The 72,089-nt window shown below is 38.2% G+C and overlaps 2 protein-coding genes across 4 annotated transcripts; one reads left to right on the top strand and one right to left on the bottom strand.

The window, feature by feature from the left end:
• Positions 1 to 4,012: 4,012 nt before the first annotated feature.
• EIF2S3 (eukaryotic translation initiation factor 2 subunit gamma) lies at positions 4,013 to 19,428 on the bottom strand. 2 transcript variants are annotated; one of them, XM_070291460.1, is made up of 12 exons: positions 19,015 to 19,428; positions 18,414 to 18,477; positions 17,349 to 17,476; positions 17,138 to 17,259; positions 14,741 to 14,835; positions 13,396 to 13,554; positions 12,001 to 12,135; positions 10,628 to 10,722; positions 10,073 to 10,217; positions 8,454 to 8,623; positions 7,931 to 8,103; positions 4,013 to 4,429 (listed from the first exon to the last, which is right to left on the bottom strand). In XM_070291460.1, the coding sequence occupies exons 1-12, from the start codon at positions 19,081 to 19,083 to the stop codon at positions 4,366 to 4,368; spliced, it is 1,419 nt and encodes a 472-aa protein (XP_070147561.1). In that variant the 5' UTR covers positions 19,084 to 19,428; the 3' UTR covers positions 4,013 to 4,365. The 2 variants fall into 2 exon arrangements, with proteins under 2 accessions (XP_070147561.1, XP_070147562.1); XM_070291461.1 differs by having other exon boundaries at positions 4,410 to 4,615; positions 19,015 to 19,339.
• A 17,277-nt stretch (positions 19,429 to 36,705) lies between these two features.
• KLHL15 (kelch like family member 15) lies at positions 36,706 to 71,057 on the top strand. Of its 2 annotated transcripts, XM_070291458.1 has the most exons (4): positions 36,706 to 37,156; positions 37,723 to 37,922; positions 50,010 to 50,721; positions 65,385 to 71,057. In XM_070291458.1, the coding sequence occupies exons 3-4, from the start codon at positions 50,017 to 50,019 to the stop codon at positions 66,492 to 66,494; spliced, it is 1,815 nt and encodes a 604-aa protein (XP_070147559.1). In that variant the 5' UTR covers positions 36,706 to 37,156; positions 37,723 to 37,922; positions 50,010 to 50,016; the 3' UTR covers positions 66,495 to 71,057. The 2 variants fall into 2 exon arrangements, with proteins under 2 accessions (XP_070147559.1, XP_070147560.1); XM_070291459.1 differs by lacking the exon at positions 36,706 to 37,156 and having other exon boundaries at positions 37,366 to 37,922.
• The last annotated feature ends 1,032 nt before the right edge of the window (positions 71,058 to 72,089 follow it).

Below are 72,089 nucleotides of genomic sequence, written 5' to 3'. Positions count from 1 at the left end.
TTCACTGGAAGGACTGATGCTGAAGCCAAAGCTCCAATACTTTGGCCATCTGATGCAAAGAGCTGACACACTGGAAAAGACTGATGCTGTGAACGACAGTAAAAGAAGTAGGCAGCAGAGGATGAGATGGTTAGATAGCATCTACAACTCAACGAACATAAATTTGAGCAAACTCTGGAAGATAGCAAAGGACAGGGAAGCCTGGCATGCTGCAGTCCACCGGGTTGCAGAGTCAGACAGGACTTAGCTAGCAAATGAACCACATCAAAGGAATATTATTCTTTCACATTTCATGTAAGCTTTAATTACTTTTTCTCATTCTATCATCTTTTAAATTGTAAACTCTTTGGTGCTAAGTTTTGAACTTTTTATGTATCAGATCTACCAACTTTTCCTATATGACTTCTGGATTTGTTTTTCATTCCTTACCTGAACTATTAAAATAATCTCCTATGATATCTTTGTAATTATAATTTTGCCTCAATAAATAAAATCTTAAATAACACTTGAAATATCTTTCACTATCATATGGGTAATAATTTGAACTAAAAAAGTCTACCCTTTTCCTCACTGACATAAATGCTGCCTATAGCATGTATTATTAAAACTTTTTATCTAATTGTAAATTTTGTTCCAATGATCAAATGATCATTGATCCACTTAATACCACACACAAATCTATTCAATACCATACTTCATATATTACAGCTTTATTATATGTTGTAAAACACACCAACTTTCCCATCATAATTCTCTTTCAGAAGTTTATTATTCTACCACCTTAAAGGACACTTACAATTTTTACTTATGTGACTGTGCTGTACAATTTGTGGGATCATAGTTTCCAGACCAGGGACTGAACCCAGGCCCCCAACAGAGATAGCCCAGAGTTCTAATCACTAGACTGCCAGGAAATCCCCGTTTATTTACTATTCTTGTGAATCTTACTTTTCCAAATCTTTAATATCAACTGGACAAGTTCTTTTTCAAAACCTCTTATTCATATTGCACCAAATTTATAGGGGGGAAAAAGGCAGTTATCTGTACAATATTGAGTATTCTCATCTAATAATATTGTCTATGTTCTCATTACTCCCATCTCCTGTCCTTCAAGAAATGTTAGTTTTATTCATATGTATCTTGCACAGTCTTGTTAAATTTATACCTGGCAGATTTATACCCATTGCATTTTTTGATTTGTGTGTGTACATGTACATGTGTGGTGCAAATGAATTAGTAAATTGAGCAAATTAACAATTTTTTCATGTTTATTTTGAACTGTCACCTCACCTAACTGAACTCTTGTAGCAGTGCAAGTTTTTCAGTTTCTGGTTTCTACTTTCTAGGCAGGTAATCTTATACCTTGTAAGTAACATTCTGTAAGCTTCCATTCTCAGTATTTCTATCTCATTTGCTAAGCCCCAGAGAACAATACTGAAGAATTTAAGTGGCAGCTGGTATTTTTGACTTGTTCCAGACTCTGAGAATATAGAAAAAAATCAAACAATAATACGAATTTCAGTACAATGCAACTGATGACTTCCCAACCCTCTGAATTTGCCCGTTATTTGGTCAAGCTCACAACTCCACATTTTACCCAAATGGAACCTTACCCCACCCAGTATTATGGGAGGATGTTACTGTGCTCCAATGTTTCATCATTAACACTGATTCTGATAGTTCTCTAAACACCTTATAGCAAATTAAGTTTCCTTCTTATATTACCTACATTTAAAACATTTTGAATTGTATCAAATGCATCTTCAAGGTATGCTTTTTTCTTTCTACCAATAAAAGATCCATGCACATACAAGAATGCATTACTCTTTCAATATAATGCTAGACTTAATTTACTAATGTTTTAGAACGGATTTTGTAACTTTGTTTGCTTTGTCTCAGGCCAGAGAATGGCCCCTCTCCAGGTTTGGGCAGCGAGGATGTAAAAATTTTGAACAATGAATCAGAATGTCTTTTCTGTCTCCTTTTTGTGTCCTACATTCTGAAACAATTTAAATAACAGGAATTACCTATTCCTTGAAATCTGGCAGAATGTATGAGTCTGTGGAAACTTCTGCAGAAGTAATTTTTTAATAACCTTGCTTCTTGATTATCAGTATTTTAAGGGTATCTGCTTTGTGTCAGGTAATTTGAAAAACTTTTATATATTTCCAGAAAAGCATCCATTTTCCTCAGCCATGTTAAATTTTCCTAGAAACACTATTTCAGAGTTTTATGAGTGCAGCTATTTGCACTCCAAATCAGAAACACACAAACACACACATTATCTTTGGAGGTTACAAAGAGTGAAATAGCAGAGTGAGCTTTCTAGGTCAGCCTGGAAATTGTTTGGATGACATCAAAGCTAGTGTCCTTGTGTCCCCCATTTTCATGAGATGAACTTTACAGTTTATTAGTTTTACTGGGTTGGCCAAAAACTTCATTTGGGTTTTCTGTACAATGTTATGGAAAAACCCAAACGAATATTTTGGCCAACCCAATACATAGCGTTCTCTTACAAAAAGGGTAACTCTGGCTGTGTTACCCCACAGATTGCAGTGGGACAAGTGTGGAAGGTAGGAGTTGTTACAGGGCTATTCTAGGTGAGAGCCACTGGTAGCTGGGAATAGGACAATAGCAGTGAAGATGGTAAGAACTGGTCAGATTGTGAAAATATCTTAACAGGAAAGACAAGAGGATTCACATATACAGTGTACTTTCATCAGTCACACCGCATTATAGGCAGATTCTCAACCAGGTACAACTTTTGCTGAGAATCACTGTATGGACTTCAGGTTCTATGAAAATACAGCCTGTTGTTTTCATATTTGTGTATTCCCATTTACAGTAAGTACAGTGCTTTGCAAACTTATTGAAAATCATGTGCATGTCTGAAATAGTTCTGACATAAGATTAATTACAATAAATTAGTCAACTTGGGTCTTATATTACTCCAGAATTTCAGGTAGAAGGTGCTTATGTTAGACATAAAATCAATGTTTAGATTAAAATTTTGCTTCATTAAATTGTTTCTCATGCTACAATGCAACTTTTCAAAGTCAAGCAACTACGTAACAATATGTTTCCTCTAAACTTACAAACTTACGTTAACAACCAGAGTCAGAGCTTTTAAACTTCTACATGTCAGCAGGTCCAACGCCCAAAAGACACAAGTCTACAACTGCGGCATCAAGTCCTATATTAAATGCAAATTTAAGAAAAGTAAACTAAAGAGTATTATCAGACTACCCAAACGTAGTAAGAGTCTGTGTTATTTGACTTCTCAACTCTCTAAATTTGTTTTTCAACACAGGGGAGCTTTAAAAAAATAATGCCTGGGCTCCATCCAAAGCCAATTAATACCAGAATCTCCGTGGAGTACTTTTCAAAAAAACAAAAAGCTTCTCCAACAATTCTACTATCAGCCCATTAAGAACCACTGCTTCAACAGAATTTTATGAAAGATAAAATAAGCAAAAATTAAAATGTACAACACAGGAAAAGTATAGGAAAAGGGAGAGTAAGTTAAAACCCAAAGGGCTCACCCTTTGCTACCTCCTCAAACTACTAAAGATTACTAATATTAGGATACACATCATAATCTTATCAACTAGGCTATTAAGATAAAACGTAAAATAAAGCCTGGAAAGATCTTTGCTACTTAACTAAAATCAAGTGTTTACAATACTTTCCAATGGGGGAAGGCTGTAGGGTTTCAGGCGTAAAGCAATGCAGAGGCAATCGCAGGGCACCAGGTGGAGTAGCTGAAAACTTCGGGCTCTGGTTTCCTGTGCTCTAGTCCAGACAGGGAAAGGAGAGAAAGGCCATGTCCATGGAAACAAGCCCTCATGCCTGAAAGGATAATTTTATTTGAATCTATTTTCACTCAAAATTTTGAAAAATAAAGCAACATAAAATATGGGGAAAGGGAAGTTGGTCTTTGAGAATTTGTCACATTTTTACTGCTACAACAATCCTTTAAACCTGGAGCTACTCAAAGATCAATCATGAAAAATAAGAACAAAGACTTTATTTCAAACAGATTCAGTGGTATGTCTACTACAGCAAAGTCTGGTTGTAGCAAACAGTTTCCTTTCAAATCTGCACTGATGTATAAATTAGACATTATTTGGGAATGATTAATTTCTGGTAAAATGTAGATTTAATCCAACATGATGCTAATTTCTACATTTATTGTAGGCTCTATTTCGATACGAGAGGTTAAATTTTCATCACCAAAAAATGAGAATCTTACAGCTACTACTAAGGTAGTGAGCTGTGAAATTACTTTCCCACTATTGTTCTGAAAATATACCCCTAGATTGTTAAGAGAAATTCCAACTTCATTCAAATCTGTTATTTAATTCTTCAGTCATCATCTACTGTCGGCTTGATTGTCACTCCTCTTCTTATTTGACCCCAACCAATTAAACTGCAAAATGAAAATAAAAGAAATCATGAATTTTATATCAGCTTCATTATCATTACCACATAACCACATGACACAACTAGTTTTACTTGCCTATCTGCTCAAATTGAATGTTTCCAAAACCTGCTCCTCCAGAAAGAAAGCTCACACTATCTTCATAGACCCAGATATGGGCTCTGGCCAGAAGGACTGACAGGAAAAGCAAACAGAAAGTTGCTACTATAAACATGCTCAACTTGGCAAATACACCTGCCCCTTCAGAACCACTAATGAAGAACATTCCAGTCTACCCAAGGAACCATGTTGACATAGAAACCACTTCAGTCTGATTTTTAAAAATTTTTTCCTCTTTGAAAAAAATTTGTTTTTTTTTTAACCGTTCCCAGCACTTCAACAGGTCACAATGGCCTTATCATGATTTTAGCTGGTAAATGAAATTAAGAGATGACCTAGAGGAGTAGATAATCTATAAACAGATTACTCTCAGTAGCAGCAGAGGGATTTCTGCTCCATCTCTGTTTCAATGTCTGCTCTAGTCAATGGCCAAGACAGATTGCTATCTAAATTGTAGGTTCCAGAACAGAACTTACCTAAGCATGGGTTAAAAACAACAGATCTAAAGAATATAAGGATTATTCAGATGTTCTCATTTCTTTTAATAATTTTAACATATTTGCTTATTTTTAAGCAACATCTAAAATTTCATTTGGACAGAATCCTCTTATAATATTAGTAGACACACAAAAAGATCATTCCTTTCTTTAAAAATACACTGGGAAAAAGAAGAAAAAAAAACGATAAAGAAATCATCACAAAGCAGGATGATTTACTTAAAAGTTTAACTCTGTCTCAATTAGAAAGTAATAATTCAGATCTCCTGAACAGTACATGATTAAATCATCCTGAGGCACTGTGCCAGGGAAGCCTTAATAAGGGAGGTAGATAGTGAGGAAGAAACAAAACCAAACCAAAGGTGATTTAAGTAATTATGTGGACAATCAGGACACAAAACAGTCTAATGTAGAAGCTTTATATGAGACTAAGCAGGAGGAATTTAAAATGCATTCAAGTAGACTTCCAGAAAGGTCCTCAATCAGAAAGTAGTGGGAAGTTACTAGAAATTACTGAGTACTGCATGAAAAAATGTTTTAGGAAGATTAATGTTGACTGAATGCTGAAATAACAGTAGAAGAGGCATATCAGCAATCTTTTGCACTAACTTTTAAGTGTGCAGTGATGATGGTATGGGTGACAAAGAGGTCACACAGAATAGAAAGGAAAGGGTAGATTTAGTTAACTAACCAGGAAAAGAGAAGAGAGAGGAGTCAACAATAAGTGTATGTTTCTAAGTTCTATCCACTCAAAGGGCCCTGAAGAAACAGCACCTTTGGAGAAGTGAGCACACTTAGCACCCAAATCTTCATTTCTAACACCATTTCCCACTAAGAGGAATCAGGGTTCCCTCGAGAAATGGCCAATTCTAAACTGGAGCAGGAAAGAGACACAAGGTGACTTCAGAACAACTTGTGCCAGAAAGTAAGGAACTATTAAAAAACAAACCCAACAGAAACATACTGAAGCTTGCACAGCTTCCAAACTGCCCGTGGAGTTGTGATCTGCTTCAGAAAACAAAGCAGAGGGTTTACCTTCTGGGAAGACAGAAGTCATTCTCTCTGAAAAACCCTCTTATATATAGTTGGCTTTTGCATCCTCCAGAAATAGGAGGGCAAGGATTGATGCCTCCTGAGTCTGGGTTTCAGTTGAAGTAGAGAGAATACAGTGGCTACTCCCTAAAAGTCCATAGTGGGGTGTAGTTGTCTCCAGAATACAACACTGTTAATTTAGCATGGGTTTCGTGACAGTCATAGAGATGGATCCCTTAATAAAATAATAGGTTAAAAAAAATGGGGAAATATTAACAGGACATAGGAGCCAGTTTGTCTCCTGGACAAATTCTAGACATCAACATAAGTAAGGACAGTAATGAGTCAGTAAGGGCCTGCTGAATAAAACAGGATTCCATGAATGCATATTATAACTAGGTAAGTAAATAATGGGGAAGAAAGAATGTCAAATGATGAGTGGCAGAGTTAGAGTTTAGGGGGATGGGTAATCACCATTTTGTAATCATTATAATCAAGCTCAATTCAGACAAAAATCATCAGTGGATGCTAAGCTAAATCCCTCACCCGGGGGGAGGGGAGGGTGTGATAAGGAACAGATTATTTGCATAGGTTCTCCCCCAAAGAATAGTAATTCACAAGCGTAAAGAATAACTATAGGGTGGGGAAACTGGCTAATGACTTGCCTGTATGATCAAAATTAACCTCAACAAAGGGCAATCAGATATCATGTGTCTCTAGTTATGACTCCCTGAGGAGACATCACCACCTACCTGAAAATATTCTAACCAAGAATACATAACCTGAACCTAATCTTGCTGCTGCTGCTGCTAAGTTGCTTCAGTCATGTCTGACTCTGTGCAACCCCATAGATGGCAGCCCACCAGGCTCCCCCATCCCCGGGATTCTCCAGGCAAGAACACTGGAGTGGGTTGCTATTTCCTTCTCCAATGCATGAAAGTGAAAAGTGAAAATGAAGTCACTTGGTCGTGTCTGACTCCTAGTGACCCCATGGATTGCAGCCTACCAGGCCCCTCTGTCCATGGCATTTTCCAGGCAAGGGTACTAGAGCGGGTTGCCATTGCCTTCTCGGGAACCTAATCTTAGGAAACATTAAATAAACCCAACCTGAGGAACAATCTAGAAAGCAACTAGCTTGTATTCTTCAAAATTGCCACTGACAAGTAAGACAAGGAAAGGCTGAGGAAATTCCAAATTAGAGTTCAAAGAGCCATGAAAACTAAATGCAGTGCATGACCCTAGACAGGAAGGAGACAGAGGACATTATCAGAACAAGTGATAAAACTGACTGTAGACTTTAGCATTGTAACAATGTTAAGCTTCTTGAAAGTGAAAGTGAAGTCGCTTAGTCGTGTCCGATTCTTTGCGACCCCATAGACTGTAGCCTACCAAGCTCCTCTGTCCATGGGATTTTCCAGGCAGTAGTACTGGAGTGGATTGCCATTTCCTTCTCCAGAGGACCTTCCCGACCCAGGGACTGAACCCGGGTCTCCCGCATTGTAGACAGACGCTTTACCATCTGAGCCACCAGGGAAGTCCTTAAGCTTCTTGAAGTGGTTATATAAGATATATTGTTTTTAAGAAATATACACCAAAGTATTAAGAGTTAAAGGGGCAACCTATTTCTCAAAAAAAGGTTCAGAAAAAGGGAGGTATTAAACCTAAATTCACTGGTTTTTGCAGAGGTTGTGTCTATCACAAATCAGGCCTAGAAATACAGATTTCAAAATCATCCGAATAAACAGTTGAGAATTAAAGCTGTGGTACAATAACTGTTGCGTTCAAGGTAAAGTGTGTGTGTGAGTGTGTTAAGTAAACTGTGTCTTTTTTATTAGACACTGACAAAGGCTAATAAACTTACCGCCAGTGTTTCTCAACTCTTCGGCTAAGTGCAATCTTTTCTCCTACTTCTGTGCACACAGGATTAGTCAAGACGATTTTACCCAAATCAGCCTTGACTGCACTAACTCTTCCTCCTGTCGACAGGGATCCTATATTCACCATAAGCACTTCATTCTTAGACAGCTTTTGTACCTAAGGAAATCAAGTGGTGAAAAATAAACCCCCAAATCAAGAAGATGCTTTCCAAACAACTGCTTATTTTTCTACCACCTTACCAACAAAAGACATCAGCAATTTTCCATCTCTGCCAACCTGATTTCAGTTAAGACTTTTAAGAAAAACATACAGATAACAGGAATTATCATGTCATTGTTATACAGGACATACTGTTTCTTGTTGTTTTACTTTAGACTGCCATATGCAAGTTCTCGGTTTTCAGGAAGTCAAATTTATTTACCTTCTCTCTTTTCTTAATCCTATGTTAACTAAAAAGTATAAACCTCAAAACTGGTCTTAATGTCACTGGCACTTGAAGCACTTACTTTCGCTGCTTTCTTGTCTCCTTCAGTGCGAACACCTAGAAGCCTTCTAAGCAGGAAATAGGAAATTTCCAATTCTGTGAAGATCTCAGGTAAAGCTCCAACTGCACCAAGTACTTGCCCCACCATTCTGTCAGCCCGGCACAAAGTGGGGTCAATTTTTGTTCCAACTCCTGATCCAAAATAAGATATATATGGTCCAACATTTTATTTCCTATAAAGCTGTTTACCCAAAAAACTTATTCAAACTAGTACAGCACATACCCACCTACACATTTTAATACACAACTTATATTTTCATACTAATTTATTGGCTACATAGATGTGACAATAGTTATCTAAAGAAAGAGAATTGTAAACTCACAGGTTAGTTGGGTATTTGAGGACGAGTCTCTTGATTTAAATTGTAAGCAAAGGACAAACAGACATAACAGCCTAAATAAAAAATGAATCTGAATATCCTTAATGAAGGCTGAAACAATACAAAATTCATGAGTAGTTTGCAGGATATTTATCCGCCATTTTTCCCCTGAAAGAATGATCAAAAAGATAGCTTAAAAGATTTTACGTGATTCCTGGGATTGATTTCAAAATATTTTAGACATATTTCCATGTCTTTCATGGAGGAGAGAAGATATAAAGATGAGGCAAGAATGGTAAAGTATTGGGAATCCCCTGGTGGTTAAGTGGTTAGGAACTGGCACTCTCACTGCTGTAGACCTAGGTTTGATTCCTGGTTGGAGAACTAAGATCCTGCAAGCCATGTAGCATGTTCCCCCTAAAAAGCAACTGTAAACTATTGATAATCTTTGAAGTTGCGTGGTGGCTGCATGACCACATGTTACACTATTCTCTGTACTTTTACATTTGAAAAGTTCCATAAGTTAAATTTTAAAAGTCCCAAGAGTTTCCTTATTTACAAAACAAACAAAAAGGATAAAATTATACACAGCAAACTCCTAATTACAAAATACAATAGAAAAATGAATTAAATAGCCAAACATCAGAGAACAAAAAGACGAACTTCTTCACATCAAACATTTTCTTTAATCCAAAAGTTATTAACACCTCTGACTAATTCTCACTGTATCTTGCCTTTTTTCTGGGTATCAGGTAATACGCTACTGTACGAGACCAGGAAACCCATATATTATTTTAGTAACAGCAAGATAATGGAAGTTATAATCTTTAATTCCCACCTCAGTATTTAACTATGATCTACCATGATTTAATTGACATTTGTGGGTAAATCTCCATTTGAAAATCATACAAAAACAACAAAAAACCCACATTATTCCATAACCATGTTTAAAAAAATCCTACGGTTAGGTATTTTTACATTTTAGGCCATAAAATTTACTTTGGTACTGCTAAAAATGAGCTACTTTAAAAATTAAACCAAAATTCTTATGTTTAAAAATAATTTTCACAAACATATGAAATCATCATATGACCTAAAATCAACAGCTTACCCTACCCTGCTCGATCATTAAACATCAAATGCTGATTCTTATTGATGTTTGACAGAAAACAGCAAAATTCTGTAAAGTAATTATCCTTCAAAAAAAATAAAATAAAGTGGCAAACAAAAAACCCCGTAGGGATGAGAGGAAAAGCCTTACCAATAAGACCTCCTGGGGCAGCATACTGAAGATCATTATGCTCTGCGAAAAGCGATACAATTTTGGAAAAGATAGGTTTACACATGAGTTTTCCTTCACTGTCTTTGGAAACAATACCAGGTCTGACTTCTATCTCCTGGCCCACCTGTAAAAATATAAATTAATAATTAGAATTTGTAGGACAACACCATTTTCATTACATACGAAAAGTTCTGACAGGAAGACCGCAAAACTGAAAAGTCATCCTTATTTCAAAGATCTCTATTTTAAAAAAAAAGATGTGGAAGAGATCTTCAAATTCAGAACCATCCAAATGTTTTGAACAACCTATCATATAAGCCTATCCAATTTAAATGTGCTTCATATTCATAGAAGCCTATAAAGTTTGAGGTCAAACACAATCAAAAGATATACTAGTAAACAAAGAAATCTACATCAAGTGCTAGACATCATGAAGAAAAAAATTATTTTTCAATTCAGAGTGTCTATACTATTCTCCTACTTAGGACAAGAGAAAAAATAAAGCAAAAACACAACAATCAAAATCTAGTTTACCTTTAATACTCCTTTTAGAATACTACCACCAGCTACACCCCCCTTAAGGTCATCAACTTCACAGCCAGGTTTGTTGACATCAAAGGATCTAATAACTAAAACAAAACAAAACAAATTAAAGCATATTCTATTCACTTTAACTTCAGAAAAATTTATTTTTTTCTAAGTTAACTTTTCTTAAATAGTAGACACATAAAATTTATACAAGGAGACTTTGTCACAAAGTCTAATATTATTATTCCAGCTAAGTATACTGCAATTTTAATTATGCTGGAAAAAGTAGAAATAACTTGAAAGTACATTGATAGGAGGCATACTATGGTACACCCATAGTATGGAGTATCATGCAGCTGTTAAAAAAAGACTGTTAGAAGGGAGAATAGTTTGAGGGAGAATGGATAGATGTGTATGTATGGCTGAGTCCCTCTGCTGTCCACCTGAAACTATTACAACATTGTTAATTGGCTATACCCCAATATAAAATTAAAAGTTGAAAAAAAAAAAGAATGTTAGAGTATATGTACTGATGTAAATGATGTAGAAGAATAACCTTCATCTGTTGTTCAGGAAAAAAGAAAAGACTAGTTATGCATAGTATGATCCCACTTCCACACACAAAAACTGAAACAAGAAACGTATCATGTTTATAAAGGTGCACAAACAGTACACACCAATTGTTAACTGTAACTTCAGGGCTAAGGGGTGAGGCAGGCATTGTGGACCTTTCTGGTCATATACCTTTATATGACTTCTGCAACCAAGATTTAGTTTCAAAACTTCAAAACAACCCTAGGACTATGTGACCTGCGCTTTAGTCCCGAGAGCAGGAACCATTAACAAGGGGTATTCATTACAATAATCCAAGAGAACCCTGCCCACAACACACAGAAAGGGCTGGGGGGCACCTAGGTGAAGCTTCAGAGGGTTCAAATGTCTGTTGTGAAAAGGTTCCACAATCTATGTAGAAACCATGAGTTTAAATTATCAAATTATACCAATATTGATACCACAAACTTAAACAAATGAGAGAGATGAATATCTTCATTAATGGTACAATGAAATCATTTGTCTGGAAGTCCTAATATCCTGTTTCTAACTAAAACATAATTCCATAAGGCATACTTATTGCTTCATCTTGATCATTTAACATAACACATACCAAACACAAAAAGGCTAAAAGTTGTGTCTGTATTCAGGACTCTCATCCAGTAATACAATCTAACTCTGCTAATACAATCTCAGAATTAACTGACTTCAAAAAAAGTTTTTTATGGAGACTGTAATTTATTATCACCTCTGCAGAAATCATTGGTGATTCCCTTAAAGACGAATCAGCAATGTGGGAGAGATCAGATAAAAATCCTATTACTTACCAATAAGTCTGGGTTCTGAAGTAAAGTCTCTTGGGGGTACTGGAATTTTCTTTACTATGTACTCACAGACAACTTCAATATTGTATTTTAGCTGAGCAGAAATTGGGATAATAGGAGCGCCTTCTGCTACTGTACCTATAAGATAAAATTTTCAAAAGATCAAAATTCTTCAGTTTTATAGAACTTGTTCTTCATATATTACAGGAAATAGTTAAGATTATTAAAATGATGCCTAAATATACCCACATATACCCACAGCAACAGGCAGAAAATGGTAATTCTTTTCAGAAAAGTGTCAGTATTCTATGTTTGTTTTTACTCCTGAAAATGAACACTACTGCATTCAAGGGGAAAAAACTCAAATTTTACTAATAGATATATTTAATATACCAAAATAATAAAACTGCTTAAAGGATTAAGTAAAATACTTAACACTCCTGGGAAAGACCATTTTACTAGTTGAAAGGTTTCTATAGTTCAGTTCAGTTGCTCAGTAGTGTCCGACTCTTTGCAACCCCATGAACTGCAGCACACCAAGCCTCCCTGTCCATCACCAACTCCCAGAGTCCACCAGAACACATGTCCACTGAGTCGGTGATACCATCCAACCATCTCATCCTGTCGTCCCCTTCGCCTCCTGCCCTCAATCTTTCCCAGCATCAGGGTCTTTTCAAATGAGTCAGCTCTTCTCATCAGGTGGCCAAAGTATTGGAGTTTCAGCTTCAACATCAGTCCTACCAATGAACACCCAGGACTGATCTCCTTTAGGATGGACTGGTTGGATCTCTTTTCTAATAACATGCAACTGACCTCCCAATAAATGTCAAAACAAATTTATAGTCCCTTGCTAATCAAAGACTAATGGCATACATAATATCTGCTCCTTATTAATTAAATGTCTAACAGGTTCATGAAAGCAATGTACCAAACACAATGAGGCTTTAATCAAAATGAGACATTCTTTTTTGTTATGAGAGAACTGGATGCAGAGGAAGTCAACCTTTCTCACAAGAAAAACAAGGATAAGAGAGAATCTAATGTCAACAATAAGATGTCTTTCCTGAAATGACAAACACCACACCATTAAAGGAAAGGAACACTAAAGATAAATCACTATCAGTCCCAATTCTAAAAGTAGCTACTCAGTAAGGATAGTGTAAGAGTGAAGTTTTTTAATGGATTTTAAAAAATATTTATTTTTTTGCCCATGCCACAAAGCTTGTGAGATCTGTTTCCCAATTGAGGGACTGAATCAGTGCCCTCGGAGTGAAAGCAGAGTCCTAACCAGTGGACTGCCAGGGAATTCCCAAGACCAAAGTCTTTTGTTTTTAAAAAAAGCTTTTGTTATTTTACCGTCACTGAGGAAGAATTTTATTAGGTATTATGGCTTCTTACCTTGAACAAATGCAAGGATCTGTTCATACTGTTCTTTAGCCTGGCTTTCTTTTACCAAATCAATTTTATTTTGTAGAATCAAAATATGCTTCAGTTTCATGATTTCTATAGCAGCCAAGTGTTCAGATGTCTGAGGCTGAGGACAAGACTCGTTACCAGCTACAAGATAAAGAATAAAAAAGATGCATGAGAATTAGCTAGAACTATCTATCAGAATAGGAAAATCCATAAGAGGCAGGTTAGTGGTTGCCAGGGAGTGAAGGAAAGGGGGATTAGAGTGACTTCTAATGGGCACAGGGTTTCCTTCTAGGGAGACAAAAATGTTCTGGAACTCAATAGCACTGATGCTTGTAAAACACTGCAAATGTACTTCCTATCACCAAATTGTACACTTTAAATAGCTATAATGCTACCTTTTATGCTCTATTATACTATTAAAACAAAACAAAACAAAACACCTATCTGACATCTAAAAAAGGAAATGCTTGAATGCCCTAACTCTATCCAAAGCAAAAGTCCTGGATTGTTGCCAAGCATTCAACTTTTGCCCCTGCTCCACCCCTTGTGCCTGTATTCACCGGAGTCTCCTGATTATTAGATTCTCTTTGCTCGTCTTAAGCCAGTAACCTAAGAATCCACAAGTTTGGCATTCCAGGGTATGCCCTTGGCTTTTGCTCAAGCATAAGGTATAGCCCCCTGGCTCTATCCAGTTTTAGAGATGCTCTGACCCGGTCAAGCTCCTGAGAGGCGGGGAGTAATTAAGGGAAGACACTTAACACAGTCCATGAATTCCAACTACTACCAGAGGCTACTCCCTAACAAATAGAGGAAAGAACACTAAAAATAACCATCGGTGTTATCAAGAAGTAGGTATGTTTTGCTGGATACTCCAATGACCATCCTCCCTAAGTGGTGATGTTTAGGTGTCTTATACTCTATCCACTCAGCCTACTTTAAAAAATTATATCCCATAGCAACAAAAACTCTTGCCAGCTCACATAAGGTGGCACAACTCCAGACTTGAAAATCACAGTTCATCTACTAGACTTCAGCACTTATTATAAATGAAATTTAGATCTAATAAAACCATTATACACTAATGTTGCGTAAACAGTTCAAAGATGCTCACACACAAAAAAATCTAAAACTAAAATAATAAATCATTTCATGGACCCAGACTTTCGATAGCTGGAAGACAAGGATGTCATACTGGTTGACATGTTCGTTTCCATTCCTGTCACCTTTAGATACTGGATGTAATCCTTAAGGCCTTAGTTTTCCTTTAAGTATTCCACCTTGGATTTGCTCCACAGTGATTTGTTGGAACCAATTCCGATGTATTTACCTATCAACAGAAGAGCGGCATCCATCACTGCGGCACCGTTCAGCATAGTAGCCATCAGAATATCATGGCCAGGACAGTCAACAAAGGAAACATGCCTAACAAATTAAAAAATAACCATCAGTCCTAAGATCAATCAATATATCAACATTCGAGTTGCAGATTCCCTAAAATTAAACCCCTTGAAGTATAGAATGTCAATACTGCATAAGAATATGCAAATAATTATTTCTATAAAGTCAAGCAGTTACAGGACTTGGTGTTTCTAGACTTTAGAAATAAGATCACCTACTGGCTCAATTATATTTCAGAAACAAACAAAAATTTCATAGAAACAGATCAGATTTGTAATTAACAGATCTATGGTTACCAACAGTGGGGTTGGGGGAAGAAGGAATCAGATGAAAGCAGTCACAAACTTTTTTAAAATAAAGAAGTACCAGGGGTATAACATACAATACAATAAATATAGTTACCAGCACTATATGTCATACATGAAAGTTGTTAACAATAAATCCTGAGTCTTCATCACAAGGAAAGATATTTTTTTCTATTTATTTAAGTTTATATCTATATGAGATAATGGATGGTCACTAAACTTACTGTGAAAATCATTTCAAAATGTATGTATGTCAAATTATTATGCTGTATACCTTAGAGTTTATTACAGTGCTGTATGCCGATTATATCTCAATAAAACTGGAGGAAAAAAAATAAAATATGAAAAGAACAAAAATTACCTATTGGCTAAGAGTAAAATCACTGCAGATCATTACAAAACAAATGAAATTAGTTATGTATAGAAATAACTGAAGAAACACAAACTCCCAAATCCAATCAAAGAAAATATGGTATAAAGTAAATACTGGGAATGTCATTGATTTGAAAGCTGTAACTGTTAACAGAACAGGCAGTGCTATCTGAAAAAATTTGCCAAAAACTTCTCCAGCATCTTGACAAGCTGGAAATGCCAATCAGAAGCAGAGATGGCAGCGCTATCTTAACAAAACTATGCTACTCATTCAGAACCATTATTTTTAATAGTTGTATACTCATACTCATAATCTAAAATAGGGACACCAAACTGCCCCACTGTCATAACCACTCATGCACATCACGACTGCTTTCCTAACACAAGAGCAGAAATAAGTAATTCAAAAGAGAATCTGTGACCTGCAAAGCTGAAAATACTTATTATTGGGCCCTCTCCAGGACAAGTTTGCTGATAAGGGCCACAAGTAGGGTGAGGCAAGTGAGGCACTTGACACACATGCAAAATTTACGGTATACCCCAAAAGCCAGTAATCAAAACAAATATTTAAGTACTTAAAAAAATAAAAATTTATACAAGAAAATCCAAGATGAACAAAATATGAAAAACTTACTGAAAACAGGATCAGTAACGATGCCATGCCAAAAGCAAAACAAACAAAAAATCCAGTGATAATGAAAAGAAAAAAACAGTAATTTGAGCCTCTCTTTATTTTACTTTAGGAATTCCCTGCCCGTCCAGTGGTTAGGACTCCAAGCTTTCACTGCCGGGGGCCCAGGCTCGATCCCTGATCACAAGGCATGTGGCATGCCCCCCAAAATTTTGAATTTAAAAGTAAATAAATAACACTGTTTGATTGTTGTTGTTTAGTTGCTAACTCATGTTCTCTCTTGTGACGTCATGGACTGCTAGGCTGCTCTGTTCATGAGATTTCCCAAGCAAGATTACTGGACAGGGTTGCCATTTTCTTCTCCAAGATTCTTCCCACCCAGGGACAGAACCTGCATCTCCCGCATTGCAGGTGGATTCTTTACCGCTGAGCCACCTGGGAAGCCCTTATCTTCATCTTGATTACCAGGCCTGATTTTTTTTTAAAAGCATTCTCCCTCGCCTCAAACTCTGAGCTTCATTCACCTCTCCCTAGTCCCAGCTCTGCCTCGCTCTACAACTTCCTTGTGGACATCCCCAATCACCATAAACATCACCAGGCGGATATCAGTATCCTCTGATAAAGAATATATAATCATATTCAGAAAATAAATGGGTTACAAGTCCTTGTATTTAAGAGAGGGGATTAAGAATGGCTTTGTTTCTTTATCTAAGACACAAAACCAACACTGTTTAAGAGAAATTTAGGAAGCCTGGTAAAAAGAATCCCTTAAATCCAATGAGCTGTGTTTCCCTCCGTCTCATTTTGCTTATGTGAAGCACTTACACATATGTGTCTTAAGGTAGTTCTAAATACTTCACTTTTCAAATTAATGTCATTATGGACCAGAAAAACAGAATAGTGGAAAAATAAAGCCATTCAACAATTAGGTTCACTGTTTAACATCTCAAATTAAATATCTCAAAAAGTACAAACCACATGACAACAAAATATGACATGTTAAGTCAAAAAAGGTCACCTGACTAATTTGAAGTTCCCTTTGGTCCCTGGAATGTCTGTAGGAAACTCATCGGGTGTGCTACTTCCACAGGATCTATAACATTCTGGCCGAGGACAACTTGGGTCATCAAGCTTATAAATCTAAAAGTTTCAATGAGAAAAGACTTGGATTTGTTATCTGCACATTCAACAATTAAAGTGAGTTTTTCATTTCACTGTACACAGCTCACCTTAGCATTAGCATAGCCAAGTTTGATTGTAATATTTCTTTCCAGTTCATTTTTGAAACGGACAGTGTGGACTCCAGAAATAGCTTTTACAACTGTAGATTTCCCATGAGCTACGTGACCAATTGTACCTACAAAGTACAAAAAATTAATTCAAGTGCATTCAGTTACACCACGTATTTTTTCAATTTTAGAGCAGAAAACCCAAAGCCATAACTCACTGTCAATATCATTGTAAAACCAACTGACTGATATTTCCTCCTACGTATCCCTGATTACAAAAACTTATGATACAGGACTGAAGAGAACTTTCCATGTGACAACCTTGTTCTAAACCATACTGAGCATAATAAAATCGATCCATCTTTAATCACAGAAAACAGTGCTTTCGTCGAAAATAGACACTTGTAAAAAAGTGCATGAAACTTTGTATATCAAGACACTTTTCAGCATTTTCAGACCAAAGTAAGTATGAAGAGCCCTGACACACAAAAAAAGAATCCATGAAAACAAGAAAAAAACCTCAGGTATGATTACAGTAATGCTATTAAGGCTAGCACGTATCTTACAACTTTTTTTTTTTAAGAATCTCAAGGTAGAGCCTTAAAGAGGTTTTACTGTTTTTGTACAGACTCTCAAATACCCCAAATTTACACTCAGTCAACATAACTTCTCCTCCAAAGTTCCAGGTGCCAATTAAGGGGAAAAAAAATCCACCTTAATTATAGCTTATGCACATATCAAACAAACTTTCACAAACTCTGCTCTTGCAACAACCCTGTGTGGCAAGTACAATCACATTTCCCCTCTTCTTTACTAGATGACTACATATCACCTTATGCTATTAAAAGTTTTAAGTCCTTACCTTTTTTTTCTCACCTAGTCTATAAGCTAGACATAGGCAACAGGGGCCTCCCACCAAAAATCTAGCAGATGCATTGCTCCCAAGAGCTCAACAGCGATTTCACAAATATCTGTATCTTCATGTAATTTACGTACTTACACAAAGGGAAAGATTAAAATTATTTGCTGGAAATCAATTAAATCTCCAAGTTATTCTTATCTCACCTATATTAATTGTGGCTTGTCTGCTGATAACTTCATGTGAAAGTGGCGTCAACTTGGAAACATCCTGCAATCAAATATTTCTATGTTTAATCATTGTACATAAGATGTATCAAATTTTGACTTTACATTGTTACCTACAGCTCGCTACCATTTCAATAGCCCTCTTCTACTTTTAAAGAGCTTTTCCTGTACAATCTTGCATTCTGGAAAGCACTAAAAGTCCTTCATCCTTACACACTGATTATGGGAGATGCAGAGGCTCTGGGTTCCCCAACCTTGAGAGCATTAGCACTAAGGAATGTGTAGATACTCCTTTCTCAAAACATCCAAAGTGAAGAGCCTTAATGACACTTAACACTAAGTTTCTAGCCAAATCATTCGGGAGGCTCGGGGCCCCACGACCGCGCAGCCCCATGCCCAGCTTCCTAACTGACAGAAGCGCGTGGGGCAGCGCGAGCGCGGCTTTGGGCGCCGGGCTCCAGGTCTCCCTCCTAACTCATGCTCCTGACCGCCCGGCACCGCCTCGTTCCACAGCCTCGCGGGAGGCCCGGTCATCCCTACTCCTGAACGCATAGCGCATACTTCCAGAGCCATGCCTTACCAAAGTGGCGAGATCTTGCCGAGAAAGGTGCGGCTGCCCTAAAGTCACACCAGCCTCGCCCCCCGCCATCTTGCCCGGAGAGGAAGGAAGTCGGCCGCGTCCCAGCCTGACCGCGCGCAGGCCCCCTGGTGCAGGGCGGAGCAGCGGAGGCGGGAGGGCTGGCTAGGGCCCAGGCCTGGGAGAGGAGGGTGGCCGCAGCAGCGGAGGCCTCATTGCTTGGACTTGTCTCCTAATTGATTTGTATAGTGCCTGCCGGCAGGCTGACTAAAAAATACAAGGCCAAGTTTCGGGATCTACTCGCAGCAGACCTGTTGGATATTTGTGCAGGCAACGGTGCAGGCAGCCCCAATAAAGGCCCCTGACGAGGCGGGCGATGCCACCGAGGCGCGCTCTGCTTAGGGTAAACCCACTTCCGGTTCCCCTAGGGATGGCCGGAAGAGTTTCTCGGAACCTGGGATTCTTATCTGGGGTGTGAGGATAGACTGTTGGAATGGTCTTTACCGATTTCCATAATTTAGTAAGACGAGATCAGCCCCGGGTCTGTCTCGCCTGTGACGGGGTTCTTGGCCGCGAGGTGGCCGCGTACCGAGCTGGCGGGCGGTGAGGAGGGCGCCCTCAAGCGGATGTTTTGCGACCCAGGGATGGCAAAAGCAAAGTCTCTAACTTATTCTCACAGAGAGGCTTCTAGAGCCTGGGAGGTGGTCCATGGTGGCGCTAATGGAGTTAGCACAGTATAGAAGCTAGGTGTCGTGAGAGCGCCTAAAGGTGTTTTGGTTTGGTTTTTTAGCCGATCTGAATCTCTATTTTCTTTACTCTTTCTCCTTTCTAAATAGTCATTGTTCTTTTCCTGCAGCTAATGAAAACTGAAGGTCTTCAAATGTCATGTTTGCGAATACAGACCGTATTCAGCGGAAAGTGGGAGCCATTTTTTTTTTTTTAATCCCAAGAACTTAACAGTCTGTACACACTTATTTTTTGGAAACCTTAAATGTAAGAAAATATAATTAAAAATCACTCTAAAATCAAAAGTAAAATTATTCTTTGGGGATTTGTTTAAAAAAACACAACAGTGAAAAGCAAAGTGTAGTGAATGTACTAAAGCTACTTAAAATCTCTTAATGTACTTGAAATTTTTTCTGTTAAAAGCTATTGCTTTTTTGTGTGACTTCCTGATTTTCAGTAAAATGTGCATATAATAATAAACTGTATTCTGTGTGGAAAAAAAAGATCTGAGAAAGCCCATTTTTTCACTGGACCTATTACCAATAAATCGGTATTTTAAAATTTAAAGATTTTTGAGACTTTCTTAACCCCTTTTTCAATAAGGTTCATTTCTGTTTAAGCATTTCTACACTTTGTAAATTTTCTATCATGTACAGGTCTTCATTTCTAGCCAGAAAAATAGTGTAAGGAGAAATGAGTATGTATTTAGGTTATCTGTGGTCATTGACTATGTAAGCAAGATTAAAATGAATATGTTTTCTATCAGAGAAAGACAAATACCACATGATACCACTTATATATGGAATCTAAAATATGACTCAAATGAACTTAGCTATGAAACAGAATCACAGACATAGAGAACAGACTTCTGGTTGTCAAAAGGGAACAGGGTGTGGGGGAGGGATGGTTTGGGAGTTTGGGATTAAATGTGCACTTTTATATAGAGAGTGGATAAACAACAAGGTCCTTTTGTGTAGCACAGGAAACTATGTTCAATATCCTACGGTAAACCATGATGAAAAAGAATATTAAAAAAGTGGCTCAGTTGGAGTCCGCTTGCAATGCAGGAGACTCAGGTTCGATCCCTGGGTGGGGAAGATCCCTTGGAGAAGGAAATGGCAACCCACTCCAGTATTCTTGCCTGCGAAATCTAAGAACAGAGGAACCTGGCAGGCCACAGTCCATGGGATCACAAGAGTCGGACACAACCAAGCGATTAAACCTACCTACATATATATGTAGGTATATATATAACTGAATCAGTGCTGTACAGCAGAAATTAATACATTGTAAATCAACTATACTTCAATAAAATCCATATTTTTTATTTTTAATTGAAGGATAATTGCTTTACAATATTGTTGGCTCTGTCATACATCAACATAAATCAGTCAAAGGTATACATGTTCCCTCTCTTTCTGAACCTCCCTCGTACCTCCCACCCCATCCCACCCCTCTAGGTTGTCTTTTTTTTTCTATCACACAAGTTTTGGATACAACAGTTTACCTAAAATAGGAAGTTACATTTCAATAAATGTATTCATTTGTTGATGGTAGAAACTGGACCATATATTGTATTTGGGCGCAGGCATTTGTTTCCTAAATTTATACTAGGAAACAAATGTCTCCAACAAAATGTAACTTCTAAATGTATAAGTTCCTAAATTTAGAATTTTTATCTTATATTCTAAATAGTTACACTGTACTAGCCAATTCAGAAAACCCACTGAGGTAATAAAGATGTGGAATTAGTGGTGATGGTTACACAATTACAAATATACTAATGACAGTGAATTGTACTGTTTAAAAGGATGAAACATGGCATGTGAATTATTTTTCAATAAAAATATAAAACTTGTTGGTAATAATATATAATATGCTTCACTATCAGAAACTTTTATTGGAAGTAGAAATGTCACTGAAAATAATGCTATTAATAATAATAGTATTAATATTGGCTCCAACCTGGGGAATTCTCTGGCAGTCCAGTGGTTAGGATTTGGCGCTTTCACTGCCAGAGCTCGAGTTCAGTCCCTGGTCAGCGAACTAAGATCCCACAGGCTGTGAGGAGTGACCAAAAAAAAAAAAAAAAGTATACAATTCAGTGACATTTTAGTAAATTTACAGTTGTACAGACAATTGCATGGACAGAGGAGCCTAGTGGGTGACATGTAGTCCATCGAATTGCAAAGAGTCTGACACCACAGAGCGACTAACACACAAAGAATTATGCAACCATCACGACAATCCAGATTTTGAACATTTCCATCACCCCAAAGAGATCCCTCATGTCAATCCCCTTTGCAGTCAATCCCCATACCCATTTCTGGCCCCAGGCAATCACAGTAGTCTGTCTTTCTATACTGATTTGCCTTTTCTGGACATTTTATATAAATGGCATTAGACAGTATGTGGTCTTTTTGCACTCAGCATAAGGATTTTGAGGTTCATCTATGCTGTAGCATCTATCAATAGTGGTTCATTCCTTTCTATTCTTCAATATAATTCCATTTCATGGACAGATCTAGATTTTTTTCCACTTTTTGGGTGTTGTGAATAATATTTCCACAAACATTTTTGTACAAGTTTTTATGAAAACATTTTCATCTTGGTAAATATCTACTTGTGCTATTGCTGAGTCCTATGGTAAACCTATGTTAAACATTCTGAGGAACAGCGAAATTTTTCCAAAACGGCTGAACCATTTTACATTCCCACCACCAATATATGAGGCTCCAGTTTCTCCTTACCAATGCCTGATATTGTCTCTTTTTATTATAGACATTCTTGTAGATATGGTTTCAATGTGCATTTCTCTAATGAATATATTGAGCATCCTTTCATGTACTTAATAGCCACTCAAATATCTTCTTTGGTAAAGTCTTTATTTAAACTCATTTTAAAATTGGGTTATCTTACTGAGTTGCAAGAGTTCTTTATATATTCTGGATACAAATCTTCATCAAATGCGTGATTTGCAAATGTTTTCTCCCAGTCTGTAGCTTGTCTTTTCATTTTCTTAATGGTATCTTTGAAGAACAAAAATTTCTACCTTTGATGAAATCCAATTTATTTCTTTTATGAATTTTGCTTTGGGTGTCAAATTTAATAACCGTTTGCCTAACCCAAGGTGATGAATACTTACTCCTATGTTTTCTTCTTAAAGGTTTATGGTTTCAGTTATTACCTTCCAGATATGTGATCTATTTTGAGTTAATTTTTGTGTATAGTGTGAGGTAAGAGTTCAACTCCATATTTTTGCATGTAGATATCCAATTGTACCAACACTATATACTGAAAAGACAATCCTTTTCCTATGGAATTGTCTTGACATGTTTGTCAAAAATAAAATTGACCATAAAAATGCTTACTTCTGGACTCTCAGTTCTGTTCCATTGATGTACATGTCTATTCTTATGCCAGTACTAAAATGTCTTGACTTCTGTAGTCATTTAGGGCATTTTTAACTATGTTCTTTTTCACAACTGGTTTGGCTCTCCTGGAGCCTTTGAATTTCCACATAAATTTCAGGATCAGCTCGTCAGTTCCTGCAATAAAGTTTGCTGGGTTTCTGATAGGGATTGTTTTATTTTGGGGGTGGATTATATCCTTTTATTCCTTTGGAAACTCTCATCTTCCTAAATAACCCCCAAACTGTTAGCATATATTTCCTAGTAATAATTACTGTGTACTAGGCATGGTGCTGAGTGGTTTGCAGTCATTTCTGCATTTGTTCCTTACAATTACCCTTGGAAATTTTCTATATCCTTAGAAAGGTGAAAAAAATTTTTTGATGTGTACAATGACATTTATTTTTCCACAAACATTTTCTGGCCTCTATGGCAGCATGGACAGTAGTAGGCAAGCAGGTTCTGGAATCAGAACAGTTCAAATCTTAACTTCTTCATTTTCCATCTATGTAAATTTAAATTGTGTACTAGCTACTCTGGGCTTCCCACATGGCGCAGGTGGTAAAGAATCCACCTGCCAGTGTAAGACAGGTCAGTTCGATCCCTAGGTCGGGAAGATCCCCTGGAGAAGGAAATGGCAACCCATTCCAGTATTCTTGCCTGGGAAATCCCACAGACGGAGGAGCCTGGTGGGCTACAGCCCATGGGCTTGCAAAAGTCAAACACAACTTTTGTTGTGCACGCATGCAACAGGCACTAGCTATTCTGAGTCTCAGCAACTTAATCTGTAACAAAGGGCTAGAAATAGTATTGACCTCAAAAAGGAGTAAATGAGATAATATACATCAAACATTTGACAAAAGTAAGCAAGTAATACCTAGAAGGTGTTAAGAAGTCATGTATACCAGATTTTATTGATGACCTTCTTTGTCAGGAACCCTGGAGTAACTGACTGGAGCAACGGTTAAAGGAAAGGAAATCTCAGTACGAACTGAGCATAGTCTTACTAATTATAAATATCTTTCTTCTAAATATTTGCTTGTTTATCTTCACTTCCATCTTTGTGCTGTCATATAGAAAGGTACAGTTGACATGTACTGCTATATTTAAAAGAGATAATCAACAAGGATCTACTGTATAGCATAGGGAACTCTGCCCAGTATTCTGTAATAACCTAAATGGGAAAAGAATTTGAAATATATACATGTCTATGTATAATCAATCACTTTTCTGTACATCTGAAACTAACGCAAGATTGTTAACCAACTATACTCTAATATAAAATAAAAATTTTTTAAATTAATTGCCAGGCAAGAATATTGGAGTGCGTTGGCATTTCTTACTTCAGGGGATTGTTTTAAATCTGTAGGTAAGTTTGAAGAGAATCACCATCTTCTTGACCTTGAGACCTCCATTCCCCGAGGGCCATCTAGCCCCACCTATACGGCCCTCCCCAGTCACGCTTCCAGGACAGTGGGACTCTCAGCCAGGCCTAGGTCCTGGCTGTTCAAGTGTGCACCCTCCCACCAGCTGCCACTGTAGCTAACCCCGCCCCAAGCAGAAGAGGCCAAACTAACTTACCCAAATCCCTTCGTGCCCTGTATGGACAAAGATATTTTGTCCTGAGACAGCTATGCAATCGCTTGTTTTTGTTTTTTTTTTCCAAAGAACTTAGAACCAATAAATAACCTCAGAGCCTAGATTCAATCTCGTCTCTATCCTTAACCACAGTCTCCAAACCCTAAAGCTGTGCTCCTGGCAACAGTCATTACTGGTGGCTTTTCTTCACTTCTTTCATCAAGCAAACACCATATACCAGCTTTTCATTGCTCCCACTCACTCAGCTCGGCCACTCACACTTGGGACATCAGAGAGAGAGAGAGAGAGAGAGAGAGAGAGAGAGAGAGAGAGAGAGAGAGAGAGTGTGTGTGTGTGTGTGTGCATGCGCGCGCGCATGTGCGTCGCGCACATCTACTGAAATGCAGAACTGGCGAATATGCGGCTTGTATCGTGAGACTTCTGAAGTATAGAGCTGCTTTTGACTGATTTATAAAGAAGATAAAAAAGATTAACTTTAGGAAAAGGGTTCATTCTTTTTAACATTTTCATTTACAAAGAGGCATTATCTGTACTGTGTTTCAAAGTAAATATATTTCATTAAAATGACATTAATTTTATCTTTGCTAGATAGTGGATGTTTAACAAGTTACAGTACTTTTCCAGCTAGACTAGCACATCACACTCTTTGTTTTACTCATCTCCCTGGCTATTCCTTCTCTGTGACAGCTCTCTACCTTTGCCTGGATGACTCCTGGTTCTCCAGACCCCAGACCTTGCTCTATTTCCCCTCAGTCCCTTGGTAATCTCCCAAACACGTCATGAATATTTGGCTTCCATGCTGAGGCTTCTGAAACACAGTTATTTTTCACTGGTTTGTAAGGAACACGAAAGTGATTAATTTCTTTAAAAAGTTGATTCTTTTTCATGTTTTTAAGAGGGCCTTGTCAACACTGTATTTCAAGGTAAATATGTTCAGTTAAAATGGACCTAGAGATTGTCATAATGAGTGAAGTAGCTCAGACAGAAAAAGACAAATATCACGAGATCAATCACTTGTATGTGGAATGGTACAAATGAACTTATTTACAAAACAGAAATAGAGTCACAAATGTAGAAAACAAACTTACAGTTACCAAGGGGGTTTGAAGGAAGGACAGGGATAAACTGGGAGATTGGTATTGATATATACACACTGCTGCTGCTGCTGCTAAGTCGCTTCAGTCGTGTCCGCCTCTTAGTGACCCCATGGACTGCAGCCCACCAGGCTCCTCCATCCATGGGATTTTCCAGGCAAGAGTGCTGGAGTGGGGTGCCATTGCCTTCTCCGATATACACACTACTATATATAAAATAGATAACTCAAAGAACCTACTGTATAGCAGAGGGAACTCTAGTCAATACTCTGTAATGACCTGTATGGGAAAAGAATCTAAAAAAGAGTGAATATATGTATAACTGACTCATTTTGCTGTACAGCAGAAATGAACACAACATTGTAAATCAACAACTGCAACAAAAATGTAAAAAATGGCAACATTCACTCTACCACTTATTGATGGTGGATGTTTAGCAGTTTACGGTGCTGTCTCTACAGCTTGGAGTGTGCCACCCTCTAGTCTCCCCGCCCGGATCCCACTGTTCTCCTGGACAGCTCTCTACCCTCCGCATGCCCCAGGCTCTACTCCTCGAACCTTCTCCTTTCTCCCCCATTCCCTTCAAACCTGCTCCTTCTTGAAGTCTTCCAGATCTCAGGAAATGAAAATTCCACGCTTCTTTGCAACCTCTTTTTCCTTTGTCCCTACATCCAGGAAATTCTGTTGGCTCTACCTTCAAGAACATGTACAGAGTCTGGCCAGTTCTCATGTCTCCACTGTGGCTCCCATTTCATTCCATTGTTAGAATTCTTTCCTTACCCATCTCCCTGCTTCCACACTTGTTTGCCTAATTCTTTCTTTAAGTGACCATTTTGTTTGTGAGTGTGTTATCTTCCAGTGTTTTTTTCCCTCTTTCCGTTTTATTGAGATGTAACTGACCTACAGCACTATGTAAGTTTAAAGTATACAGGATGACTTGACTTACATATATTGTAAAATGATTACCACAGTAAGTCTAGTTAACATCCATCACCTCATACAGATATAAGGGGGAAAAAAGAAAAAAAATACTTTTTTCCTTGTGATAAGAACTTTTAGAATCTACTCATTAAGTAACTTTCAAATATACCATACAACAGTGTTAACTATAGTTGTTGCATCAAATATTACATTACGCCTAAGTTCTATTTTTTACACAGCAGCCTGAGTGTTAATCATATTACTCTTCTTCTCAAAACCTTCCAGTGGTTCGTAATTTCTCAAAAGGCCAAAGACCAAAGACTTTATAATGCCCAGCAAGGCTTTACACAGTCTGGTCCCTTATCTCCTTCAAGTCAAGGCTAAAATGACTATCCAATCATCCTAGTTAAAAAGGAAACACCTCTCCTCCTTGACACCCCTCATCTCTTTATCCTACTCTGTTATTTCCTGTATGGTCACATTCTAAGAGACCGTATAATTATAATTTGCTTATTTGTTTATTGCCTGACTTATGTAGTCTATAAAAGGGTAAGGATTTTCATGCATGTGTCACTGATAGAACTGTAGTGCTTAGAACAGGACTTTGCACATAGTAGGCACTCATACACAGAAGAACTGTACAAAAAAGGTCTTAATGACCCAGATAACCACGATGGCGTGGTTACTCACCCAGAGCCAGACATTGTAGAGTGTGAAGTCAAGTGGGCCTTAGGAAGCATTACTACGAACAAAGCTAGTGGAGGTGATGGAATTCCAGCTGAGCTATTTCAAATCCGAAAAGATGATGCTGTAAAAGTGCTGCACTCAATAGGCCAGCAAATTTGAAAAATTTAGCACTGGCCACAGAACTGGAAAAAGGCAGTTTTTATTTCAATCCCAAAGAAAGGCAATGCCAAAGAATGTCCATACTACCATACAACTGCACTCATTTCACATGCTAGCAAGGTAATGCTCAAAATCCTTCAATGGCTAGGCTTCAACAGTATGTGAACTGAGAACTTCTAGATGTACAAGCTGGATTTAGAAAAGGCAGAGGAACCAGAGATCAAACTGCCAACATCTGCTGGATCATAGAAAAAGCAAGGGGATTAAAAAAAAATCTACTTCTGCTTTATTGACTATACGAAAGCCTCTGACTGTGTGGATCACAACGAACTGTGGAAAACTTTTAGAGATGGGAATACCAGACCATATTACCTGTCTCCTGAGAAATCTGTATGCAGAACAAGAAGCAACAGTTAGAACCAGACATGGAACAACCAACTGGTTCAAAATTGGGAAAGAAGTACCTCAAGGCTGTATTTTGTCAACCTGCATAATTAATTTATATATATATATAAATATTATATATTACATATTATATATTACATCATGTGAAATGCTGGGCTGGATGACTCACAAGCTGGAATCAAGATTGTCAACAGGAGAAATAACAATAACCTCAGATAGGCAGATGATACCACTTTAATGGCAGAAAGCAAAAAGGAACTAAAGAGCCTCTGGAGGGTGAAAGAGGAGAGTGAAAAGCTGGTTTAAAACTCAACATTCAAAAAACGAAGATCATGGCATCCAGCCCCATCACTTCATGACAAATAGAAGGGGGAAAAGTGGAAACAGTGACAGATTTTATTTTCTTGGGCTCCAAAATCACTGTGGACGGTGACTGCAGCCACGAAATTAAAAGTTGATTGCTCCCTGGAAGAAAAGCTATAACAAACTTAGTGTATTAAAAAGCAGAGACATCACTTTGCCAACAAAGGTATGTATAGTCAAAGCTATGGTTTTTTCTAGTAGTTACATACAGATGTCCAAGTTGGACCATAAAGAAGGCTGAGTGCTGAAGAATTGATACTTTTGAATTGTGATCTTGAAGAAGACTCTTGAGAGTCCCTTGGATAGAAAGGAGATCAGACTTGAAGAGCTGACTCACTGGAAGATCCTGATGTTGGGAAAGATTGAGGACGAGAGGAGAAGTGGGTGACAGAGGATAAGACGGTTGGAAAGAAAGTCAAGTCACTCAGTTGTGTCCGACTCTTTGTGACCCCGTGGACTGTAGCCTGTCAGACTCCTCTGTCCATGGAATTTTCTAGGCAAGGATACTGGAGTGGGTTGCCATATCCTTCTCCAGGGGATCTTCCTGACCCAGGGATCGAACTTGGATCTCCTGCACTGCCAGCAGCCTCTTTACCATCTGAGCCACCAGGGAGATGGTTGGATGGCATCACTAACTCAATGGACATGAGTCTGAGCAAACTCCAGGAGATAGTGAAGGACAGGGAACCCCGGCGAGCTGCAGTCCATGAGGTCATAAAGAGTTGGATGCAACTTGAGACTGAACAACAACAGAGGCACTCATAAATATTTATGGCATGAATAAGTAAATCAGTAGATTATAAGGGAAAAATTTACTTAATTAACTAGGAGTAAAAAATAATCTAACACTGTGAAAATCATTTAATATGTTAATGAGTATAATAACATAATGGTCTTCCCAGGTGGCTCAGTTGGTAAAGAATCTGCCTGCGAATGCAGGAGACCCAAGAGACATGGGTTTGTTCCCTGGATCACGAAGATCCTCTGGAGAAGGAAATGGCGACCCACTCCAGCATTCTTGCCTGGAAAATTCCATGGACAGAGGAGCCTGGTGGGCTATAATCCATGTGGTCGCAAAGAGTTGAACAGGACTGAGTAACTGAGGACACATAATAACATAATACAGTAGAAAGAGCATGAGGTAAGAGGTGCCACAGGAGGGTAGAAGCCCTGATTGCCAAGGTCTACACATGCCAGCCTTCCTGAGTTTTGCTTCTTTCCCTCTCCCATTCATGCCCTACTGTCACTCTACTAAATTTTTGGCGGTTCTCTAAATAAAGGTGCCTGGCTGACTCTTTCAGGCCTGGAAGGCACTGCCCTGTGGGTGTCCTTTACCCATTTCCTTTTCCCCTTTCCTCCTTCCCTTTGAACTGTGCTTAGCAATCATTGCCTCTGAGTAGCCTTGCTCGACCTGTTGCATCCTAGACTGCACTTCTCATCTGTGATTGCACACACAGCACCCCATGCTGTCTAAACCTGTCACCGTGTGTTAGGGACTCTGAAACCAAACCTGAATAGTTTTGAACTCTTTTTGGCTGACCACAGGTGAAAAGCAGTTCCTCTAACCACTGCCAGCAGAGAATTGTTTGCTAGGGCTTTAAGGATGGAAGTGAAATATGAAGAAGCATTGGGTTTCTGGAAGAATCACAGTGTTGAGTCTTCTTGACCATAAAGATATAAATGATCACTTCAATTTTCCTTTTGGTGGTGTGGTGGCTCCCTATGTTGGTGAAATGACACACGTGTAAATATTTCAGACACAGTTTCATGAGAGGAGGGCCCTTGGAAGGGCCTTTGCTTCTTTTCGCATCCACAACCCTTTTGGATTTCGTATTCTCCTTGCTGGGCCCAGGGGATGGGTCTGGGGGCTCATGAGATTTGGGAAGGGAGATGGGAGAAACAACTGATTCACCCCAAATAGAACAGATCTGACTCTGAGATGATCAAAGAGAACATCCCTGTGCAAGGATCTCTAGAACCTGTGACCTGTTTTTAAAGAGACTGAAGTTTCTTTGTGAAGGCTTTAGGCTTTTGCTTTCCTAGGGAAGTGCAGGGAAAATTAAGTTTGTGTGTCATGAAGTGCAAGGAGAGAGCTGGAGAAATGTGGAGAGGTGGTGACAGACCAGAAGGCCAGAAGTAATTGGAGAGAAGCTAAGAACCATTCCAAGTGACACGTGACCAGTGATACCTGAGATGAGGAAACATTAACCAGGAGTCCTCCAACATTCATGAAAACACCAATTTCCTATTAGTCACGCAACATAAAGATTCAAGTTATTCTATTTGGCTGTTAAAACAACAAACTGTCAAGGCTGGAAAATCTGGGGACCCTCAGATTTCACATTGAAGGCTCCATCTGGGTTAGGGCCTCCCAGGGGTACCTAGAGGTAAAGAACCCTCCTGCCAATGCAGGGGACAGAAGAGGCGGTTCAATCCTGGGGTTGGGAAGATCCCCTGGAGAAGGGCATGGCAACCCACTCCAGTATTCTTGCCTGGAGAATCCCATGGACAGAGGAGCCTGGTGGGCTACAGTCCATAGGGTCTTAAAGAAGACACAACTGAGCAACTTAGCACTCATCTGGGATAATGACCAGGAAATAATGCTTAGGGCAAGAGCCACCAACCTGTTGAATGGGTCAGTGTACAGGTCTTGGCGTGGACCCACAGAAGAAGTTTGTATGGATTGGGGGGATACTTTGCTTTCACTTTTCACTTTCACGCACTGGAGAAAGAAATGGCAACCCACTCCAGTGTTCTTGCCTGGAGAATCCCAGGGACGGGGGAGCCTGGTGGGCTGCCATCTATGGGGTCGCACAGAGTCGGACACGACCGAAGCAACTTAGCAGCAGCAGCAGCAGGTGGGCCCTGAAGGACTGAGAGAGACTGGATCTCACAAGTTACCTCTTCAGGGGAGTGCTTGGCAAAAGTTTTCAAGAGGAAAGAAAATGCATGTGCAGCTTTATTAGGTTTTCCTGAGGGTGTAACTCTGATTCCCTGAGACTGGAGTGGAGGTTAGTTACATGAAAAGTGATTACCAAGATAATTACTGCAGACTCTGGATTTCTGAAAAGCCTCAATTTATTTAAATAAAGAGAGAGAGAGAGAGAGAGAGAGAGAGAGAGAGAGAGAGACTTCCCTGGTGGTCCAGTGGCTAAAACTCTGAGCTACCAATGCAGAGGTCCTAGATTTGATCCCTGGTCAGGGAGAATGGCAAACCACTTCAGCATTCTTGCCTTGAGATCCCCATGAACAGTATGAAAAGGCAAAAAGATATGATACTGAAAGATGAACTCTGCAGGTTGGTAGGTGCCCAATATGCTACTAGAGAAGACCAGAGAAATAGCTCCAGAAGGAACAAAGAGGCAACGCCCAGTTGCAGATGTATCTGGTGGTGAAAGTAAAGTCTGATGCTCTAAAGAGAAATATTGCATAGGAACCTGGAATGTTAGATCCATGAATCAAGGTAAATTGGAAGTGGTCAAGCAGGAGATGGCAAGAGTGAACAATGGCATTTTAGGAATCAGTAAACTAAAATGGACGGGAATGGGCTTCTTTAATTCAGATGACTATTATATCTACTACTGTGGGCAAGAATCCCTTAGAAGAAATGGAGTAGACTTTATAGTCAACAAAAATCTGAAATGCAGTACTTGGGTGCAATCTCAAAATTGACAGAGTGATCTCTTTGTTTCCAAGGCAACCCATTCAATTACACAGTAATCCAAGTCTATGCCCCAACCAGTAATGCCAAAAAAGTTGAAGTTGAACAGTTCTATGAGGACCTACAAGACCTTCTAGAACTAACACCAAAAAAAGATGTCCTTTTCATCATAGGGGACTGGAATGCAAAAGTAGGAAGTCAAGAGATACCTGGAGTAACAGGCAAGTTTGGCCTGGGAGTACAAAATGAAGTAAGGCAAAGGCTAACAGAGTTTTGCCAAGAGAATGCACTGGTCATAGCAAATACCCTCTTCTAACAACACAAGAGACTCTACACATGGACATCACCAGATGGTCAACACCAAAATCAGATTGATTATATTCTTTGCAGCCAAAGATGGAGAAGCTCTATAAAGTCAGCAAAAACAAGACCAGGAGCTGACTGTGGTTCAGATCATGAACTCCTTACTGTCAAATTCAGAATGAAATTGAAGAAAGTAGGGAACACCACTAGACCATTCAGGTATGACCTAAATCAAATCCCTTATGATTATACAGTGAAAGTGACAAATAGATTCAAGGTATTAGATCTGATAGAGTGCCTAAAGAACTATGGACGGAGGCTCCTAACACTGTACAGGAGGCAATGATCAAAACCATCCCTAAGAAAAAGAAATGCAAAATGGTTGTCTGAGGAGGCCTTACAAATAGCTGAGAAAAGAAGAGAATCGAAAGACAAAGGAGAAAAGGAGAGATATACCCATTTGAATGTAGAGTTCCAAAGAATAGCAAGGAGAGATGAGAAAGCCTTCCTCAGTGATCAATGCAAAGAAATAGAGGAAAACAATAGAATGGGAAAGACTAGAGATCTCTTCAAGAAAATTAGAGATACCAAGGGGACTTTTCATGCAAAGATGGGCACAATAAAGGATGGAAACGGTAAGGACCTAACAGAAGCAGAAGATATTAAAAAGAGGTGGCAAGAATACACAGAAGAACTATACAGAAAGATCTTAATGACCTGAATAACCACAGTGGTGTGATCCGTCACCTAGAGCCAAATACCTTGGAGTGTGAAGTCAAGCGGGCCTTAGGAAGCATCACTATGAACACAGCTAGTGGAGGTGACAGAATTCCAGCTGAGCTATTTCAAATCCTAAAAGATGATGCTGTAAAAGTGCTGCACTCAATATGCCAGCAAATTTGGAAAACTCAGCAATGGCCACAGAACTGGAAAAGGTCAGTTTTTATTTCAATCCCAAAGAAAGGCAATGCCAGACAATGTCCATACTACCATACAATTGCACTCATTTCCCATGCTAGCAAGGTAATGCTCAAAATCCTTCAATGGCTAGGCTTCAACAGTATGTGAACTGAGAACTTCCAGATGTACAAGCTGGTTTTAGAAGAGGCAGAGGAACCAGATATTACCTCTTGGTCAACACCTCTTGGATCATAGAAAAAGCAAGAGGATTTCAGAAAAATATCTACTTCTACTTCATTGATTATGCTAAAGCCTTAACTTATGTGGATCACAACAAACTATGAAAAATTCTTAAAGAGACAGGAATACCAGACCATCTTACCTCTCTCCTGAGAAACCTGTATGCAGGTCAAGAAGCAACAGTCAGAACTGGACATGGAACAACGGCCTGGTTCCAAATTGGGGAAGGAGTACCTGAAGGATGTATATTGTCACCCTGCTTATTTAACTTACATGCAGAGTACATCATGGGAAATGCCGGCTTGGATGAAGCTCAAGCTGGAATCAAGATTGCCAGGAGAAATATCAATAACCTCAGATATCCAGATAATATTACCCTTATGGCAGAAAGCGAAGAGGAACTAAAGAGCCTCTTGATGAAGGTGAAAGAGGAGAGTGAAAAAGTTGGCTTAAAGCTCAACATTCAGAAAACGAAGATCATGGCAACTGGTCCCATCACTTCACGGCAAATAGATGGGGAAACAATGGCAACCGTGACAGATTTTATTTTGGGGGGCTCCAAAATCACTGTGGATGGTGATTGCAGCCATGAAATTAAAAGACAATTGCTCCTTGGAAGGAAAGCTATGACAAACCTAGAGAGCATATTAAAAATCAGAGACATTACTTTGCCAACAAAGGTCCATATAGTCAAAGCTATGGATTTGCCAGTAGTCATGTATGGATGTGAGAGTTGGACCATAAAGAAGGCTGAGCACTGAAAAACTGATGCTTTCAAACTGTGTTGGAGAAGACTCTTGAGAGTCCCTTTGATTAAACTAGTCAATCATAAAGGAAATCAATCCTGAATATTCACTGAAAGGAATGATGCTGAAGTTGAAACTCCAATACTTGGGTCACCTGATGTGAAGTGCTGACTCATTAGAAAATATCCTGATGCTAGCAAAGATTGAGGGCAAGAGGAAAAGTGGGTGACAGAGGACAAGATGTTTGGATGGCATCACTAACTCAATGGACATGAGTTTGAGTAAACTATGTATGGGATATGGTGAAGGACAGGGAGACCTGGAGTGCTGCAGTCCATGGGGTTGCAAAGAGTCAGACACAACTGAGCAAATGAACAACAGGGAACTAGATCTCACATGTGGTGACTAAGAGTTCACATGCCACAGCTAAAGATTCCGCATGCCACACCTGAGATCCCTCCAGCCGCAACTAAGACCCGGCACAGCCAAATAAGTAAATAAAAATTAAAAGACCCTTTAAAAAAAATGATGGAGAGGAGGGGTTACAGTCGATATACAGTATCCTAAATCCTCAGAATCCCTGGCTGGGAACTTCCTTCCAACTCCACTACCACTCGCAGTCCCAAGCCTCTAGCATGCTACGGGACTGCTAGATACCTGGTTTGAGGACTGTATTCTTAAAAAGTAAGCCAGCCTGCTAGAAAAGCAGCTTCCACTTCCCCCATGGGGCTCTATCAGTGTGAAAAGATGCCCTGAAGGCATTCAGGAGCTCCTATTACTTTCCAGTGAGGAAAAGAACTGAAGACAGGAATTATCTGGAGGAGTTAATTTAAAAGATGTGGTTTTACTTTGGTTGGTCTCTCAGAAGCGGAATGCTTCTTATTATACTAAGACCTTTCCATAAAACACTCACTTAAAAAAATGTATTATGCTTTTAAAAAAATTTTGTTTTAAAACATTTTAAAAAGTGGTAGTGAGGGAGGCATCAGTGAGTTAAGATAACTTTTTTTCAGGGGTGGGCTCTACATAGTAAATATAAAGATTGGTGGAAAGACATGGCTGTTTCAGAAATTATATACACACACATTTTGGACTTGATGAAATTTCACAAATGAAACCATGAAATATAGTAAGGAGTGTACTGATGGGGCTTCCTTGCTGATCCAGTGGTTAAGAATCTGCCTTGCAGTGTAAGAGATACAAATTCAGTCCCTGGTCCCTGAAGACCCCACATTCCTCAGAGCAACTAAGCCCATATGCCCCAACTACTGAGCCTGTGCTCCAGAGCCCGTGAGCGCAGCAGCTACTGAAGCCCCTGCACCCTAGGGTGGATGCTCCACAATAAGAGAGGCCAATGCAATGAAAAGCCTGCACATGCAAGGAAGAGTAGCCCCCGCTTGCGGAAACTAGAGAAAGCCCACGCAGCAAAGACGACCCAGCACAGTCAAAAATAAATAAATAAATCTTAAAAAAAAAAAGGAGTGTGTGGAAGACAACAGCTCATGATGTCACCCACTGCAGTTATATGTACACCTGCTACTCAGAATACAGATACATTTCAGTTCCCGCTTGAATAAGGAACAGAAGTCTCTCTCCAACAGGTCAGTGCCACTCTGTAATGTATAGTTTAAAATGTATGTCTGTTAGCTAATGTGCAAAAATCAAACTCCAGCACTTTTGGATGTCCAAAGTTGAATCTATGCCGTTTTAAAGTTATTTTATGACTTACAGTTTTTAAAAGCTGGTTTTATACTTTAAATTGGAAAAGGGACGCGTATTTCCCTATTTTCAAAAGATGAGAGTGATTCTCTTATTTTTTCCCACGGAGTAGACTACTTCAGCAAAATGGTACACCGTGTGCTATATCTGGCCTCTTGGGAAACATGACATATTCAAGTTTGCTAGAAAGAGATTAATGATCGCTTTCAGCCATACATCTCACTGTGACTTCTTCAGGATATTTATTGGTCTGAAGAGAAAATGGCGGCGGGGGTGGGGGTAAGAGAAATTTCTGTTTAGGATCAGAAATGGGCAATGGATGACTTAAGGTTAACTGTCCACTGGCTTCCAACTGTGTTTTTCTGTCATCTACACTTTTCCCATATGGAGATTTCACAACAATAAATTTACAAGACAGTCCTGTAATGCAGTTTTAAATTATTAAATCAAGAGAAGACGGTATGTAAAAAGCACGAGCTACACCTCTAGAGCCGATTTGTCAGAAACGCACAACAACCCTTAAAATCACTGCTCTCTGAATGTTCGTTCTTGCCATCTATTTTGACGCAAATAGAAACGGAACAGCATTTTTAGATCCGGCATTTCTGTGTGGTGCAGACATGCAGGCTTCTATGAATTTTCTCACCTCTGGGAAATGTACTTCTGAACCGTGTAACTGTTGTGCAACTAGCCAAGTGGAACTATGACGCAACAGTCCGCCGCAAGTTGCCTTTAAAACAATGATGTCATTTGGCGCAGATGTAGTCACGTTTATAACACAGGTAGATACCGCAAAGCACCCTCCATATCGTCCCTGAGTCCCCCACCCCCACCGTGTGCCAGATGCAAAAAAGACATTTTCCGGGTTTCCTAACCCTCAACTTGTGGAGGGTGGGCGCACCACAGTGGCTCGAGCCCACCGCTCTTGCAAGTGAAGTGGGACCGCGGCGAGGGGACCAGCACTGCCGAGAGTTCCCAGCCCCGACGGCGAAGCCGCAAGGGAAGCCGCGTTGGGCCGGGCCCACGGCCGCAGCGCCGACCGCTTTAGTCCCTCCGTGAGGCCCGCTGGCGTGGCGGGCAGAACGTGGGGCCCCGCGGGCGTGGGACAGCCCAGCCCCCATCCCGCTCCCACACCCGCTCCCGCTCCCGCGGCGCCGGAAGTGACGCGCGCTGGCTGAAAGATGGCGGCATTGGCGCTCGACCAGGGGGAAGGTAAACACCCTCCAGGCCGCTGCCCGCGCGCGGGCCCCCTCGAGGCGCCGGCGGGGGCCGAGGGTGCCTCCCGGGCCTGCGTTCCAACTCTCGGCTTCCCACCCTTCGACCGCCCTACCCGCGTGGCAGGCTTCCGCGTTGTACGACGGCGCACCGGGCCCCCTGCCGACGGGCCCCGCCTCCCTGGGCGGGCCCCGGGCGGCTCCCGCGGCCCGCAGGGGGCGCGCGGCCCGGAGCGGCCCCTGGCTCGTGGCCCCGCAAGCTCCGCCCCTTTCCCGCCCCTTTCCCGCCTTCCTCCACCCCCGGCGTGGGTGATCCTGAGGCTCCGCGCGCTCTGGGGCAGAAGCCCGGAGACGCCGTCGTCGACGTCTTCACCGCCGGTGCTTCTCCTGCTGCCCGCGGCCCCCCAGCCCCTCTCTCCGCCCGAGGCCCCGCGTCGGCCCTCCCGCCGAACCCCGCCGGGCGCTGCGAAGCCCCTGGCGTTGGCAAGGCCGGCCCCGGCCCCGACGCCGCTCCGCCTCGCCCGACTGTCTCGAATCTCTCCTCAGTGCTGTCTTCTTTCCCAGGACTGGTTTCGTGGGGGCCGCAGGCGCGCAGTCTCGCCCCCCGCCAGAGCGCCCCGGCTCGGCCCGGGAGCGGCTTCTTGTAGACGTTCGAGGAGCCTGCCGAGTGCCGTCCCGGCGCCCGACCGCCCACCGTCCGGCCCATTGGCCCGCTTCTTCCTGATGCAGACTGCCGTCCACTAGAGGCTGGACAGACCCCCGAGGTGCGTAGCCGCCCCTGGCCCTCCGGCCTGCGGGAGCCCGGGCTTCGTCCGCGGCTCCGCGCTAGGCTCGGATTCGGTAGCCCCTTTGCACTGACCCCAGTCGCACATTTGGTTGACGCCGAGATCTAATTTGTCTTTGAGTTTACTTAGATTGTTTGAAATCTAATTTTTTTCCCAAAGAGGAAAAAAAAAAAAGGAAGAAGCATAATTCAGCCATTTTTTGCAGCACACAGCTGCAGGTACCATGATTATTTTCTCCCTATCCCGCTCCTTCCCTTTAAAAATGCTATTTTTGCCTGAAATAGAACTATGCGAAATGCGAGGCGTAAAACGCGGAATCAGAAGGTCTGGGTTCGACTAGGTGACTCTGAGAAAATCGCTTACCGAACCTCGGTTTCTTATCTATGAAATCGAGTCGGTAATAGCCACATCACAGGGTAGTGAGGACTGTATGAGGTCATATATGTGAAAATAATCCGTAGCTGTAAAGTGTTGTAAAAATGCAAGGCAATTTTTAAAGTAACCTTTGCCAGAGTGGTGAATGTTGTAGTGGCTAACTGTTGCTGCCTCTTTTTTCCCTATATTATAAGCGATAAGGACGGAAATTAGTAAAGCACTGCTCTGAATCGATTAGATATAGTCACGTTGCTTGGCCTTCTTCTCCGAAATGCTAACTGCTTATTTAAATAACGGTATTCTTTAATTCAAATTTAACGTTTCTGAGGTGCTTTGCTTTTCATTTTTCTAGGCCGCTTATGGCCTTTTGCTTACTCGGAATATTAAACACCTTGCATTTGTTGAGTCGTTTCTGTTTTTCGGATTTACATTTTTCAAGAATAATATCTTGATAAAATTGTCATTTGGAAAATGCTGTTAAGAGATATACCTTAATTTTTATTGCCTGTTTTTCATATCTAGGAAACAAGATGCCTGAATATTTCTACTAATTTGAAAATTGTTTTTGGAGAGCTCATACATGCATTCGGATTTCTGTAACTAATAGATCTAGAAATGTATAGAGAATCTCAGCTTTTTGACACTTAATATAGTTTTTATGTAATTTAATTCTCTTTTTAATCATCACCACACTTAGTTGGTGCTTGGAACCAGTTTTTCTATGGTAAGGGATGTTAATTTGCACTTTTTATTGCTGATCAGCTTGGGGGGGATAATGAAATACATAAGCCTTAAATACTTGTGGGTTGAAAATCGGAATTTTTTATCAGAATTTATAATATATATGTGTAACAGTATGGGATCATTCTTATTTGGCACATTAAAAATACATGGTCTGGCTTTTAAAAATGGGTCATAAAAAGTGAAAGAGAAGCTTTCTAAAATATATAGTTTTAGCCAATAAATGGGTTTTCTGAGTTTTTTTCCTGAAATGTTTTATTAAATTTATAATCCAATGCCGATTGTCTTTCTGAATATACTTTTGTTTTTTTAAAAAGGGCAGAATAATATAAGGCGGCAGGATTAAATTAGCAAAAGGAAGAGCCTACTTTAAGGTGCTAGCTTTTATACGTTGGACTTACTGCTTGTCCTGAAGATAAAATTTTGGCAAACCATTGCTTTATTGGGACTTTCAAAGTTTGGCCATCTTTTTGCCTTGATCTGGGTTACCTGGGGGTAAAATTTTGGAACTGGGACCGGTGTGGCTTCATGGGTGTCCAGAAGAACCCCAAATTTGGTTTAATAATCAGTGCGTAAAACTGATACTGTACAATATAAAGGTGAACAGTAAAATTCATGATAATGTAAATTTCTGATTTATCTTTACTTAGAATGCATTAAACAGCAAATTAAAAGAATACCATGATATATAGAGAGAGACCTCAGAAGAAAGGAGAAAGCTTTATACTTCAGTACCTTTTTTTTTTTAATACTTTAGTACCTTTAATGACACTTTTTTCCAGCTTTTGAACGAGGGGTCCCCCATTTTCATTTTGCCCTGGGCTCCTCAAATTATGTGGCACGTCAGTTGTCAAATTTGCCTTTTCCTATTTTAAATGTTTTGAGAGTGAAAACCATTAACTGTGAGGAGAATGAATCTGTAGTTTAGGAGGGGTTGGATTAAATTATTAGAATATATCTCCTTTGAATTGGTATGGTGTAGTCCATGTGGGCTTCCCTGGTAGCTCAGTTGGTAAAGAATCCGCCTGCAATGCAGGAGCCCCCGGTTCGATTCCTGGGTGGGGAAGATCCGCTGGAGAAGGGATAGGCTACCCATTCCAGTATTCTTGGGCTTCCATTGTGGCTCAGCTGGTAAAGAATCCGCCTGCAATGCGGAAGATTTGGGTATGGTCCCTGGGTTTGGAAGATCTTCTGGAGAAGGGAAGGGCTACCCACTCCAGTATTCTGGCCTGGAAAATTCAGTCCATGGGGTTGCAAAGAGTTGGATGCGACGGAGAGACTTTCACTTTCAGTCCATGTGGACTTTTTTCCCCCCCTAATTAAAAAAAAATTTTGGCCATACCACACTGCATGTGGAATCCTAGTTCTCAGACCAGGGATCGAACCTGCACCCCCTGCATTGGAAGCGGGGAGTCTTAACCAGTGTGCCTCCGGGGAAGTCCTCATGTGTTTTTTGTTTTTTTTTTTAAACTGAAGAGACATGAAAGGCAGTTATTGGTGAAAGATTGCAGGATAGTGGTTAAACTCCAAGGCTCTGAAGTCAGACTGGCCCCATCTTATTAGGAATCATAGCCTTGGGCAAGTTACTTAACCCCTGTGTGTTTTGATTTTTCTCATCTCTAAATCAGGGATGGTTACAGAACATGGAGGGTTCTGAGAGTTAAACTTATCTATTCATCCTATAAGTATTTATTAAGCACTTATTATGTGCCAAGCAGCATTCCTAGAAAGGTTCTGGGAATACAACAGTGAATACAAACAAAAAAAAAGAAAAGAAACAACAGAAAAATAAACTGAGTAAGGAATATAGCCTGTATCTCATTTAGTATACTGTGGAGACAAATAAAACAGAAAAGAAAAGAAGATTTTCTGTTGCATAGGGTGGGTGGGTGGTTTTCTCTTTCAGAGAGAGGTTGCGGGGCAGGGGTTGCCTCACCAAGATAAAACACTGGAGCCATGTATGTTGGGATTAGCGATCCAGTCAGAGGGAACGGCAAATTTAGGGGCTTTAAGGTGGGTGTGTTGACTGGTTTTCAAGAAGCAGCAAAGAGACTAGTGTGTCTGGGACAGGGTGAACAAGGGGCAGGAATTAGGAGATAATTATTATTTATTATTGCTGTTCTAGGAGTCACTGGAGAAACTCTCATAGTTCATCTTTGCCATGGGTATGTGTTTGTGTGTGTATATATACACACATGTACATATACATACATACTGCTGCTGGTCCGAAAGTGGGAGGCCTTTTCAGAATTAAAAATTTTAGCTTTGGAATAAAGAAACTAGAAAAGGCAAGATATTTCCACAGGCTTTCTGTTTTTAATATAAGCCCTTTATAATTCATCTGGCTGAATCATTGAAGCAGATAAAAACGAATAGAAGATTTATTCTTTGTCTCTGATAAGATCATTGAATTTAGTTAATGATTCTGCATCACTTAAAAGATTTACAGGAAATCCGTATCATAACATCAAGACCTTCCAGAAGGTTCAGTTGTTTACTTCTTGTGTAAAACTAAGATGTTAACATTATAGTATTGATGATTTCATGTTAGAAAGTAACTTAGAAGATTCGGGGTTGTATTCCCCAGTAGAGGCTTTTCCTAGAATTCTCACTGGATCCAATCTCTAAAGGCTAGGGAAGCTGTTTTCCATGACATCACTCTTGGACTACTTTTACTTGTGAGGAATAAGCAGAGGAGCATTAAACTAAAATCTTCTGATGAAAAAATAGCATTGAAACAGGAGTGGGTTTTTTTTTCTCATAAGGGTTCTTTTTATTATAGGATGACTAAATGCTAAACATACCTGAAAAATGAAGTAATTTAGATAACAGATGCCAACTGGGAGGCTGGAGGACCCAGAGCCTTTCTAAAAGCTTAGTTAAATAGTCATTGGCAGTTTGGTACTGACTTATAAAAACATTTTGATGGACAAGAAAGAATTTCCAGTAGTAAACAAATTAGTTAACTTATGCAGCCTTTTCTCTAATATTAGACTTAATTGTTTCTCAGTTTGAGCAGTATATCTCAGGGTAAAAGGGCTGCGAATAGAGCTAATAAAGTTGGTCTGTTTTTGAATTTTTCTTTCCTTTTAGATTAAGTTGGTCACTTTGAGGTTGTTAAATAAAAGATTTTTACTTTATAGATTAAAGAAATTGTGAGGAATTTTATGATTCAGAAATTAATTCTGTTTTTATCTGTAGTAAGCCTTGCATTTTCTTTTTAGTATGCAAGTATGGCATTTTCTACGTAGGGTTTAACATTGGTAGGCTAACAGTTTGAGGATGAAGGTAATATGAAATAATTTCAAATTTTCACTGAAGATATGCATATCAACCTCTGAGAATCTAGCTTTGGTATTGAATAAATTAGGGATTTGTATGAATTTTCAAGCAGCTGTGGAGATAGTGTGAAAGCATTAAATTATTGCTTATGGCATAAACATGGAGGTTAATTTTGAAACATCTCTACTTGCCTGGAATTTTGCCTTCCAATCAGAATGACAGCCTTCTAGCTGAAAAGGAAGCATTTAATTTCTTTGCCTTTGAGTTCCTGTCTAGTTTTACCCTCACCAGACTTTCTTTACTCGTCACTGGAGAGTTTGAACTGTTAGAAATTTCTGTGGTATAAATAGCAGTAATGGTCTTTCAGAGCAGAGGTAGGAAGAGGTTGCTTTGTGTATGTGTGTGTATATTGTCATTTATCTCTTGTACAGTCAGTGGTACTTAACTTTTTGGTCTTAGAACGTCATTATATTCTTAAAATTTATTGGAATCTCAAAGAGCTTTTGTTTATGTGGGTTGTATCTATTTATATTGAGCATTGTAGAAATTAAAACTGGGAAGTTTGAAAAATACCTTAAATGAATTTAAAATCCCATTACTTGTTAATTCTAAATTTTTTTTTCTGGCCTCACCAGGGCCTATGGGATCTTAGTTCCTGAGCCCCCAGCATTGGGAGCTCAGAGTCTCAACTACTGGACCACCAGGGAAGTTCCTAAATAGCATTTTTTAAATGAAAAATAACTACTTCCCAAACAACAAAAAGCTTAGAAGAATAGCATAGTTTTACATTTTTGCAAGTCTCTTTAATGTCTGGCTTAATAAAAGACAATGGCTTCTTATCATTTCTTATCACATGTAGTCTCTGGAAAACACTGAGAGAATGAAAGTAAACAAGAAAAATCACTTTTAAAATTATTATGAAAATTTTTTTGATCTCACAAAGTCCTCTTCGGGGACTGAAGCCCCTGGACCACACTTTGAGAAATACTATACCACTCATTCTCATGCACAGAGAATGTGAGGCTTTATTTTTTCTTTAGTCAGTGCCAAGTTTATGGAAGGGGACAAACTCCAGTGTTTCTTTCCTGATAATATAAGTATGCCTTGTCATTTAGTTTAAGTTGGTTCCCCTTTTGAAAAAAACCTACTGTTTGGAATTCTGAAGGCCAAATGTAGAATACAGAAGTGTAGAAGGCCAGGGGTATGCAGGTTCATAAACCCATGATTTCTCTTAATCTGACTTACCTGTTTTCAAGAGTGAGGATACATGATTTTTGTACACTGAGCATTTTGTTAGTAAATAACTTTTCTCAAAGCTCCTTAACAGATTTTTTTTTCTCCAAACCTCACTGATTTTGTAGAATTATTTGATTTTGTTTACTTTTACAATGATTAGTTCTTACAATTACTAATTTATTCCTTAAATTTCTATAATTATCTATATAAATTTTGTGTTTTCCTTTTTGTATTCTTCTTACACTTTTTCTTGTTATTTGCTTATATGTGTTTTTTGTGTGTTATTTTTGTTTTATTTTAATTTAAGCCTTTTTTTTTTCTTTATAGCTTCCAGGGTATGGATTGTGAACAAGGTGGTTTTGTTTCACGTGTTCATTTGTAAGTTTGGTTGTTTGATGCCTTAAACATTTATGTTACAGATCCATGCTGTCCAATAGAATGTAATGCAAGCCACATATGTAATTTACAATTTTCTCATAGCCACAGTTTTAAAAAGTAGAAAACAGGTGAGATTAATTGTAATGTTTTATTTAACTCAGTATATCCAAAATATTCCAACATGTAGTCACTATTAAAAATTTGTATAATGAGATATTTTCCTTTTTTTTTGTACTAAGTCTTCAAAATCGGGTGTTCATTTTACACTTAACGCACATCTCAATTTGATCTAACCATATTTCCAATGTTCAAAAACCCCATAGGTAGTGGCTTTCATATTGAACAGCACAGATACAAAGAGTAGTTACTCTTGTTGGGGCAGAAAAGCTAGAAAATTGTGCTTGTGTGAAGAGAAAAAATGGAAAACAATGCCATTGCAAACAAGGTCCAGTGTTTTGACTACCAATACATTTCCTGATCTCTTATAAATTTGCATTGTGGTAAACCTTAGGGTGGTGTGGGGTCTGTAGAGGGGAGTTTGAAGGGTGTTAAGTTCCTGTGGTTGTGTGGGTGATAAGGACATTAGGTAAGAGTTAGACAGGGAAGGCAGCATTGATTGACCTCTGGTGGGGTGCTTCCCTCTGGGCTAGACATTTAACTTACCTTAATTTATTTGATCATCACCCCAACTCAATAATAATAGATGATGATTGTTCCTAATATATGGATGGAAACTGAGGTCAGGAAGTTAGATTTCTCCCAGACACACTGATGGTAAGTACTAATAAGTGCTCTGATTTCAAAGATTTTGCTCTTTTCTAGCCACACTATTTTGTATGTTTTGCAAATCAGGTTCTAGCCTTAACTCTGTTTCAAACTAGTTATATGACCTTGAAGAAAAATATTACCTGTGGATATTATATCTTCATCTATCAAGTCAGAGTTGGCTTGAGTCCTGAGAGACTTTGCTAAGAAAATAAGCTGGATTTGAAGTGCTGTTGCTAAGAAGGGTTTCTCCACATTAACTGGACTGTTAAAGGGTCAGGGTTATTTTATTCATTCCAGTAACTGTATGTGAAGGGGCGTAATAATAGGCCCTAAAGCTATGGTATACTTAAGGACCATATGCTGTTCTATGTTGTCATGTGTATTAACTCATTTATTTCTCACAGCAGCCTAATGAGATAGGCTCTGTTAATATTAGTATCCCCTTTTTACAGATGAGGACATTTAGAACACAGAGAGGCTAAGTAGCTTGCTCCAAGGTCACAGAGCTAATAAGAGGTACAACCAGGATTCAAACACAGACATCTGACTCCAGACCTATACTCGCTACTGTTTAGAGACTGTATCATGTTGAGCAGTTAACATTGATACTGAGTATCGATATACATGCTTCCCGTAAAAGTGTAAGATATTGCTCCTTCCCTAAAGCTGTCACACTGATAGATGCACAAAGCTTTTTCATGTAGAAAGAGTGACTGCAAATTTCCAAGCTATTACAAATTAGTAGAAGAACTTTAGATCAGATAAACTTCAGAAGTGCATTGCTAAGACCTAAAACATAGCTATAGTTTATTTACTTTGCATATCTTTATAAGTGCTTTACACATCTGTAAAATCATATAAAAGTAAAATAAATGAAAGTTTTATGACTAAAAATCTTTAGAAATCATGTTTAATGCTTTTGTAGATGTGGAGATAAGGCCAAGAAAGTTTGAGTAACTTACTCAAAGTATAGCTATTTCTATTTTAAAACTGTCTTAGTTAGGAACCTTGGTTATAGGTAGGAAAAACCCACCTGAGGTAGTAAAGGCGAGTGTGGGGGGATTTATGCTGAGCATGTAAGGATTTCTCTCAGCACCCACTGGCAGGAGTGGAGCTGGGCCTAGGGACTGGGAAAATGAAGGCGTTAAGGAGCACTCCCTTTCTTCTGTCTTGGCTTTCCTCTTTTTTCTCAGTTGACTGGCATTCTCTGATACTCAGCCCACATGACAGGCAAAAGTTGGTGCCCACAACTGAGCAGAAGCTACTCTTCGACATGTTCTAGTTCCAGTCATACACAGTGCACGTCTGTTTCTTTTTCTTTCTCTCTTCTTTCTAGATTCTTGACACAGGAGCACTCATCTTAATTCATATTTCCCAGCCCCATCTGATTATATCTGATATACTGTTAGTGTGTCCATGGAAGCCTGTGTGCTAGGAACCCCCCTCTGTGGGCTGGGTGCTTAGAGGACAGCAGGTGCTGCCCTTACGTCTAAAGACCGAAAGGATCTTTTGCCTCACAGCTTACCAATTCCCTCCCACCTCCTTTGTGCTATGATGTTTACACCATATTAAGTATCTGGAAGCTAGGTTACTTTTTTTTGAGAAAGCATAGTGTCTCCTTTAAAAACTTTCCTTTAGATAGACTCTTTGTCAGAAAGGTGAATATTAGCTGTTTGAGACTTTATCACATAGTGATACCTGTTGAATAGAGAGAGTTACTTTGACAAGAAGTGAAAGACAGGGTATTTTAGGCACTGTCAAAATAACAGATAATGACACAAAGCAGTTTCATCTCAAGTATGTGAATGCTGGTGTTCAGCCTTCCATTATTAAATCTACATTAAAAGTGACCAATAAATCTTGATGAGTCAGAGTGATAGTTGGTGTCCTTAATGATCCTGAGAAAGATAGTGAAATACTGAAATTTTCATCCAGTTTAATTTGTTATATTTTTTATTCAAATTATTTTGAAAACTGCTAATTAGTGTGATGTTGACAGCACTCTACTAACCAGAATGTTTAATTATTCAGATACCACGGTGAATGACGTTCTTTTGTTCACAGTATGCATTTGTATATATGTGCTTTATATCGACTTGGAAAACTCTAAGTTCGTTAAATTTGCCTTTAAAATAATTCAAGAAATAAAATCTGATAGCTTGCTTTAATCTTGAATGTGTTAGTAAAGTAGTTCTGCCAAGCATTGATTACAGTGTCTAAAATATTTTATATCGATTTTCCAAATTATAGACAGCTCTCTTGTGTTCTCCCTTTCCAAAATGAAAGTATATAGCTTTTGGATTAATGGATTACTAATAAAAATTTTGATGTAAAGTATCTTGTGCATACTTTACTGTCTTAAGTAGGTTAACGTAAGTGAGCATGTAGTATAATTAATAAGACTTACAGGTGTAAGTTAGGGACAAATGGGGAGAAAGAGGCACCTAGAATCCTCTTGATAAGAAGGGAATACAAAAGAAAGAACTGACTGGGGAGAGGAGAGAATTAGGATTCTGTCTAGACATGATTTTGAGATCCCTGTGGTGCACCCAGAGGTATCTAACAGGAGATGTGCTATGTAGTACTAGTGTAAGGATAGCGATTGGGACAGTGGTGGTCAAGGCATTGGTAAAGGTAAATGTTAGTAGAAACCATGGGTTTAGATGAGATCTTTGAGGGAAATACAGTGTTTAGATGAAAAGATAAAAGGTGCAATACTAGAATCCTGGGGAACACCCATGTTTAAGGGATAGCTCAAGAAAAGTAAGTCCAGGAAGGAGATTGAGAAATAAGCAGCCCCCAAATAGGAAGAGAACTAGGAAAATAGAGGCCTGAAACTGAGAGAGTGATGAGCCAAGGGAGTAGGTCATGCTGCAGGAAGATCCTGCGAAACAAGGGACTGTGATGTAACCACTGGATTTGACAGAGGATTTTGTAGATTTTTTAAAATGAGCTTTTTGAAAGCAGTAAGATGCTTTTATTGAAGATAGATTAGCAAAACACAGATCAGCCAAAAGAAAAAAAAAGACTTGCCGGATAGTCTCCTGTCCAAGATAACCGGGTTTTTTTTTTTAGCATTTTAGTTTATTATCCTTTCAGAATTTTTTCTTATTTATTAACAAAGGGTTTTTATTTTCTTGGAGATAATCCCAGACTGGGATAACTACTGAATAAATGGGTTAATATGTCAGGGAGTTAAAATAGAGTGTCAAACAAAGTAGTCAAATCGAGTGATAGCTTGCCCAAAGAGTGGAGAGACAGTGCCTGTTAGTAAGTACGTCTGTGAAAGCACTGTTTTTACTCTCGGCAGCTGAAGGCTCTGCCAAACCCAGGGTGCAGAGGGGATTCCTGAATGGCACACACCTTTATATCTAATAGTGCCTGGCACACAGAGGTGCTCTTTTAGTTAACAAAGGGGAAGGCATCTGTGATGAGTGGTGAGGCTGGCAGCGATGGTCTATCTGAAGAAGAGGATGGAGCAGGTGCCAGCAATGACTGTGTTTCCAGCTGCTTCACTGGAGGGCTCATGGCCCACCCAAACACCCAACCAGGGTAAGGAAAGAGGTTGGGAGTTGGGGTCTGATACCAGAAGATCTAAGCTGGAGAAGGACAGGTAAAGTTTGGAGGTGACAGACCAAATGAAAGGGGAAGAGAATATTAAGCCAGAGAGTGGGAAGTTGACAAGATTTCAGGTGTGGATCAGTTCCTGATTGTGGTGAGGCCTAGCAGATTTGAGCATAAGATTTTAAAATGGAGTAAGAAGGGAGGTGACAAGAGTTTAGGTGATCAGGGAACTTCACCTCTCAGTTTTTGGGTGAGCGATCTTAGGTGAACATTGAAGAGGTGGAGAAAATGAGTCTTAGCCAAGTAACACAGTCATCAGCAAATGTGGAGGGAAGAGAGATCAGGATATGTGTATGTGATAAATAACAGGGAGCAATAGAAGGTGGATTTTAACTAAGAGAAAAGCCATATTTTAGAAAAAGGACAGTAGAAAGCCAAGAGAAGGCTCAGGAGGTAGGTTGTAAGCTATAGAAGAGCATTTTGTTCTAAGAACATAGAAGAGGGTATTTGTTTTGTTTTTAAATCAGACTGCAGAGAAAACTTTCTGTGACCAGCATGACGCTGTAGGGGAGTTTGTTTACACTGAAGCAGGGTTCCACAGGGCACAGTGGAAAGGGTTGGGAGGGAATTCGTGGATAAGGATGTGTCATTGGGGAGGAAGCTCAGAGGTATGTGAGGGTGAGAGTTGAGCAGAGGACCGATAGTTGGCCTGGGGGGGGGGTGGTTGTGTGAAAAGAAGAAAATTACTTAGCTTCATAAGACATCTGATAGACTGAATTATTCTGCTTAAGAGATCTAATTCCACTATTTTGGTTTCATTTCTCTGATATGCAAAAATGCAGTTTAATTTCCTTTAAAATTGTATATTTATGTTTTAAATATATAAGCTCACTGTTTTTTAAAATAAAGTTAATGAGGTAAGTAAGTATACTCAAAATTTCCTGAAATCCCACTACCCCAGGGACATAATTTTGGTATATATTCCTCCAGACTGTTTCTCATCTAAACATATATATATATATGTGTGTGTGTGTGTGTATTTAGTTTTTGAAAATATACTGAGCATACTGTAGTTACCTGCCTTTTTTCCACATAACAATACATAGTAAATGTTTTTGTCAGAATTAGGTATATTGCTGCCATCGTTTTTAGTTATTACAGTAATCCATTATAGGACTGCACCATACTTGTTTCTGTTGTTGGACTTTTGAATACTTTACAGTTTTTAAAATCATAAATGGGGCTAGAAAGAAAAACCTTTGTGTGTACAAGTTGACATATCTATCTGATTATTTCCTTTGGGTAAGTTTCAAGGTCAGTTTAAGTTTGGCTAAGTTTCAAGGTCAACAGTATACTTTTTGGTTTAATTTCTTTTTTGTCTCATGATTTAGCATTTGGATAAGAAATTCTTTTTGGTTGATGATTTGAGGACATGTTTAAATATATTTGGTAAACAGTGTAAAGTCACTATGATAGGCATATATTTGTAAGTTAATTACTGTTGTTGAATAGATATTTAATAGATTTTTTTCACCGGGTAGGGAAGCCAAAAATATTAACCTGCAAATCTTTAAGTTGTCTTCTCCCAAAGGGTTTGTATATGTGAGACTTAACACAGTAGAATTGAGATAATTTTAAAAATCGTTTAAGTTCTAAGTTAATAATGTCTTTAGAATGCATGGAAATGATTAACACAGTTTTCTTTGATTACTTTTTTTCCAGGTGATCCATGGCAGGGGACATGGAAGGATTCTGTTCCTCCATCCATGACACCAGTGTCTCTGCTGGGTTCAGAGCACTGTATGAGGAGGGGTTGCTTCTTGATGTCACTCTGGTTATTGAAGACCATCAGTTCCAGGCCCATAAAGCACTCTTGGCTACCCAGAGTGATTACTTCAGAATTATGTTTACTGCAGACATGAGGGAGCGAGATCAGAACAAAATTCACTTAAAAGGTCTAACTGCTACAGGCTTCAGCCACGTCCTTCAGTTTATGTACTATGGAACTATAGAACTGAGTATGAGCACAGTTCACGAGATTCTTCAGGCTGCCATGTATGTTCAACTTATAGAGGTGGTGAAGTTCTGCTGTTCTTTCCTGTTAGCAAAAATCTGCTTAGAAAATTGTGCAGAAATTATGAGACTCTTAGATGATTTTGGTGTAAACATCGAAGGAGTCAGGGAGAAGTTGGATACTTTTCTGCTAGACAACTTTGTACCACTCATGTCCAGGCCTGACTTCCTGTCTTACCTGAGCTTTGAGAAGCTCATGTCTTACTTGGATAATGATCATCTGAGCAGATTCCCAGAAATAGAGCTGTACGAGGCTGTGCAGTCTTGGCTGCGGCATGATAGAAGACGCTGGAGACATACCGATACCATCATTCAGAACATCAGATTTTGTCTGATGACCCCATCCAGTGTTTTTGAAAAGGTTGGTGCATTTGAAAGAAATAGACAAAACTCATCATTTAGCTAATAAAACACTATGTCTTTAGAGATAAGATTCCCAGGCTTGGTTTGAGCCAAATAGTTTTTAAGAATAGTTAAATAGTTTTAAGTTAAATAGTTAAATAGTTTTAAGAATACTTAAATAGTTTTTAAGAATAGTTACACATAAAAAGTCTAATTTGTTGCAGCTTGTGTATTTAGGATTTTTAAAAACACATTTTGTGGGTAAAAGATGGACCAGGTAGGTGGTAGAGTAGTTTCACTTAGAAGGTACTTTTAAAGTTGAAGTATAATTATTTAATCTAAAAGATTGTAAGTTTGCTTTAGCTTCTCATTCTTTTCACAGAGTAATTAAATCTGAACTGGGTCAGTCTAGCTCTCTTTTTAAAAATTAATTTAAGTGATACATGCTGAAATTAGAGTCGAGAGGAGTTTTATAGTTCTGAATGTTAAACATTAACACAACCTCTTATTCCTCTAAAATGTAGTAAGGAAGAACATAAAATAGATCTTGAAAAGCAGTAGGGCTTGGTGGTGATTTTCTTCCCTTCTCTTACCTAGTTCTGCATCCCCCTCTTTGTCCATTCCCTGCCACCCCCCGACCCGCACTGTGAATACTAACTACATTTAACCATGAAAACATATATTTGTCCAAAACGGTTGTTTTTGGCATTTCAAAGCAAATAAGACTATAAATCTTCTATCTACATTGATCAAACATTCCTGTGTACCTTTCCCCATGTAATAGTTCTGTTATCTTAAAATTGTCTTTCTCCAAAACAGCCTTGGCCTTTTTGCATGTAAGCATTTTTCATTTTTTACCAGTCTCAGTTGTGATCCTTTCTTGCCCAAAGGAGAGAAAGCATTTTCGGTAATTGCTTAACTTAATTGGTTTCTAATCACATAGTTACCTCTGGGGCTCCGTTTACCTCTTGCATCTTTTCTTCTTTCTAGAAAGCGTACTTAAATCTTTGGTTGACACCCTTCATGTTAGGTAGTTCCTCAGTTTTAGTTACCAGACCTGGTGATAAAAATACAATATTTGCAAAGAAGGGTTGTTTATTACCATTTGAAAAATAAGCAAATTTGTGCCTTCAAACAACACTCAGCCGCCTGGGATGTGTCTTTTTCCCCCTCTGAAATGGTGTGAAATATCGTTAACTTATACTTTCAATAGATAACTCAGTTTTGTGGGATTTTATCTTTATTCTCAGAATGTACTGATATGGCAGACATAATTGAAACTAAAGAATACACTTTTTAATTACTTTTTGTTCAGTGATAATCAGCCCCATGTCAGCAGTGCAAATCATTTTTCTCTGCTGTTTTGATTTTTTTCCTTATTGTTTTTATTGCCTTCTTTTCCTAGGGAATCCTGTTTTGTCTTTACATGTTAGATGTAGATGCTTTCCCACTACTAAAGCAAACAACCTTGCCCTCCCCAGCTTCAGTTTAGATGGAGGTGCTCGTGAAATAGAAAATAAAATAAAATTTTCCCTCTTGTAAGACATTATGATGGATAATTGATAGCAGTAAATGATTTTTTAGTGCTGAGTTGCAAGAGAGAGGTAATTCTACACAACCATAATACCATTATTGAAATTAACAGTCTTTCCTTAATATGTAATATCCCAGTTTATTTTGTTATTCTCAGTTATCTCCAAGATGTCTTTTTAAGCTGTTTTTTGAAGATTTAATCAAGGTTCATATAGCACATTAGTTATGATGTCTCTCTCTTAATCTGGAATGGTGCCTTCTTTTTCTTGTTTATGATGAGGATACTCAAACATAGAAAAAGTTGAAAGAATAGTATAATGAATAGCTAAGTAACTATCACCTAGATTCAAGAACTGTTAACATTTTAGCATATTTTCTCTATATAGATTTTCTTTTGCTGAATCTTGGAGAATAAGTCAAAAATACAACATCTTGTCTCTTAATACTTATTAACATAACTCTTCTAAGAATAAGGATGTTTTCCTACTCAAGTTCAATACATTCCACCCAGGAAAATTAACAGTAAGACCCTAGTATCAACTAATAGCTAGTTAATATTCAAAGTTGTCCCCCAGATGCCCTAGAATCCAGTCATGGTTTATGCATTGCTTTTAGTTATCATGTCTTTTTAATCTTTCTTAATCTAAAACAGTCCCCCACTTTTTTTTTTGAGAAAAATCAAATTAGCAATTTTCTTAGTGTGTCCCCACATTCTGAATTTATCAGATTTCCTTGTGTTGGTGTTAACTTAGTTGCTCTCTTCCTTATATTTCCTATTAACACATCTAACATCTAGCATCCTGTATTTTCAGGAACAGTTACAGGAAAATATGGTTGTAATGCTAGAGAAAGTCTTGGAAAACTGCTTAGCACCTCTGATCAAACTTAGAATTTACCATTCTTTTTTGTATTAGGAGGCTAAGTAGCCCCAAATCGTCAAGGACTTCATTCACACTATTCTGTGTTAGGTTTCTTTTACATTCATAAAGTTCCCCTCCCTTTAAAAAATTTGGAACTCTTCCATTCAATTTATAGAAACTGAAACTAGCTAAAGTGTCAAAATTAAAAGATTATTCTTTCTTACTTAAAAAAGTTGTATATTTATAACTCTAGAACTGCTCCATTCAGTACAGTCACTGCTTGTGGCTTTTGAATACTTGAAATGTGACATATCTCATTTGAGATTTCAAAGATTAAAAGATGACAAAAGATATAAATTATCTCATGACTATTATATTGATTATATGTTGAAATGATATTTTGGATATATTGGATTAAACAAAATACATTATTAAGGTCAATTTTACCTTTTTATTTCTTAAAATACGGCTGATAGAAAGTATAAAAATTATATCTCTGGCTCACATTTGTGGCTCAGATTATCTTCTGTTGCACCAACCTGCTCTAGAAGTTCAAGGAGTTAAATTGTGCTTTAGGAACTCTAAAGGTGCATACATTAAACAGCCTTTCTCACATATTTAACCCCTCTCCTGGAGTTCTAGCCTTTAGAAATGTTCTGTTAGGTTTAGTGTTCAATTAACAGATAACTTACCTTATCTAATTATTCTGTGGAGTGGCTGATGCAGATAACTTGAGAATAGCATCTCTTTGTCTGAATCCTTCCCCTGGCCTCAGGACAATTCAAAAGTGATTGAACAGAACTTGGTGAAGGAATCTTGAGAGATTTTAATTCTTCCTTGGGTAGTAACTCAGACCTGAGCAGTGGCTTTGTAAGGGTCATTCTGCCTCTCCCGGAGGAAGAGCCCCCACTGATTCCAGGGACCTGGATCATGCCCTGTAGATCTGCCAGAGTCTTTAGGTTTATTCTTTTCCCCTAGTCCTCTACTAGAATTTCTCCCTAGCTGAAAACAAACTGTCTTAAACTTCTATACTGAATACTCTGGGATAGGATCTTCACCCAGAAGACCAAGACTTCGAGATTTCCACACCAAGTTCCTTCAAGGCAGTGATTCTCCTAATCTGAACACCTTACACATACATGCCAGGCCATGCACCGAGTGCTCTACACAAAGGCAAAGTCAGTAGGTTCTCTCTGTTTTGTAGCTAGGAAAACAGGCTCAGAATGGTCTGGGAGTCTTATCCCAGAATAGGCGGCACTGTCCAGGCTGGAACCCAGGTCTGCTTGCTTCTCAGTTCAAGCTACTGGAGTAGGGAGAGGAAAGGATTCTGTGGTGCAGAAAGCATGTAGTTACCCCTGTGGCCCTGCTTGGGTGGCTTAAAAGTTGGTACAGAGTTGTGAAAATCCTAACATGTTTGCATGAATGAAACATAGCCTTAAAATTTTAATGGCACTGAAAAAAGTATAAGATATGGGAATAAGATATGAAAGCGCAATTCTGGAGTTTTTACTGTATAATCAGGAAAGCTGAAAATAAATTTAAGGATCTTGTCCTTTTGATACAGTTGTTAAGGAGTTCTTATGATTCGTTTTATCTATAGTGGATTCCCAGTTTTAATACTAGACATCAATTTCAGTTTTTACATAATGTAAATGTCTGTGGCATATATTTTTACCAACTCTAATGGTCATTGCATCTGTTGACAGAGATTAGGCCTAACATTTGTCATTCTGAATTTCAGTGATATGAAGATTTAAATAGTTTTAAACTTTGTTCTCTTTGGTCTTTTAGTTTTTAAGAAACAATTATTGGTTTATCAAAAACATTTTATGAAGTTAACATGTATTTGGCAAAAGGCATATGTACTGTTTTGTACAGAAGAGATCTTTTTAGAAAATTTGTTACGTTAGTCATTAAAATACCCATATATTGATTTATCTTCCATATCATAAATATGCATAAAGTAAGATTTAGCATACCAATGATGTCCTTAGAAATTGTATTAATCATAATCATAAAATCTTAAGATTTTTCAGAAAAAAATATTTTAGAAGGAATCAGGTTATATAGATGAATTCTGCTTTATTTCAAATATTTTGTTTTATAATCTAGTTTATGATATTCAGATACCTAATGTGCTTTTTCCCTCTGATCTGTTAAATGTAATTCACCATATCCCCCCAAATTGAGTTTATATAAACCTTTGAAGAGCAAAACTAATGTTTTAATGAGAAAAGATGTTAATTCTTCACTGAGACTGTATTTGGATTTAACAAATCATATCTACATTTGATAAAATTTGTTGTTATAAGGATATTTACAGGCTTGAGATAATTTTGATAGTCCATTAAAAGATAAATTCATTATTAGTGAATATTAATCCTAGGATCAGAGTGAAATTTTATGCTTAGAAATGCTAACACTTTTTAAAAAATGTCTTTTTACTTAAGGAGCAGAATGTGTGCCTTTAAAAGCTACACTGTGAAATGGGGATAAGGCAGGTGTCCTGGACTCACCTTGAAACTGATAGAATTTAAGTATTACAAGTTTACCTTACTTAGACCCTTATAATACCTTCCTAAGAACATGGTAGCTCTCAGAACTGGTCTTCACAAAGCACTGATAATCTTCCAAATATTTCCCTCTCAGCATAGTTGGTTTATATAGCATTAACAATGGACTGTGACACATAAGTGACATTAATGTGTCATGTTTGGGTAGTGTGATATTCTGGTTAATTGAGGCACAACAATTGCCTTGATAGATAATATAGATTAATTCTACTTTATTCCATTTGCTTTTAGCAAGGACACATCTATAAAAAGTGTAGGTGGTATGCACCCTTCAGAATTCTTTCATTTAGGCACATGTTTTGATCCGGACTTGACCAATCCAAAATTTCTGTCCAGAAACCAAACTAATAACTCTAGTGTTAGCACAGTTTGCCCAAAAATTCAAAAAAAGTAATTACTTCTAATGAGTTAAGCTACAATCAGACAAATCTAGAGGAAAAATAAATTTCCTTCTAACCCTCACAGTTTTAAAAGAAACAGCAGTGCTGTATTTGACAGTAAAAATATTTTTAAAAGATAATAACCTGGATTTCAAGTGTGAACTTTGATTAGAATTTCTAATAAGCTTGAGTTGTTTTTGAAAAAGTTTAAAATCCCCTTCATATATTAACAGGACTTATATAGCTATAAACTTGAAATTACTTAAGTCAACAATCAGCTCACTTGCCCCTTGGAGTGAAAGCACAAGATTAGCAGGTTTTTGTTTGAAACTAGGTCAATGGGTTAAGCATACTTTCTCAGTGAATTTAAAATCTTTTTCTACATGTTTCCTTTTTGCCGACCTCTCCCTTCCAGCTCCTTGGACTTGGATGATTGTAATTAATACGCATACAGTTCTTTAAAAATTGCCCAGGGTATTTTTCTCAAGTCTTCTGCCCTTTGTGTATAGATAAGAATGTTCTTATTTTCCACCTTTGATTTACATTCACTCCAGGTTCAGGTTCCTGGAGAGTGCTGGTAGTCTAGGTGTTGACTGGTGTTCATCCCCTGAAAGAGACTATCTTAAGCTGACAGGAGCCTACTAAAATTGGAGTTAAAAAGATTCAACCTTATGTGCTAATTTTCCTTTTAAATAAAAGGGAGATGAAAACAAAAGCACAGAATTGGAAATTGACTGTAGTAAAAGGAAAGGAAGACATGGAATGTGGATAGCATGTTTACCTGTAAAAGGAGAAAATTTTTTTAATGAATTGGGAAAAATTAAGGGGGGAAAAAAACCATGATAAACAGAAATTGAAAAGGATCAGAGAAGTCAGAAAGTGACTGGAGAAAAAGTTAGGAGCAGGAAAGGAAACACAGGGACATATTAAGATTTTAGGCTTTAAACTTTTAATTCTCAAATGTAATATTTGCCCAGAAAATGTTCTGTGTCATAGATAAGCCTTGCTCATTCAGAAGTTAGTTTTAGGATTAAACTTTTTACTTTCTTCTACTCTTCCGTATTTATAAATAAGATATTTACATAGTTGAGAGTATTTCCATAAATAGGAAAAAAGTGTGTAAAAAAATGTTGTGAATTCTAGAACTTAGTTGTATTCTCTAAATATTAGTATAAGCAAATGATAAGATGTTCTTAACTCTTTCAAAATTTTCTACCTTTAGGCTTGTGTACTCTAATTTCTAGTGGTGCTCTATTACTGTTGCATGAAAATTGGAAGAAAATTAAACTTTCTAAGCACATTTATTTATTTGGCCGCACAGCAGGGCTTGTGGGATCTTAGTTCCCTGACTAGGGATTGATCCTAGGCCCTTGGCAGCAGAAGCTCCAAGTCCTCACAACTGGGCCACCAGAGAGTTTTGTAAGCACATTTATTTATAATTAATTTTTTGGAGTATAGTTGATTTACAGTGTTGTATTAGTTTCTGCTGTATAGCAAAATGAATCAGTTATACATATTCATGTATCCACTCCTTTTTAGATTCTTTTCCCATATAGGTCATTATAGAGTATTGAGTAGAGTTCCCTGTGCTATAGTGTGTATATGTCAATCCCAATGTCCCAGTTTATTGCCCATCTACCCTCTTGGTAACCATAATTTGTTTTATACATCTGAAACACACTTATTTTTGAGTTAAACATTTTTCACTGTATAGAAAAGTTGAGCAGATAAGAGGACTCACCAGATTGTGCTGAAACTCTTATTAGAATATTGTCCTCAGGGAGTCCTCTCCCTTGCTCCCATTTGCCCTGGTCGCTTGCCTTCTGAAGCTCTGTCAATATTTTAGACTCCTGCCTGCTTGGAGAAGACAGGATGGGTAAATCCTTTTTTAAAGTTTGCCTTTACCATTTGGCATTTGACTGCAATTACAGTATTACTAAGAGGATTTGTGCTTAGCAGGAACTGATATTTTTAAAATAGCCTTATCCCTGGTCATTATTCAGTTTTTCAGGACAAAGGGATTAATTAAAGGCCTTTTGCAGCTAACTTTTTTGTGATGATTTTGTTTCACATAAATCAGGATCAACTTCAGTTCTGAGCATGATTTTATAAATAGACTTCGGATATCAGGATAGATGCTTTTGCAGTATAACATATAAAGATTTCCACATTTTACTGAATATAAAAATCAGTATCAAATGTAGCTGTGGTTCCCAAAGACATAATTTGTTTTCCCACTAAAGTTCCCTGACAGTCACTGCTTTATTTCTGGGTATTGGAGAATATTCGATCATGTAGAAAGGATGATAAAATTGACAGCCAGGACTCAATCTTCCTTCTACATGACATCATTCCAAAATTTAGGTTAGTAGTTGTGAATGTGGGAAGGGCTGGAGACATATCTGTTCATGCAGCGTATTCCTTTTTATAATGGGAAAATACCTAAACTGGAGGCTTGTCCATGGTCACACAGTGGCCTGTGCACAGTGTCAAGTCTTAGACCTGGGATCTTGAGTTCAGAGATTATTCTAACCCTCAGTCCCCACCCCTTCTACCTCCCCACAACTGGATAAACTAATAAAAGACATTTTGTTTTCGTTTAGTATAAGTGTATTGGGCATTTAAAAAATCCTATCAGAAGGTGAAACAGCTGATAATACCTTAAATTAGTTAGCTTAAAACGTAAACTAATTTTTTAGACTGTACCCCTTTTTAGTAGAGATTTTTAAATTGTAGATTTTTAATAAAAAAAGTAGTAAGCTCTATGGAAATGCCTGTTTTAATTGTATTGCCTGTTTCATTTTAATTCTTTCAAAATTAGGAATAGTATAAACAAATTACCTTTAAAAGTTAAAAACTTAAGTGGATTATACAACATTTTGACAGTGAGGGGAGAATCATGGAATTTTTACCCAAGGGTAATGGCTAGCTAATAATTCTTTGACTTAATAAATATATTTCTAGGAACCACACTTAAAATTATTAATATCTCACATTTTCTCTATGTGCATGTACACAATTACATTAAACTAAAAGATTATTAGAGGAGGAAATGGCCAATTCAGAATTTTTAGATCACTGTCTTTAAGAGTTACTCCAAAATCACTGCAGATGGTGATTGCAGCCATGAAATTAAAAGATGCTTACTCCTTGGAAGGAAAGCTATGACCAACCTAGATAGCATATTCAAAAGCAGAGACATTACTTTGCCAACAAAGGTCCATGTAGTCAAGGCTATGGTTTTTCCAGTGGTCATGTATGGATGTGAGAGGTGGACTTTGAAGAAAGCTGAGTGCTGAAGAATTGATGCTTTTGAACTGTGGTGTTGGAAAAGACTCTTGAGAGTCCCTTGGATAGCAAGGAGATCCAACCAGTCCATCCTAAAGGAGACCAGTCCTGGATGTTCATTGGAAGGACTGATGCTGAGGCTGAAACTCCAATGCTTTGGCCACCTCATGTGAAGAATTGACTCATTGGAAAAGACTCTGATGCTGGGAGGGATTCGGGGCAGGAGGAGAAGGGGACGACAGAGGATGAGATGGCTGGATGGTATCACCGACTCGATGGACATGAGTTCAAGTGAACTCTGGGAGTTGGTGATGGACAGGGAGGCCTGGCGTGCTACAATTCATGGAGTCGCAAAGAGTCGGACACGACTGAGCGACTGAACTGAACTGAAAATACTTTCACTTCAAAATGCTTTTCATAATACAATTTTTAAAGTGTCAAAGCATGAAAAGTGATAATATATTCTTTCCAAGTTTCAAAATAAGACAGCTTTTTAAATCCTAGAAAGGATAAGGAAAGTAGTTCAGAACATGAATGAAGTGTCGTCCTTCCCATATTCTTTCTTTTGAGAGCACCTGATATACAAATAGGTAAACTGTTATATGAGGAGCCAATGATGAGAGAGATGCTTTCTCTGTGAAAAGGTGAGCCACACATTTCTTTTTGGATAGTCCCCTTCATTAATGTGTTTTAAGTGATTGCATTCATGGAGAAGGTTTTAAGGTTTTGGCCCTATGCTTTCTGTTCTAAAGCAGAGTGCCTGTAATAACTTTGTCTAAGATTATCAGAGAGGCATTAATTTCCTGTTTCTGCCATGAAAGGAGAAGCTAGTTATGCTTATGGATTTTGTGTGGTTTTAGAGTAAAATTTCAGCAGTAAGTAGCCCAGAGAAAAGGGCCAGGTAAATCTAGAACTTCTATCCTTGGCAGAGAGAAGTTATGAGCTAAACTTCTTTGGTTAGAAGATCTCTTATGGTATAACAGCTATCTCAAAGGCACAGCTTCCATTATGGTGGACTTAGAGGTAGAACAAACTGGGTAAAGGTGTAACTTTGACTGGGACTTCAACATAGTGCTAAAGTGACGCTTGTAAACCCGTTGGAACCCAGGTACCAAAGAAGCACAATAGAATGAATAGGGAGAGGACAAAGGGGCCAGAAGATTGGGTATAAACAAAGACTAGGAAATAGACTGTAGGAAGCCATTAAGCTGGTCCCATTCGATGTGATCTGCAAGAACCTGGGGTTGGAAGTTGGAATGCCATTACAGGCCATGGTGCCTAGTTCTCCTGAAACACTGGCTAGGTGGTCACACCTGAAGTTTCTTCAGTGGCAGTATGCTTAGAGATATACTGCTCTTGACTTTGGGAACATGCACCTGTACCCTTTTTATTAGAGCCCTTGTGAAAAGCCAAGTCCCTCATGAGCTCATTAGTAACTATATGTTGTACATATATTAAGCACATTTTCCCCCTGCATAGACTACCGAGTCCTTTTTTATTTTTTGAGAATATTATGTATACAGCTCTGCAAGTTTTGTCATTTGACATTTTAAATGTCTCTGTTACTGCATATGGATTAATCTCATTCTTTTTGATTGCATATGTTATATAAGAGAGTTTGTTCAGCCAGTTTCATATTGATATGTGAGTTATGCCCAGTTTTTGTGCTCTTACAAATAATAAGGCAGTGAACATCCATTAAGCTGTCAGTCCTGATTACAAAGCTTTTCCTTATATTGGCCTAAAATCTTTTAGCCTCTACTTACTAGTCTTGAAAACAGGTGCCATCTTTCTCCTGCATCTTCTGTTGAATTGAAACATCTGTAGTCTGACCACTCTTGCTATGATTTGGATCCCTTTGCTGTCTTCTGGACATGATCCACTTTGTCATCTAAAGTACAGTGGTGGAATTGAGCACTGTCTTAGTTGTGGTTTCACCTGAACAGAGAGGGTGAGGTCTGTTCTTTTAACTTGGTCCACAATTTTATTAGTTCTGAAGACTGTCATATCACATTTTTGGTTCATAGTGAGGGTAGTCAGTTAAAAGCTTTATGTTTGAAGTTTGTGGATCCCTGGAGCACTTGAGAAAAGCTGTGGACTTCCTACCTCCCACCCCAAATGAATTAACACAGTCATTGTTGGAACTTCGGGTGTTTCATGGGTCCCTAGTGTTTCTGTTGTTTATGATTAGGCATTGTTGATTACTTTGCCAAAGTCATAAGTTCTCTCATTCTCTATCAGTGTGGTTACAGCATCAAATATTAAACCAGAAATGGTCAGTCTTGGCATTACTTGGTGAGTCTGTGTTGCCTCCTGGTTTGTAGTGCTTTCTTATATGCAAGTGCTAACAGTTTTTCACAGTTCAGGATCAGCCTCTAGCTAACCAGTCTGTAGTTCAAAAATCTGTCTGGTTTCTAGTGCTCTCCCATTTTTCATGATTCCACACAGATTACAGAAAGCAATTAAGCAGCCTTATCTGCGAAGCCTCCTAGGATCCCAGGACGTGATTTGTGAGATCAAATGACTTGAACTCGGTGAGAATATCTAGCTGGTTTTTCTTTTTTTCTCAGCCATCTTGGATTTAAGTTTCTTCTTAGTCATTATGTTTGATCTTCAGATTGGAAAGAATATAATATTCTTAGCCGAGAATGGAAATAAGATAGGAGGCTGTTTCTCTTTATCTTTGTAAATATTACATTAACCATGTCACCCAGGGGTAATTCACTTTTTCCTCTACTTTTTTTTTTTTTTTTTTTTTACTTTAGCCTCTAAAATGCCATTTATTCACTATCTGGCACTTTGTAAAGTCACAATTCATCCTTAGGCTTTAGCTTTGTTCACAATATTTTTAACAGCTCCATTTCATTCTTCATAATACTTGGTTTATATGCCTGTTTTTTTTTTACCATCTGTTGTAAATGGTTTTTTAACATCTGAATTCCAGAAAGCTCTCTGTGCAGCACATCAGATTTTTTAGATGCTTTCTCCTTTTCTTCCCCTCATCAGTGTGTTTTGCAGTTATGCAGTCAGCATTATACTTTTGAGAGCCTCCAAGCTTTTTCAAGCTTCTTTACAGTTTCTGATCTTGGAATTGATCCTAATTTTCCTTTGAAAATCTTGAAATCTGACTATCCAATATGGGCAGCATTCCCCTTCCTTTTCTTTCTTGATCTCCAGACAGTACGGCTGCTTCCTTTAAAGCTTCCTCCTACTTGCATGTCACAAGTCATGCTTTCCTGGTGAAGATTAGGTACAAAGTACCAGTTTTTCTAATTTCTCCTCCAGTTTCTGGAAGACTAAATTTGTACACAAACCAAAAGCACATCATCAGATGCACTAATGTAAACTTAGTGATAGTTAAACAGATGTCCCCTAGTCAGTAATAATAGCTAATAGCAGCTGTAATGTTTTCTAGACAGCCACATGACAGGCACCATATAAGTACTTTCCACATAGGATCATCTTGCCCATCTCCTACCTTAGGGTTATGAGGTTTTAGGTGATATTGTTGTCCCAATAATACAGATGAGAAAATAGGTTTAAGAATGTTTAGTCACTTGCCCCGAATCACACAGCTTGTGAGTGGGAAAGTCAGATATTTCCTAAATCAAATTCTTAATCACCGTACTGGGCTGTTAGATGTGGTTCTGAATTACTATGCTGATTCTATTACTTTAAAACCTGTGTAACTGTCAGTCTACTGGCTGTGCACAGTAGGTACTTAAATATTTAATTTGAGGTTTATGTTTCTTGTTGATTTCCAGGATATTGCCTTGTAGCTCTTAGAAATCGTAAGAAAAAGATGAGAAAAATGGGTGAGGCACACTGTTTGTTCATAGAAGAAACAAATGGAAAATGAAGATTTGAAAAGATGTCTTTTTTTTTTTTTTTACTAATAAGACATTTATGATGGTTTTAGGAGACCCATTGTTTGAATGACAAGACTCTGTAAATGTGACACATGAAAAAGAATGCAAAAATCTGGAATACCAGAAATAATCACTATTAACACAAGCAGACATACACAAAATTTTATTTAAATGGGATACCAGAGTACTGTTGCCTTTTAGAAAATATATTGTGATCATTCCGTGGTAACAAATAGTCTGTTTTAACTGTTTATATGTAAAGTAAAAGTAGTAGAGGATAAGACCTCAGAGCTTAATCATTTTTCTCTTTACTGAAATTGTTTACCATTATTATTTACTCTTTTCTCTTAGAGGGATCATTAGACTAATTCATTGAAACATGTTAAGTGTTTCTTTTTTATTAATAAGTGTGTCATTTAAAGAGTTTTCTAAAGAGTGATGGAAGCAGTGTTATAACATACTAGAAATTGAGCCTTGGAATAAGACTGTCCTGGTTGAAGGTTCAGCTCCCAGCTCTCCTAGTTTTAGTCATGTAAATAATTTGGGCAAGTCACTTAACATTCTAAGCCTCAGTTTTCTCACTGGGAGACTAGTTATCACTCTCTCAGAGGAGGAATAATTTAACATGAGATGCACACATAAAGCACCCGTTGCAGCAGTACTGTCAGTTTTCTCTGTTTTACAAAGACATAGAGTTCTCAATCTTTTTTGTGCCATTTACCCCTTGGCTAGTCTGGCAAGACCCATGGAAGGACCCCCCCCCACACACACACCCAGAATAGTGATTTTCAGTACATAAAATGCTTAGGATTACAAAGGAAACCAACTATACTGAAATACAGTTATCAAAATACTACAAGTAAACATCTGTAGTGCTTTCTGTTTCAGATACGTTTTTTGGACTACGGTGGGAGGCGAATGAGAAAGATAGAAGGGAAGAAAAAGGAGAGATGCAAAGAAGGAAAGCAAGTTCATAAATAAACATATGCCTGGTTTTGACTCCCTCCCAAGCTGTCATCCCAGATTTCCAACAGGTTCCTAGACATTTCCACCTCAGCATCCTACTAGCAATTCACATTCGTCACCAGTGAAGTTGAATGCCTCTCCCAAACCAGCTTCTTTGTTTCTCTTATCAGTACCACTCTCCCTATCACCTACTTCTAAATCCTCAAATCACATTTGAGGCCTCATTTCTTCATCTTATCGCTATTTCAGATCAGCCACACAGTTCTGTCAATTTTATCTCCACAGTGTCTAATTCTACCATCTAAATGGTAACCATCCAAATCCTAACCCTTTACCTCATCCTTGTCATTATGATACAGGCTATTTCTGCTTGGTTTCCAACTTCCTACCCCTGACAAAATATCCCCTGAATGTTTTGGACCAGTTTGATATTTTCTTTATCTAAAGTTCTATAGCCCTCAGGTGTGCTACACAGCTTCATACTTAGCTGTCAATTGCCTCATTTTATTTCCCCCAATATATTCTAAGTTCTTTGAGTGAATGGACCACATCTGCTTCTTAAAAAAATCTCCCCACAGTAGTTAGCATAATACTTAAAAGTTTCATAAGATCTTAGCAATCATAATTAGGTAGTTCCAACTCCAAAAACAAAGGAAAAAGTTTGACCTTTTGTTGTCAACTGAACTATTACTGTAGGAGTTGATGATACTAGACCAAGATTTTATGTCTAAAACCACCTGAGGATTTTTTTGTGTCTTTAAATTTTTACCAACTCACTAACTTAATTGCTGAGATTATTCAATCATGATTGTTCTTACAGTGTTCCTTATGGTTAAGAAAACCATGGCCAAGGTTTCCTCTGCTGTGAAACCTCTGCTTGTCCTTCTGTAGCCACCACTTGTAGCCCAGGGCCTGACATAGGTGACTAATAACATTTTGTTAGAGGAATTTAGCTTGTGCCTAGAGAATAACTTGTTTACTTGAAAAAGATTGGGAATGTGCATTAATTACTACAAATACAAATTATAAAAACAAATATAAGAGATTTGTTAAAAATAGAAAGTATATGATCTTAACAGGAAATCAGTTTTAGGAAAGTAGCTTAAAATCATAAGCTAACCTTAGTGGGTTTTGATATTTTGCCATTGATGTTCTTTTCTTTTCTCTTTTCTTTTTTTTTTTTTTTGTTAAATTCTTTTACTTGTATTCTTAGGTTAAGACATCAGAATTTTACAGATACTCTCGACAGCTGCGCTATGAAGTTGACCAAGCATTGAATTACTTTCAGAACATTCACCAGCAGCCTCTGTTGGATATGAAATCAAGCCGCATCCGCTCTGCCAAACCCCAAACTACAGTATTCCGAGGCATGATTGGACATAGCATGGTTAACAGTAAAATACTTCTCTTAAAGAAACCAAGAGTCTGGTGGGAACTAGAGGGCCCACAAGTACCTCTGCGTCCAGACTGCCTTGCTATCGTCAATAACTTCGTGTTCTTGTTGGGTGGGGAAGAGCTGGGCCCAGATGGCGAATTCCATGCTTCTTCCAAAGTGTTTAGATATGACCCAAGACAAAACTCTTGGCTCCGGATGGCAGACATGTCTGTGCCACGTTCAGAATTTGCAGTTGGTGTTATTGGGAAGTTTATTTACGCTGTAGCAGGCAGAACCAGAGATGAGACTTTCTATTCAACTGAGAGATACGACATCACCAATGATAAATGGGAATTTGTGGATCCTTATCCAGTTAACAAATACGGACATGAGGGGACAGTGCTCAATAACAAGTTGTTCATCACTGGTGGAATCACCTCATCGTCCACATCCAAGCAGGTATGCGTGTTTGACCCCAGCAAAGAAGGGACCGTAGAGCAGCGCACCAGGAGAACGCAAGTGGTTACCAACTGTTGGGAGAACAAGAGCAAGATGAACTACGCCAGATGCTTTCACAAGATGATCTCCTACAACGGCAAGCTCTATGTCTTCGGTGGTGTCTGTGTGATCTTGAGAGCCTCTTTCGAGTCTCAGGGATGCCCTTCCACAGAAGTGTACAACCCAGAGACTGATCAGTGGACCATCTTGGCATCCATGCCAATTGGTAGAAGTGGCCATGGTGTGACTGTGCTGGACAGACAAATAATGGTTCTTGGAGGCCTTTGCTACAACGGTCATTACAGCGATTCTATTCTCACCTTTGATCCGGATGAAAACAAGTGGAAGGAAGATGAGTACCCGCGGATGCCCTGCAAGCTGGATGGTTTACAAGTATGCAACCTGCATTTTCCAGAATATATTCTGGATGAGGTCAGACGTTGCAATTGATGACATCTTTCTCCCTTCAAAAAAGCCAAACAAAATCCATTTGTGACAAAGTAGTTAATTAAAAAACATAAGAAAAACCTCACCAGTTTTACTATCAAAGCCATTGGTCTAATATCGTAAAAATGTTTTCATTCTGTGCTAGCATCCTTTTTTTTCTTTTTAGTGGCCTCAAACTCATGCAATAAGTCAGTTGTAAGCGCTAGCTCTTGAAACTACTTCCAGAAGCAGTTTAATAGAACAATTCACTTATCTGGGAAGTTGATGTTATGCTTTAAACATTTCTTTCAAATGTCAGTGTAGGAATCATGCATCTTCTAAGAGAAGACCTGATAAGTGTCACTGGATGTAATTTCAGTTCCTATCTCTAGCTGAAATCTTTTTGAACATTTATTTCAGTGTATTTCAGTCTGTTAGACTTTTTGATTTTATTATTTAAGTTTAAAACTCTTGACCTTTTTGCATGGCTTTTTGCTGAAAACGCAAAAGTATAAATTTTCTACAAGATTAACTTTTTTATATTCAAAACACTATTTCTAAGCTGCCTTCTCTTATCTGCATTGTGTTAGTGAAAGCATATCCATACTTGCTTACATCTTATGAATATATAAGGCACATCCCCTTTTATGCGTGGTTAGGATTCTATATTTTTAAGCTAGTGCACTTGCACACACGGTTTGCCATACGTGTTGTATTTTAGATGTAACGTCTTTTCATGTATTAACATTTTTAGAAAGATAATAACTGGAGTCCTCGTTTCGTATCAGAGAAGCCTATCTTCAGTCCATACTGATTCAGTAATAATCAAACTCCTTATATTCCTGAAACGTATGGTTTTATGAAAGCTAACATTTTATGTTTTACTTTCAAAAGTAAACATTAGTGTTCCTTATCGATGTATGTCTTCTTTTTGAAAATGTTTTTCTTTGCAGTCTGTTTAATGTTACCCTGTTTTTAGTGAAAATTGGAGTGGTATGTGACAAGGCCTGGCCCTGCAGCGTGCAAGCACTTTTAAAGAGAACTTAGGTAATACCAGACTCCTAAATAAAGGCCCCTTCAAAGTAAGTGCAACTCCCATTCTTTGCATTCAATAAGGCTGCTGCATCTGTTATTGAACGGAAAGTAGCAACTTGTGGAAAATTTGAGCTCAGTTTGACTTCGAGGTAAGGAATAGAATTATAATCTTAACTGGTCATATCTTCTTGTTTATTTAGTACAAAATATTTAGCGGCGCTGGTGATGTAAGCCCTCAGCTTTTGTTTTATTTCCTGAAAGCTACTAGCATGAAGGATAGTAACCTCCAAGTTCAGAGTGGATCAAGAATAACTGTTCAAAATCATTCTTAAGTGTTTTAGGATTCGCCGCACCTTTCAACTGTTTCAACTCAAAGGAAAAACATATAGTTGTCAAAATTAAGCAAGAATAACCAGGGAGTGGATCATTCAAATTGATGCCATTTTATCCTGAGTAGAGTCTATATCTGATACTAGATCTACGCTGGCAAAACTTGCCAGATCTTAGATGTTGGTGCAATATTGCAATGCCTTCTATACGGCTGTTGTAAAAAGTTTCGAGTTTTCACTTTTTTTTTCTTTCTTCTTCTGTTTTTTTTTTTTTTTTGCTGCTGCCACCACTGAACATAAAATGGAAATGCGAAATCATGGTAAAATGGAAACGCGAAATCATGGAAATGTGAAGACTTGTTTCATTTTTGCGATTAAAATAGACAACTGAAAAAAACCTGATTTTAAAACTCCACGGCTTGAGGCATTTGAGTTTAAGAAACAGTCAGGTACAGAAGTAGTTTTGGTTTTTTTTAAAGTAAAACATTGGGATTGGTTTTAGAAATCAGGTTAATATTCTTCGTATATGAGACAGATTTTTTTATTAAGTGGTCCTCATTGTTGTCTTTTGCTGAAATAGGCTGAGACAGGGTACCCCTATCAGGCTTTTACACTCCCGTGGTGGTTCTCTTTAATTGCTTAGATATGACTCCTGTCATGGAGAAGGCAATGGCACCCCACCCCAGTACTCTTGCCTGGAAAATTCCATGGATGGAGGAGCCTGGTGGGCTACAGTCCATGGGGTCTCAAAGAGTCAGACACGAGTAAGCAATTTCACCTCACCTGTCATTTTAGTTTCTAAAAATCAAATTTGATATCTTGTTTCCCATGGTTATATGGGTAAAAGTCTTTTTATACATCTGAAAAATCATTTTTAATCATTTTACTTTTGAAAACTAGGAATTGGGTGAGCCATTTGGTTCTTTTTCTAATGTATTAGTTGGTATAGTGTTTTATATGTGTGCTATCTTGCTTTTAAGAAAATAACAATAATGTCTTCATTATTTTCCTCATTGTTGTCTTTTGCTGAAAAAGACTTGAGACAGGGTACCCCTATCAGGCTTTTACACTCCCGTGGTGGTTCTCTTTAATTGCTTAGATATGACTTCGTAGCCCTAGTTAAAGCCTACTCCAGTGTTCTTGCCTGGAGAATGCCAAGGACGGGGGAGCCTGGTGGGCTGCCGTCTTTGGGGTCGCACAGAGTCAGACACGACTGAAGTGACTTAGCAGCAGCAGCAGCCCTAGTTAAAGTAAGATGGAACAAACAATTGAATATTCTTGGTCGTCATTGTAAAAGCACAAGGCCAAGATGAAAGTTCATGTTTTGGAAAATTTGTGAAATCTTAACTTAAACTAATTCTGGGTTCAGCTTCACACGTGAGTCACGTCTGACCTGATGTTAGCTGTAATCAGTTTTGAGCTTTAAGAATAGTTGTTATTGCTTGGGTTCTGAATGTATGAGAAAACTCTTCTGTTTATTTGTAGTTCTGACTTAGGTTATTTTAAATCCATGATTAACGTACATTCCCTTTTAAAATTATGGTTTAATTGCTGAAAGAGATTTATTTTTGTTATACTAGACTATGGAAAATTTTTTCATAGAATTTTTTTCAAGTTTATTTTCTGTGTGCTTCATTTGGAACTATTTTTGTTTATATACATTGTATGTGCTCAAAATAGAGTTTTTTTTTTAATTCAGTAAGAGATTTAAAACTACAGTGTAACACGTTGTGATCTTTGTGTATTAATTTTCACTTTACATTTTAAATGCCAGACTTTACAAAAATAGCTGATCTTTATTCATTGCATCTTAGTTATAAACGTTTGTTCTCTTCCATGTCTTTGACCTTCTAAGTTTTTAGTCTGCTTAAAGAAAATCCTTGCACTACAACCTTTTCATAAAATTCAAGATTCTCACATTGAAGGTTTTGTATTGGAAGAAATACTACTGGTTTTTAAAAAGCAAGGCTTAATTAATAGAATTATTAGCATTTCTTGAGACAGCTTTCTGTGTCCTCATTACTCTGTGTGAGTGTTACTATAATTTGTGAAATATTGACTGAGCCCTTCACTTATCTTTTCTGAAGCAGCACCTTTGGACACCTCATTCTGGGAAGCCTGCTCGAGTTATAGTAAAGGACACACACATTTGTGTGGGGAGAAGTGGTAAAAAATGGAGAGTTGTGTCTTAATTACATGAAACTAAGCTTTAAAATATTTTATAACAAATTATTTGAGCTGCATAATCTAAACATGTCAAACGTTCAGTGGGACTATTTTTATATATGTATATGTGGTTGTAGGTCATAACATTTCAGTTTATAATATAAATTGTTATTTCAGTTTATAAGCTATCTCTCAGAAAAGACTAGCTCTTTTGAGAATACATAATTTAAAGTTTTAGAGTGAAGTAAAACACAACATAGATAATAGTGTAAATTAGTTATAAATGAGGGCTATATGGCAGTAAAACTGCTAGTGCCATTTTTCCTCTTTGCCTATTACACATTTTTTATTTTTTTTGTACTCTGAACATTTTTAGGGATCATACGTTCTATCAGATTAGAGTTGGTTTGGGAATAAGTATCTTCTAAAAAGAGATTTATCTTAAAAATGAAAGTCCTGAAAAATTAGTTTATCAAGAGTTTATAAAGTCAAATATTCCATAGACATAGACTGGAATAGGTAAACTCACGACAGTCGTATCCTTTCAGTATACCAGTATAACTTCAATATTACATGAATAACATTGAGAGAATGCCATCAGCTTTGTTCCCCCTTAATATTGGATTTTCGTTTTACATCTTTGGGAACAACTACATTAAGAACCTTATTAATTAGCGTATCAGTAAGGATTAGGTGTTTGCTTTCCGAAAGAATGTTCCAGTGAGGTGATCAGAGAGGTTATTTTCTATCTAACTTGTTTATGCCCTATACCTCTTGGGCATACTTTGTCTATAGAAGAAATATTTTGACCTTTAGGTACATTTTGGGCCAGTAGTCAAGTAATCCTAGGACTGATTTAAAAATCGTAGACTAATTTAAGGTTTGCCTTTTATACCTATTTTGAAAGCCTTTACATTTCTGTCAGGTAATTTTTCCCATGCCGTGAATATAATCTATTCAAAACATGTTTATGCTATCCATTCTGTTTTTAAATTGAAAAAAATGTTAAAAGTGTTTATGAAGAAAAGTTTAAATAAAATATTTTCAATCTTTAAAATATACTTCCATCTCTTATTTACTATCTTGATATAATCTATCACTTTCAAAGTCACTCATGACTTGATTAACAGTATACATTTTATATTCCTTCAACCTGCCAAGGAAGTGCCACAAAAATGTAATTTCTACTGATGCTTTCAGCCACAGATTGAAATGAGAGCATTTGAGTGAAATTATTTACACTTACATGCAATGGAAATTTTATAATGAAGCCAAGTAATTAAAGTTCTACTAGCAGAGTTTTGCAGAATGGAAATAGAACTAATAAATAGCATTTATAAGCCCTCAAGCTTTAGTTTGGTGATTTTTTATTTTCTTTAGCATTTTTGCTTCATTGTTCTTAAAGGCATTTCTGAAATTAGGGAATGCAGCAGAAATGAATCTGCTACAACACAAGCACTTGGGTATTCTTAGGCACGTGTGTGCCTCCATGGATCTTGGCCTCAAGCCACCTTTCTAGCCTCTTTTCTTATCACTTCCTGCACTCCTTTCTGTTGTGATCTTTGTATGTTAATTTCCAGCTTCAAATCACTTGCCTTTTTTCCCCTTCCCTGCTTGCAAAATCCATTTATTTTTCAAAGCCCAACTCAAACGCTCTTCTCTCCTCCTGAAACCTGTGTTACTTCCATTGAATTAATTGCCTCTTCTGTACTCAACACATTTATAGCTCTTATTTCATTTTGCATACTAGTTGGGTATAATTCCTTCCACAATTAGATCATAATCTCCTTGGATGAAGGGACCGTCTTTTATTCCTTTTTGTACCCTCATATCTAGCGTGATACTTTTTGTACATAATAGGCACTGAGCTAAATGTTTATTGCAGCATGTGACTGATTCCACCTGAGCTGTAGAAGGATGCTGTAGACATTCAGAAGAGGGAGATAATATAGTTCCCCAAGGTTTGTCTCTGCTTTTTTCTCAAGTCTACTGCCTGTCCACTTTCGCCCACAGCTATGGCTTCACCTACCACTTTTATTCTAATATCTTGTAAATCTGTATTTCTCAACTGAGAAATATCTCCAACTAT

This window comes from Ovis canadensis, chromosome X, assembly GCF_042477335.2.
Source record: "Ovis canadensis isolate MfBH-ARS-UI-01 breed Bighorn chromosome X, ARS-UI_OviCan_v2, whole genome shotgun sequence".
Taxonomy (NCBI): domain Eukaryota; kingdom Metazoa; phylum Chordata; class Mammalia; order Artiodactyla; family Bovidae; genus Ovis; species Ovis canadensis.
The sequence above is the reverse complement of the archived record's forward strand: the minus strand, read 5'-3'. Positions and strand labels throughout refer to the sequence as shown.

Excerpts from the sequence above, each read along its gene's own strand:
- EIF2S3 (XM_070291460.1), bottom strand. The coding sequence starts at position 19,083 with ATGGCGGGGGGCGAGGCTGGTGTGACTTTAGGGCAGCCGCACCTTTCT. Across the intron at positions 18,478-19,014 it reads GGCAAGATCTCGCCACTTTG|GATGTTTCCAAGTTGACGCC; the intron begins GTAAGGCATGGC and ends ATTTGATTGCAG. Across the intron at positions 17,477-18,413 it reads ACAAGCCACAATTAATATAG|GTACAATTGGTCACGTAGCT; the intron begins GTGAGATAAGAA and ends TGTACTTTGTAG.
- KLHL15 (XM_070291458.1), top strand. The coding sequence starts at position 50,017 with ATGGCAGGGGACATGGAAGGATTCTGTTCCTCCATCCATGACACCAGT. Across the intron at positions 50,722-65,384 it reads CATCCAGTGTTTTTGAAAAG|GTTAAGACATCAGAATTTTA; the intron begins GTTGGTGCATTT and ends TTGTATTCTTAG.